Source organism: Microcebus murinus, unplaced genomic scaffold, assembly GCF_040939455.1.
Source record: "Microcebus murinus isolate Inina unplaced genomic scaffold, M.murinus_Inina_mat1.0 scaf045_hap2_Mmur4.0, whole genome shotgun sequence".
Classification (NCBI taxonomy): domain Eukaryota; kingdom Metazoa; phylum Chordata; class Mammalia; order Primates; family Cheirogaleidae; genus Microcebus; species Microcebus murinus.
The window spans coordinates 50,098-120,770 of NW_027438991.1; the positions used below are offsets into that span (position 1 = coordinate 50,098).

Here is a 70,673-nt window from a genome sequence, read left to right on the forward strand (position 1 = left end):
AGAGGGCAACGCACCCGACCTTAACATTGGTGCCCCCACAATATGCTGGAACAACATGAGAGGTAAATGAATAAGAACACGGGGGGGGGGGAGGGGGGCACGGGCAACACATGTCACCTTAACACTTGGACTCCCATCATCTGCTTGAAAAGAGAGAGAAAAGAAAATGCAATAATAGAGATAAGAGACACTTTTTAAAAATAATGAATCCGGCCGGGCGCTGTGGCTCACGCCTGTAATCCTAGCTCTTGGGAGGCCGAGGCGGGCGGATTGCTCAAGGTCAGGAGTTCAAAACCAGCCTGAGCAAGAGCGAGACCCCGTCTCTACTATAAATAGAAAGAAATTAATTGGCCAACTGATATATATATAAAAAATTAGCGGGGCATGGTGGCGCATGCCTGCAGTCCCAGCTACCCGGGAGGCTGAGGCAGAAGGATCACTCGAGCCCAGGAGTTTGAAGTTGCTGTGAGCTAGGCTGACGCCACGGCACTCACTCTAGCCTGGGCAACAAACCGAGACTCTGTCTCAAAAAAAAAAAAAAAAATGAATCCGAAGAGAAAAGTAAAAGGAGGCCTGTGGAGCAGGTCTGGGTGTGACTCCGGATCCCCGAACATCAGGTGCCACCACCAAAGATTCCTACGTGTAGCCCATAGAACCCCAAAAGCAACGGGAGGAGTTCTGGTCACATACTCCCTCAAAATGACATCCTGGCCTTCTTCTGGAACTCCCTCCCCTCTCAGACTCTCAAGGTTTCCTCCAGCGTGTCGGCTCCCACAGAGCAGACCTTTGGTCTGAGACCTGACTGTCCAGAAGCCAGGCATGCTGCCGCGTGGCGGCGGTGTCACGGCTCGGGACAAGAGGAGGCCCCACGGTGCGGGCTGGGGCGCCAGGCACCGCGGCGGGCGCCGAGGGTGGGGGTCCCCCCACCCCGGGCCGCCCCCGCACTCCCAGAAACGCGACAGAACCAGAGGCAAAAAAAAAAAGAAGAAGCCTACGGCACCCGGTATTCCCGGGCGGTCTCCCATCCAAGTTCTAACCAGGCCCGACCCTGCTTAGCTTCCGAGACCAGACGGGATCGGGCGCGTTCGGGGTGGTGTGGCCGTGGACGGCGGAGGGCGCCCCTGCCCCGCTCAAGAAGCCGAGCCTCTCTGCGCTTCCCCGCCGCCTCCTCCCGCCCCAGGCCCCGCGCCGGGTCGGGCCTGTTGAGTTCGCCGGCCGGGTCCCGCGGGCTCCGAGGGACGGGGGTGACAGGCGGGGCGGGCAGGGAGCGGCGGGCCGGGGTTGGGGGCTGTCTCTGTATACACACACACTCACACGCACTCACTCACTCACTCACACTCACACAAGATGCGCCTCCACGGCTGGACCCGCCAAGGTGGAGACCTTCAAGCCCCCCTCCTCTCCTTGCCTGGCCTCCTTCACCTCCCCGCCCCCCACCCCCAGCGCGCCGGGGCCGCTGACTGCGCACGGGCGGGAGGGGCGGGGCGCTCGCCCTTTGACCCCAGCCAGGGGCGGCCCTCCCCCACAACCCCTTTCAGCTGCGCCCCCCACCCTGTGGCCTGGCGGCCGCCTATTCCCCCGGGCCAGGGCTGGGGCACAGCGCACGGGGGAGGGGAGCCAGTGTATGGGGCGTCTCTCTCTCTCGGGATGTGTCCCATGGGTGGGGTGGGGTGGCGTGGTTTGTGGGGCGCTGAAGAAATCAGTCCCCTCCATCTCCTCCCTCTGGAAAACACCCAAGCCCTTGGAGAACTGCCCGCACCTCTACCTACCGTGGGGGCCGGGACCCTCCTCTGTGTCCTCCTGTGGCCCAGTCCAAGGGGCCTGGGCCTGGCCGGGGCTGCATTGGACCCCAACCACCCTGGCGTGTGGACTCGCCAAAAATCGGCGATTAGATATTGGATTCCAGCGTCATTGAGGTCATTTCACTAATGAGTGCACCGCAAAGAGTTTCCTAATCCATCTGTGAGGGTGGCAACCGAAAGAGAATTTTAGAGCTGACAGAATAGGCGAGGAAAGGCATAGGAGATTTCCACACCCAGTAAGGAAGCCTTTCCCGAAGTGGAAGAAAGAAAGGAGCAAACAGAGACACCGGTAGCCCGCCCGGATCAGAGTCTGCCCCTGAGAGAAAGTACCCTGACCAGGTTCACCCGTGGGTGGGTCGCGAGCTAGCGGCATTCAGAAGAGCGAGGCCCGCAGTCTGTGCAGAAGACACCTGCACTCGGGTGTGTGTGGCGGCACAATTCACAAGCAGCTCCAGATGTTAAACCAAGGAGAAGCCAGGGAGTTCCCAACGCCCCAGGTGTCCTCAGCCCACGACTGGCTGCTGTGGGAATGCGAAGCCCGGCTCCTGGTCTCAGAGCGGGGCAACCAGGAGGTGTGATGTCCACCCCGGCGTTCCCAGGAGGATCAGACTGAAGCTGGGACTTGGCCTGAAAGTGTCCCCTCGCATGGCCACCCCCTTCCCCTTCCTGCTCCTCTACTCCTGGTGCCCCTCCATCCAGGGGCCAGACCTTAAAGAGTCACCCGCAAGAGAATCCTGGTCCCAAAGGAGCCTTCTGGGGGACCCCTGCTGAGAGAGGTTGTGGGCCTGGCCCGCTGGGGCTCTGCCCGACCCAGGGCTGAGAGATGCAACCTCCCAGCTCTGGGTCCCTGCAGGAAGTGTTGGCAAGCACAGGGCCAGTCCTCCAAAGGCCCAGGTGCAGGGAGCCCAGCCCAAGCAGCCTGTGGAAGAAGCCACATGCTGTGCCACCCCGGGGAACACGACTGCAGGCCACGGCCCTTCCCACCTCCTCCTCCTCCTCCTCCTCCTCCTCCTCCTCCTCCCACCCCGCCCCCGCCCCCGCCCCCACATGGCACAGGGCCCAGAGACACCTCAGACACTTGCTACCCAAAGTGCAAAGGGCATCAGTTGCTCCTCCAAACCCCCCCCCCAGCCCAGCAGACCGCGTTGTCCAGCCAGCCCCCGGGCCTCCCTGGGGAGCCCAGCACAAAAGTGCAGACACCCACCGGACCCTCAATCTCAGTTTTCGGATGTTTTTGCCACTCTAAGGACCCGCAGGCCAGCTGGGCCTTCTGGCAGGACAGAGAGCCCCGGAATCCGACGTGGAGAGCTGGGTGTACGTCCCCATGAGGAGGCGGTCCCCACCTCCGCGGCTATCCCCTTGCGGGGAGCGGCAGCCGCGGGGCCTCAGAGAAGACACCAGGCTGGGCCCCCACGGCACAGCGGGAGCACGTCCCCCGCAGGCCACTTAGCGACGGCGGCCAGCCGGCGGACGGTTGGGTTGCGCGAGACGCTGCGGCCGCCCTGCTACCGGGTTCCTGGGAGGGCGTCCTGGAACCAGCGTCCACACCAAGCCCTTGGAAGGCCCAGGCGACGGAGGAGCCCCGTCAGGCAGGGGCCGAGGACGGTGACGGCCCGGGCGGGGAGGAGCGTGTCAGGCAGGGGCAGAGGACGGTGACAGGTGACAGGCCGGGCGGGAAGGAGTCAGTCAGGCAGGGGCCGTGGAGGAGACGGGCTGGGTAAGGGTTAGGGTTAGTGTCAGGGCACAAGTCACAATCGCAAAGACCTGGAAGCCACCCGAGTGCCCATCGACCCACGAGTGGGTAAGTAAAATGTGGCCCGTGGACACCACGGAGTGCTATTCGGCTATGAGGAGCAGCGGTGAGGGGGCACCTCTCGTGGTTCTCCTGGCCAGAGCTGGAACCCGTTCCAGTAAGCCAAGTATCCCAAGAATGGACACACGAGCACCACGTGCTCGCGCTCACCAGCAAATGGGTACGAACCGATGGACACCTAAGTGGACACAGAGGAATCACCTTCTTCGGGTGGGTGTCGGGCGGGTGGGGGGAGGGGATGGGCATACACATCCATTAGGAATGGGGTGGGTACGCACCGACTGGGGGATGGGCGCACTTGAAGCTCTGACCCGAGGGGGGAGGCTGGGAGAGGGCAACGCACCCGACCTTAACATTGGTGCCCCCACAATATGCTGGAACAACATGAGAGGTAAATGAATAAGAACACGGGGGGGGGGGAGGGGGGCACGGGCAACACATGTCACCTTAACACTTGGACTCCCATCATCTGCTTGAAAAGAGAGAGAAAAGAAAATGCAATAATAGAGATAAGAGACACTTTTTAAAAATAATGAATCCGGCCGGGCGCTGTGGCTCACGCCTGTAATCCTAGCTCTTGGGAGGCCGAGGCGGGCGGATTGCTCAAGGTCAGGAGTTCAAAACCAGCCTGAGCAAGAGCGAGACCCCGTCTCTACTATAAATAGAAAGAAATTAATTGGCCAACTGATATATATATAAAAAATTAGCGGGGCATGGTGGCGCATGCCTGCAGTCCCAGCTACCCGGGAGGCTGAGGCAGAAGGATCACTCGAGCCCAGGAGTTTGAAGTTGCTGTGAGCTAGGCTGACGCCACGGCACTCACTCTAGCCTGGGCAACAAACCGAGACTCTGTCTCAAAAAAAAAAAAAAAAATGAATCCGAAGAGAAAAGTAAAAGGAGGCCTGTGGAGCAGGTCTGGGTGTGACTCCGGATCCCCGAACATCAGGTGCCACCACCAAAGATTCCTACGTGTAGCCCATAGAACCCCAAAAGCAACGGGAGGAGTTCTGGTCACATACTCCCTCAAAATGACATCCTGGCCTTCTTCTGGAACTCCCTCCCCTCTCAGACTCTCAAGGTTTCCTCCAGCGTGTCGGCTCCCACAGAGCAGACCTTTGGTCTGAGACCTGACTGTCCAGAAGCCAGGCATGCTGCCGCGTGGCGGCGGTGTCACGGCTCGGGACAAGAGGAGGCCCCACGGTGCGGGCTGGGGCGCCAGGCACCGCGGCGGGCGCCGAGGGTGGGGGTCCCCCCCACCCCGGGCCGCCCCCGCACTCCCAGAAACGCGACAGAACCAGAGGCAAAAAAAAAAAGAAGAAGCCTACGGCACCCGGTATTCCCGGGCGGTCTCCCATCCAAGTTCTAACCAGGCCCGAGCCTGCTTAGCTTCCGAGACCAGACGGGATCGGGCGCGTTCGGGGTGGTGTGGCCGTGGACGGCGGAGGGCGCCCCTGCCCCGCTCAAGAAGCCGAGCCTCTCTGCGCTTCCCCGCCGCCTCCTCCCGCCCCAGGCCCCGCGCCGGGTCGGGCCTGTTGAGTTCGCCGGCCGGGTCCCGCGGGCTCCGAGGGACGAAGGTGACAGGCGGGGCGGGCAGGGAGCGGCGGGCCGGGGTTGGGGGCTGTCTCTGTATACACACACACTCACACGCACTCACTCACTCACTCACACTCACACAAGATGCGCCTCCACGGCTGGACCCGCCAAGGTGGAGACCTTCAAGCCCCCCTCCTCTCCTCGCCTGGCCTCCTTCACCTCCCCGCCCCCCACCCCCAGCGCGCCGGGGCCGCTGACTGCGCACGGGCGGGAGGGGCGGGGCGCTCGCCCTTTGACCCCAGCCAGGGGCGGCCCTCCCCCACAACCCCTTTCAGCTGCGCCCCCCACCCTGTGGCCTGGCGGCCGCCTATTCCCCCGGGCCAGGGCTGGGGCACAGCGCACGGGGGAGGGGAGCCAGTGTATGGGGCGTCTCTCTCTCTCGGGATGTGTCCCATGGGTGGGGTGGGGTGGCGTGGTTTGTGGGGCGCTGAAGAAATCAGTCCCCTCCATCTCCTCCCTCTGGAAAACACCCAAGCCCTTGGAGAACTGCCCGCACCTCTACCTACCGTGGGGGCCGGGACCCTCCTCTGTGTCCTCCTGTGGCCCAGTCCAAGGGGCCTGGGCCTGGCCGGGGCTGCATTGGACCCCAACCACCCTGGCGTGTGGACTCGCCAAAAATCGGCGATTAGATATTGGATTCCAGCGTCATTGAGGTCATTTCACTAATGAGTGCACCGCAAAGAGTTTCCTAATCCATCTGTGAGGGTGGCAACCGAAAGAGAATTTTAGAGCTGACAGAATAGGCGAGGAAAGGCATAGGAGATTTCCACACCCAGTAAGGAAGCCTTTCCCGAAGTGGAAGAAAGAAAGGAGCAAACAGAGACACCGGTAGCCCGCCCGGATCAGAGTCTGCCCCTGAGAGAAAGTACCCTGACCAGGTTCACCCGTGGGTGGGTCGCGAGCTAGCGGCATTCAGAAGAGCGAGGCCCGCAGTCTGTGCGGAAGACACCTGCACTCGGGTGTGTGTGGCGGCACAATTCACAAGCAGCTCCAGATGTTAAACCAAGGAGAAGCCAGGGAGTTCCCAACGCCCCAGGTGTCCTCAGCCCACGACTGGCTGCTGTGGGAATGCGAAGCCCGGCTCCTGGTCTCAGAGCGGGGCAACCAGGAGGTGTGATGTCCACCCCGGCGTTCCCAGGAGGATCAGACTGAAGCTGGGACTTGGCCTGAAAGTGTCCCCTCGCATGGCCACCCCCTTCCCCTTCCTGCTCCTCTACTCCTGGTGCCCCTCCATCCAGGGGCCAGACCTTAAAGAGTCACCCGCAAGAGAATCCTGGTCCCAAAGGAGCCTTCTGGGGGACCCCTGCTGAGAGAGGTTGTGGGCCTGGCCCGCTGGGGCTCTGCCCGACCCAGGGCTGAGAGATGCAACCTCCCAGCTCTGGGTCCCTGCAGGAAGTGTTGGCAAGCACAGGGCCAGTCCTCCAAAGGCCCAGGTGCAGGGAGCCCAGGCCAAGCAGCCTGTGGAAGAAGCCACATGCTGTGCCACCCCGGGGAACACGACTGCAGGCCACGGCCCTTCCCACCTCCTCCTCCTCCTCCTCCTCCTCCTCCTCCTCCTCCTCCTCCTCCCACCCCGCCCCCGCCCCCGCCCCCACATGGCACAGGGCCCAGAGACACCTCAGACACTTGCTACCCAAAGTGCAAAGGGCATCAGTTGCTCCTCCAAACCCCCCCCCCAGCCCAGCAGACCGCGTTGTCCAGCCAGCCCCCGGGCCTCCCTGGGGAGCCCAGCACAAAAGTGCAGACACCCACCGGACCCTCAATCTCAGTTTTCGGATGTTTTTGCCACTCTAAGGACCCGCAGGCCAGCTGGGCCTTCTGGCAGGACAGAGAGCCCCGGAATCCGACGTGGAGAGCTGGGTGTACGTCCCCATGAGGAGGCGGTCCCCACCTCCGCGGCTATCCCCTTGCGGGGAGCGGCAGCCGCGGGGCCTCAGAGAAGACACCAGGCTGGGCCCCCACGGCACAGCGGGAGCACGTCCCCCGCAGGCCACTTAGCGATGGCGGCCAGCCGGCGGACGGTTGGGTTGCGCGAGACGCTGCGGCCGCCCTGCTACCGGGTTCCTGGGAGGGCGTCCTGGAACCAGCGTCCACACCAAGCCCTTGGAAGGCCCAGGCGACGGAGGAGCCCCGTCAGGCAGGGGCCGAGGACGGTGACGGCCCGGGCGGGGAGGAGCGTGTCAGGCAGGGGCAGAGGACGGTGACAGGTGACAGGCCGGGCGGGAAGGAGTCAGTCAGGCAGGGGCCGTGGAGGAGACGGGCTGGGTAAGGGTTAGGGTTAGTGTCAGGGCACAAGTCACAATCGCAAAGACCTGGAAGCCACCCGAGTGCCCATCGACCCACGAGTGGGTAAGTAAAATGTGGCCCGTGGACACCACGGAGTGCTATTCGGCTATGAGGAGCAGCGGTGAGGGGGCACCTCTCGTGGTTCTCCTGGCCAGAGCTGGAACCCGTTCCAGTAAGCCAAGTATCCCAAGAATGGACACACGAGCACCACGTGCTCGCGCTCACCAGCAAATGGGTACGAACCGATGGACACCTAAGTGGACACAGAGGAATCACCTTCTTCGGGTGGGTGTCGGGCGGGTGGGGGGAGGGGATGGGCATACACATCCATTAGGAATGGGGTGGGTACGCACCGACTGGGGGATGGGCGCACTTGAAGCTCTGACCCGAGGGGGGAGGCTGGGAGAGGGCAACGCACCCGACCTTAACATTGGTGCCCCCACAATATGCTGGAACAACATGAGAGGTAAATGAATAAGAACACGGGGGGGGAGGGGGGCACGGGCAACACATGTCACCTTAACACTTGGACTCCCATCATCTGCTTGAAAAGAGAGAGAAAAGAAAATGCAATAATAGAGATAAGAGACACTTTTTAAAAATAATGAATCCGGCCGGGCGCTGTGGCTCACGCCTGTAATCCTAGCTCTTGGGAGGCCGAGGCGGGCGGATTGCTCAAGGTCAGGAGTTCAAAACCAGCCTGAGCAAGAGCGAGACCCCGTCTCTACTATAAATAGAAAGAAATTAATTGGCCAACTGATATATATATAAAAAATTAGCGGGGCATGGTGGCGCATGCCTGCAGTCCCAGCTACCCGGGAGGCTGAGGCAGAAGGATCACTCGAGCCCAGGAGTTTGAAGTTGCTGTGAGCTAGGCTGACGCCACGGCACTCACTCTAGCCTGGGCAACAAACCGAGACTCTGTCTCAAAAAAAAAAAAAAAAATGAATCCGAAGAGAAAAGTAAAAGGAGGCCTGTGGAGCAGGTCTGGGTGTGACTCCGGATCCCCGAACATCAGGTGCCACCACCAAAGATTCCTACGTGTAGCCCATAGAACCCCAAAAGCAACGGGAGGAGTTCTGGTCACATACTCCCTCAAAATGACATCCTGGCCTTCTTCTGGAACTCCCTCCCCTCTCAGACTCTCAAGGTTTCCTCCAGCGTGTCGGCTCCCACAGAGCAGACCTTTGGTCTGAGACCTGACTGTCCAGAAGCCAGGCATGCTGCCGCGTGGCGGCGGTGTCACGGCTCGGGACAAGAGGAGGCCCCACGGTGCGGGCTGGGGCGCCAGGCACCGCGGCGGGCGCCGAGGGTGGGGGTCCCCCCCACCCCGGGCCGCCCCCGCACTCCCAGAAACGCGACAGAACCAGAGGCAAAAAAAAAAAGAAGAAGCCTACGGCACCCGGTATTCCCGGGCGGTCTCCCATCCAAGTTCTAACCAGGCCCGACCCTGCTTAGCTTCCGAGACCAGACGGGATCGGGCGCGTTCGGGGTGGTGTGGCCGTGGACGGCGGAGGGCGCCCCTGCCCCGCTCAAGAAGCCGAGCCTCTCCACGCTTCCCCGCCGCCTCCTCCCGCCCCAGGCCCCGCGCCGGGTCGGGCCTGTTGAGTTCGCCGGCCGGGTCCCGCGGGCTCCGAGGGACGGGGGTGACAGGCGGGGCGGGCAGGGAGCGGCGGGCCGGGGTTGGGGGCTGTCTCTGTATACACACACACTCACACTCACACTCACTCACTCACTCACACTCACACTCACACAAGATGCGCCTCCACGGCTGGACCCGCCAAGGTGGAGACCTTCAAGCCCCCCTCCTCTCCTCGCCTGGCCTCCTTCACCTCCCCGCCCCCCACCCCCAGCGCGCCGGGGCCGCTGACTGCGCACGGGCGGGAGGGGCGGGGCGCTCGCCCTTTGACCCCAGCCAGGGGCGGCCCTCCCCCACAACCCCTTTCAGCTGCGCCCCCCACCCTGTGGCCTGGCGGCCGCCTATTCCCCCGGGCCAGGGCTGGGGCACAGCGCACGGGGGAGGGGAGCCAGTGTATGGGGCGTCTCTCTCTCTCGGGATGTGTCCCATGGGTGGGGTGGGGTGGCGTGGTTTGTGGGGCGCTGAAGAAATCAGTCCCCTCCATCTCCTCCCTCTGGAAAACACCCAAGCCCTTGGAGAACTGCCCGCACCTCTACCTACCGTGGGGGCCGGGACCCTCCTCTGTGTCCTCCTGTGGCCCAGTCCAAGGGGCCTGGGCCTGGCCGGGGCTGCATTGGACCCCAACCACCCTGGCGTGTGGACTCGCCAAAAATCGGCGATTAGATATTGGATTCCAGCGTCATTGAGGTCATTTCACTAATGAGTGCACCGCAAAGAGTTTCCTAATCCATCTGTGAGGGTGGCAACCGAAAGAGAATTTTAGAGCTGACAGAATAGGCGAGGAAAGGCATAGGAGATTTCCACACCCAGTAAGGAAGCCTTTCCCGAAGTGGAAGAAAGAAAGGAGCAAACAGAGACACCGGTAGCCCGCCCGGATCAGAGTCTGCCCCTGAGAGAAAGTACCCTGACCAGGTTCACCCGTGGGTGGGTCGCGAGCTAGCGGCATTCAGAAGAGCGAGGCCCGCAGTCTGTGCAGAAGACACCTGCACTCGGGTGTGTGTGGCGGCACAATTCACAAGCAGCTCCAGATGTTAAACCAAGGAGAAGCCAGGGAGTTCCCAACGCCCCAGGTGTCCTCAGCCCACGACTGGCTGCTGTGGGAATGCGAAGCCCGGCTCCTGGTCTCAGAGCGGGGCAACCAGGAGGTGTGATGTCCACCCCGGCGTTCCCAGGAGGATCAGACTGAAGCTGGGACTTGGCCTGAAAGTGTCCCCTCGCATGGCCACCCCCTTCCCCTTCCTGCTCCTCTACTCCTGGTGCCCCTCCATCCAGGGGCCAGACCTTAAAGAGTCACCCGCAAGAGAATCCTGGTCCCAAAGGAGCCTTCTGGGGGACCCCTGCTGAGAGAGGTTGTGGGCCTGGCCCGCTGGGGCTCTGCCCGACCCAGGGCTGAGAGATGCAACCTCCCAGCTCTGGGTCCCTGCAGGAAGTGTTGGCAAGCACAGGGCCAGTCCTCCAAAGGCCCAGGTGCAGGGAGCCCAGGCCAAGCAGCCTGTGGAAGAAGCCACATGCTGTGCCACCCCGGGGAACACGACTGCAGGCCACGGCCCTTCCCACCTCCTCCTCCTCCTCCTCCTCCTCCTCCTCCTCCTCCTCCTCCTCCTCCCACCCCGCCCCCGCCCCCGCCCCCACATGGCACAGGGCCCAGAGACACCTCAGACACTTGCTACCCAAAGTGCAAAGGGCATCAGTTGCTCCTCCAAACCCCCCCCCCCAGCCCAGCAGACCGCGTTGTCCAGCCAGCCCCCGGGCCTCCCTGGGGAGCCCAGCACAAAAGTGCAGACACCCACCGGACCCTCAATCTCAGTTTTCGGATGTTTTTGCCACTCTAAGGACCCGCAGGCCAGCTGGGCCTTCTGGCAGGACAGAGAGCCCCGGAATCCGACGTGGAGAGCTGGGTGTACGTCCCCATGAGGAGGCGGTCCCCACCTCCGCGGCTATCCCCTTGCGGGGAGCGGCAGCCGCGGGGCCTCAGAGAAGACACCAGGCTGGGCCCCCACGGCACAGCGGGAGCACGTCCCCCGCAGGCCACTTAGCGACGGCGGCCAGCCGGCGGACGGTTGGGTTGCGCGAGACGCTGCGGCCGCCCTGCTACCGGGTTCCTGGGAGGGCGTCCTGGAACCAGCGTCCACACCAAGCCCTTGGAAGGCCCAGGCGACGGAGGAGCCCCGTCAGGCAGGGGCCGAGGACGGTGACGGCCCGGGCGGGGAGGAGCGTGTCAGGCAGGGGCAGAGGACGGTGACAGGTGACAGGCCGGGCGGGAAGGAGTCAGTCAGGCAGGGGCCGTGGAGGAGACGGGCTGGGTAAGGGTTAGGGTTAGTGTCAGGGCACAAGTCACAATCGCAAAGACCTGGAAGCCACCCGAGTGCCCATCGACCCACGAGTGGGTAAGTAAAATGTGGCCCGTGGACACCACGGAGTGCTATTCGGCTATGAGGAGCAGCGGTGAGGGGGCACCTCTCGTGGTTCTCCTGGCCAGAGCTGGAACCCGTTCCAGTAAGCCAAGTATCCCAAGAATGGACACACGAGCACCACGTGCTCGCGCTCACCAGCAAATGGGTACGAACCGATGGACACCTAAGTGGACACAGAGGAATCACCTTCTTCGGGTGGGTGTCGGGCGGGTGGGGGGAGGGGATGGGCATACACATCCATTAGGAATGGGGTGGGTACGCACCGACTGGGGGATGGGCGCACTTGAAGCTCTGACCCGAGGGGGGAGGCTGGGAGAGGGCAACGCACCCGACCTTAACATTGGTGCCCCCACAATATGCTGGAACAACATGAGAGGTAAATGAATAAGAACACGGGGGGGGGAGGGGGGCACGGGCAACACATGTCACCTTAACACTTGGACTCCCATCATCTGCTTGAAAAGAGAGAGAAAAGAAAATGCAATAATAGAGATAAGAGACACTTTTTAAAAATAATGAATCCGGCCGGGCGCTGTGGCTCACGCCTGTAATCCTAGCTCTTGGGAGGCCGAGGCGGGCGGATTGCTCAAGGTCAGGAGTTCAAAACCAGCCTGAGCAAGAGCGAGACCCCGTCTCTACTATAAATAGAAAGAAATTAATTGGCCAACTGATATATATATAAAAAATTAGCGGGGCATGGTGGCGCATGCCTGCAGTCCCAGCTACCCGGGAGGCTGAGGCAGAAGGATCACTCGAGCCCAGGAGTTTGAAGTTGCTGTGAGCTAGGCTGACGCCACGGCACTCACTCTAGCCTGGGCAACAAACCGAGACTCTGTCTCAAAAAAAAAAAAAAAAATGAATCCGAAGAGAAAAGTAAAAGGAGGCCTGTGGAGCAGGTCTGGGTGTGACTCCGGATCCCCGAACATCAGGTGCCACCACCAAAGATTCCTACGTGTAGCCCATAGAACCCCAAAAGCAACGGGAGGAGTTCTGGTCACATACTCCCTCAAAATGACATCCTGGCCTTCTTCTGGAACTCCCTCCCCTCTCAGACTCTCAAGGTTTCCTCCAGCGTGTCGGCTCCCACAGAGCAGACCTTTGGTCTGAGACCTGACTGTCCAGAAGCCAGGCATGCTGCCGCGTGGCGGCGGTGTCACGGCTCGGGACAAGAGGAGGCCCCACGGTGCGGGCTGGGGCGCCAGGCACCGCGGCGGGCGCCGAGGGTGGGGGTCCCCCCCACCCCGGGCCGCCCCCGCACTCCCAGAAACGCGACAGAACCAGAGGCAAAAAAAAAAAGAAGAAGCCTACGGCACCCGGTATTCCCGGGCGGTCTCCCATCCAAGTTCTAACCAGGCCCGACCCTGCTTAGCTTCCGAGACCAGACGGGATCGGGCGCGTTCGGGGTGGTGTGGCCGTGGACGGCGGAGGGCGCCCCTGCCCCGCTCAAGAAGCCGAGCCTCTCCGCGCTTCCCCGCCGCCTCCTCCCGCCCCAGGCCCCGCGCCGGGTCGGGCCTGTTGAGTTCGCCGGCCGGGTCCCGCGGGCTCCGAGGGACGGGGGTGACAGGCGGGGCGGGCAGGGAGCGGCGGGCCGGGGTTGGGGGCTGTCTCTGTATACACACACACTCACACTCACACTCACTCACTCACTCACACTCACACTCACACAAGATGCGCCTCCACGGCTGGACCCGCCAAGGTGGAGACCTTCAAGCCCCCCTCCTCTCCTCGCCTGGCCTCCTTCACCTCCCCGCCCCCCACCCCCAGCGCGCCGGGGCCGCTGACTGCGCACGGGCGGGAGGGGCGGGGCGCTCGCCCTTTGACCCCAGCCAGGGGCGGCCCTCCCCCACAACCCCTTTCAGCTGCGCCCCCCCACCCTGTGGCCTGGCGGCCGCCTATTCCCCCGGGCCAGGGCTGGGGCACAGCGCACGGGGGAGGGGAGCCAGTGTATGGGGCGTCTCTCTCTCTCGGGATGTGTCCCATGGGTGGGGTGGGGTGGCGTGGTTTGTGGGGCGCTGAAGAAATCAGTCCCCTCCATCTCCTCCCTCTGGAAAACACCCAAGCCCTTGGAGAACTGCCCGCACCTCTACCTACCGTGGGGGCCGGGACCCTCCTCTGTGTCCTCCTGTGGCCCAGTCCAAGGGGCCTGGGCCTGGCCGGGGCTGCATTGGACCCCAACCACCCTGGCGTGTGGACTCGCCAAAAATCGGCGATTAGATATTGGATTCCAGCGTCATTGAGGTCATTTCACTAATGAGTGCACCGCAAAGAGTTTCCTAATCCATCTGTGAGGGTGGCAACCGAAAGAGAATTTTAGAGCTGACAGAATAGGCGAGGAAAGGCATAGGAGATTTCCACACCCAGTAAGGAAGCCTTTCCCGAAGTGGAAGAAAGAAAGGAGCAAACAGAGACACCGGTAGCCCGCCCGGATCAGAGTCTGCCCCTGAGAGAAAGTACCCTGACCAGGTTCACCCGTGGGTGGGTCGCGAGCTAGCGGCATTCAGAAGAGCGAGGCCCGCAGTCTGTGCGGAAGACACCTGCACTCGGGTGTGTGTGGCGGCACAATTCACAAGCAGCTCCAGATGTTAAACCAAGGAGAAGCCAGGGAGTTCCCAACGCCCCAGGTGTCCTCAGCCCACGACTGGCTGCTGTGGGAATGCGAAGCCCGGCTCCTGGTCTCAGAGCGGGGCAACCAGGAGGTGTGATGTCCACCCCGGCGTTCCCAGGAGGATCAGACTGAAGCTGGGACTTGGCCTGAAAGTGTCCCCTCGCATGGCCACCCCCTTCCCCTTCCTGCTCCTCTACTCCTGGTGCCCCTCCATCCAGGGGCCAGACCTTAAAGAGTCACCCGCAAGAGAATCCTGGTCCCAAAGGAGCCTTCTGGGGGACCCCTGCTGAGAGAGGTTGTGGGCCTGGCCCGCTGGGGCTCTGCCCGACCCAGGGCTGAGAGATGCAACCTCCCAGCTCTGGGTCCCTGCAGGAAGTGTTGGCAAGCACAGGGCCAGTCCTCCAAAGGCCCAGGTGCAGGGAGCCCAGGCCAAGCAGCCTGTGGAAGAAGCCACATGCTGTGCCACCCCGGGGAACACGACTGCAGGCCACGGCCCTTCCCACCTCCTCCTCCTCCTCCTCCTCCTCCTCCTCCTCCTCCTCCTCCTCCCACCCCGCCCCCGCCCCCGCCCCCACATGGCACAGGGCCCAGAGACACCTCAGACACTTGCTACCCAAAGTGCAAAGGGCATCAGTTGCTCCTCCAAACCCCCCCCCCAGCCCAGCAGACCGCGTTGTCCAGCCAGCCCCCGGGCCTCCCTGGGGAGCCCAGCACAAAAGTGCAGACACCCACCGGACCCTCAATCTCAGTTTTCGGATGTTTTTGCCACTCTAAGGACCCGCAGGCCAGCTGGGCCTTCTGGCAGGACAGAGAGCCCCGGAATCCGACGTGGAGAGCTGGGTGTACGTCCCCATGAGGAGGCGGTCCCCACCTCCGCGGCTATCCCCTTGCGGGGAGCGGCAGCCGCGGGGCCTCAGAGAAGACACCAGGCTGGGCCCCCACGGCACAGCGGGAGCACGTCCCCCGCAGGCCACTTAGCGACGGCGGCCAGCCGGCGGACGGTTGGGTTGCGCGAGACGCTGCGGCCGCCCTGCTACCGGGTTCCTGGGAGGGCGTCCTGGAACCAGCGTCCACACCAAGCCCTTGGAAGGCCCAGGCGACGGAGGAGCCCCGTCAGGCAGGGGCCGAGGACGGTGACGGCCCGGGCGGGGAGGAGCGTGTCAGGCAGGGGCAGAGGACGGTGACAGGTGACAGGCCGGGCGGGAAGGAGTCAGTCAGGCAGGGGCCGTGGAGGAGACGGGCTGGGTAAGGGTTAGGGTTAGTGTCAGGGCACAAGTCACAATCGCAAAGACCTGGAAGCCACCCGAGTGCCCATCGACCCACGAGTGGGTAAGTAAAATGTGGCCCGTGGACACCATGGAGTGCTATTCGGCTATGAGGAGCAGCGGTGAGGGGGCACCTCTCGTGGTTCTCCTGGCCAGAGCTGGAACCCGTTCCAGTAAGCCAAGTATCCCAAGAATGGACACACGAGCACCACGTGCTCGCGCTCACCAGCAAATGGGTACGAACCGATGGACACCTAAGTGGACACAGAGGAATCACCTTCTTCGGGTGGGTGTCGGGCGGGTGGGGGGAGGGGATGGGCATACACATCCATTAGGAATGGGGTGGGTACGCACCGACTGGGGGATGGGCGCACTTGAAGCTCTGACCCGAGGGGGGAGGCTGGGAGAGGGCAACGCACCCGACCTTAACATTGGTGCCCCCACAATATGCTGGAACAACATGAGAGGTAAATGAATAAGAACACGGGGGGGGAGGGGGGCACGGGCAACACATGTCACCTTAACACTTGGACTCCCATCATCTGCTTGAAAAGAGAGAGAAAAGAAAATGCAATAATAGAGATAAGAGACACTTTTTAAAAATAATGAATCCGGCCGGGCGCTGTGGCTCACGCCTGTAATCCTAGCTCTTGGGAGGCCGAGGCGGGCGGATTGCTCAAGGTCAGGAGTTCAAAACCAGCCTGAGCAAGAGCGAGACCCCGTCTCTACTATAAATAGAAAGAAATTAATTGGCCAACTGATATATATATAAAAAATTAGCGGGGCATGGTGGCGCATGCCTGCAGTCCCAGCTACCCGGGAGGCTGAGGCAGAAGGATCACTCGAGCCCAGGAGTTTGAAGTTGCTGTGAGCTAGGCTGACGCCACGGCACTCACTCTAGCCTGGGCAACAAACCGAGACTCTGTCTCAAAAAAAAAAAAAAAAATGAATCCGAAGAGAAAAGTAAAAGGAGGCCTGTGGAGCAGGTCTGGGTGTGACTCCGGATCCCCGAACATCAGGTGCCACCACCAAAGATTCCTACGTGTAGCCCATAGAACCCCAAAAGCAACGGGAGGAGTTCTGGTCACATACTCCCTCAAAATGACATCCTGGCCTTCTTCTGGAACTCCCTCCCCTCTCAGACTCTCAAGGTTTCCTCCAGCGTGTCGGCTCCCACAGAGCAGACCTTTGGTCTGAGACCTGACTGTCCAGAAGCCAGGCATGCTGCCGCGTGGCGGCGGTGTCACGGCTCGGGACAAGAGGAGGCCCCACGGTGCGGGCTGGGGCGCCAGGCACCGCGGCGGGCGCCGAGGGTGGGGGTCCCCCCCACCCCGGGCCGCCCCCGCACTCCCAGAAACGCGACAGAACCAGAGGCAAAAAAAAAAAGAAGAAGCCTACGGCACCCGGTATTCCCGGGCGGTCTCCCATCCAAGTTCTAACCAGGCCCGACCCTGCTTAGCTTCCGAGACCAGACGGGATCGGGCGCGTTCGGGGTGGTGTGGCCGTGGACGGCGGAGGGCGCCCCTGCCCCGCTCAAGAAGCCGAGCCTCTCCGCGCTTCCCCGCCGCCTCCTCCCGCCCCAGGCCCCGCGCCGGGTCGGGCCTGTTGAGTTCGCCGGCCGGGTCCCGCGGGCTCCGAGGGACGGGGGTGACAGGCGGGGCGGGCAGGGAGCGGCGGGCCGGGGTTGGGGGCTGTCTCTGTATACACACACACTCACACTCACACTCACTCACTCACTCACACTCACACTCACACAAGATGCGCCTCCACGGCTGGACCCGCCAAGGTGGAGACCTTCAAGCCCCCCTCCTCTCCTCGCCTGGCCTCCTTCACCTCCCCGCCCCCCACCCCCAGCGCGCCGGGGCCGCTGACTGCGCACGGGCGGGAGGGGCGGGGCGCTCGCCCTTTGACCCCAGCCAGGGGCGGCCCTCCCCCACAACCCCTTTCAGCTGCGCCCCCCACCCTGTGGCCTGGCGGCCGCCTATTCCCCCGGGCCAGGGCTGGGGCACAGCGCACGGGGGAGGGGAGCCAGTGTATGGGGCGTCTCTCTCTCTCGGGATGTGTCCCATGGGTGGGGTGGGGTGGCGTGGTTTGTGGGGCGCTGAAGAAATCAGTCCCCTCCATCTCCTCCCTCTGGAAAACACCCAAGCCCTTGGAGAACTGCCCGCACCTCTACCTACCGTGGGGGCCGGGACCCTCCTCTGTGTCCTCCTGTGGCCCAGTCCAAGGGGCCTGGGCCTGGCCGGGGCTGCATTGGACCCCAACCACCCTGGCGTGTGGACTCGCCAAAAATCGGCGATTAGATATTGGATTCCAGCGTCATTGAGGTCATTTCACTAATGAGTGCACCGCAAAGAGTTTCCTAATCCATCTGTGAGGGTGGCAACCGAAAGAGAATTTTAGAGCTGACAGAATAGGCGAGGAAAGGCATAGGAGATTTCCACACCCAGTAAGGAAGCCTTTCCCGAAGTGGAAGAAAGAAAGGAGCAAACAGAGACACCGGTAGCCCGCCCGGATCAGAGTCTGCCCCTGAGAGAAAGTACCCTGACCAGGTTCACCCGTGGGTGGGTCGCGAGCTAGCGGCATTCAGAAGAGCGAGGCCCGCAGTCTGTGCGGAAGACACCTGCACTCGGGTGTGTGTGGCGGCACAATTCACAAGCAGCTCCAGATGTTAAACCAAGGAGAAGCCAGGGAGTTCCCAACGCCCCAGGTGTCCTCAGCCCACGACTGGCTGCTGTGGGAATGCGAAGCCCGGCTCCTGGTCTCAGAGCGGGGCAACCAGGAGGTGTGATGTCCACCCCGGCGTTCCCAGGAGGATCAGACTGAAGCTGGGACTTGGCCTGAAAGTGTCCCCTCGCATGGCCACCCCCTTCCCCTTCCTGCTCCTCTACTCCTGGTGCCCCTCCATCCAGGGGCCAGACCTTAAAGAGTCACCCGCAAGAGAATCCTGGTCCCAAAGGAGCCTTCTGGGGGACCCCTGCTGAGAGAGGTTGTGGGCCTGGCCCGCTGGGGCTCTGCCCGACCCAGGGCTGAGAGATGCAACCTCCCAGCTCTGGGTCCCTGCAGGAAGTGTTGGCAAGCACAGGGCCAGTCCTCCAAAGGCCCAGGTGCAGGGAGCCCAGGCCAAGCAGCCTGTGGAAGAAGCCACATGCTGTGCCACCCCGGGGAACACGACTGCAGGCCACGGCCCTTCCCACCTCCTCCTCCTCCTCCTCCTCCTCCTCCTCCTCCTCCTCCTCCTCCCACCCCGCCCCCGCCCCCGCCCCCACATGGCACAGGGCCCAGAGACACCTCAGACACTTGCTACCCAAAGTGCAAAGGGCATCAGTTGCTCCTCCAAACCCCCCCCCCAGCCCAGCAGACCGCGTTGTCCAGCCAGCCCCCGGGCCTCCCTGGGGAGCCCAGCACAAAAGTGCAGACACCCACCGGACCCTCAATCTCAGTTTTCGGATGTTTTTGCCACTCTAAGGACCCGCAGGCCAGCTGGGCCTTCTGGCAGGACAGAGAGCCCCGGAATCCGACGTGGAGAGCTGGGTGTACGTCCCCATGAGGAGGCGGTCCCCACCTCCGCGGCTATCCCCTTGCGGGGAGCGGCAGCCGCGGGGCCTCAGAGAAGACACCAGGCTGGGCCCCCACGGCACAGCGGGAGCACGTCCCCCGCAGGCCACTTAGCGATGGCGGCCAGCCGGCGGACGGTTGGGTTGCGCGAGACGCTGCGGCCGCCCTGCTACCGGGTTCCTGGGAGGGCGTCCTGGAACCAGCGTCCACACCAAGCCCTTGGAAGGCCCAGGCGACGGAGGAGCCCCGTCAGGCAGGGGCCGAGGACGGTGACGGCCCGGGCGGGGAGGAGCGTGTCAGGCAGGGGCAGAGGACGGTGACAGGTGACAGGCCGGGCGGGAAGGAGTCAGTCAGGCAGGGGCCGTGGAGGAGACGGGCTGGGTAAGGGTTAGGGTTAGTGTCAGGGCACAAGTCACAATCGCAAAGACCTGGAAGCCACCCGAGTGCCCATCGACCCACGAGTGGGTAAGTAAAATGTGGCCCGTGGACACCACGGAGTGCTATTCGGCTATGAGGAGCAGCGGTGAGGGGGCACCTCTCGTGGTTCTCCTGGCCAGAGCTGGAACCCGTTCCAGTAAGCCAAGTATCCCAAGAATGGACACACGAGCACCACGTGCTCGCGCTCACCAGCAAATGGGTACGAACCGATGGACACCTAAGTGGACACAGAGGAATCACCTTCTTCGGGTGGGTGTCGGGCGGGTGGGGGGAGGGGATGGGCATACACATCCATTAGGAATGGGGTGGGTACGCACCGACTGGGGGATGGGCGCACTTGAAGCTCTGACCCGAGGGGGGAGGCTGGGAGAGGGCAACGCACCCGACCTTAACATTGGTGCCCCCACAATATGCTGGAACAACATGAGAGGTAAATGAATAAGAACACGGGGGGGGAGGGGGGCACGGGCAACACATGTCACCTTAACACTTGGACTCCCATCATCTGCTTGAAAAGAGAGAGAAAAGAAAATGCAATAATAGAGATAAGAGACACTTTTTAAAAATAATGAATCCGGCCGGGCGCTGTGGCTCACGCCTGTAATCCTAGCTCTTGGGAGGCCGAGGCGGGCGGATTGCTCAAGGTCAGGAGTTCAAAACCAGCCTGAGCAAGAGCGAGACCCCGTCTCTACTATAAATAGAAAGAAATTAATTGGCCAACTGATATATATATAAAAAATTAGCGGGGCATGGTGGCGCATGCCTGCAGTCCCAGCTACCCGGGAGGCTGAGGCAGAAGGATCACTCGAGCCCAGGAGTTTGAAGTTGCTGTGAGCTAGGCTGACGCCACGGCACTCACTCTAGCCTGGGCAACAAACCGAGACTCTGTCTCAAAAAAAAAAAAAAAAATGAATCCGAAGAGAAAAGTAAAAGGAGGCCTGTGGAGCAGGTCTGGGTGTGACTCCGGATCCCCGAACATCAGGTGCCACCACCAAAGATTCCTACGTGTAGCCCATAGAACCCCAAAAGCAACGGGAGGAGTTCTGGTCACATACTCCCTCAAAATGACATCCTGGCCTTCTTCTGGAACTCCCTCCCCTCTCAGACTCTCAAGGTTTCCTCCAGCGTGTCGGCTCCCACAGAGCAGACCTTTGGTCTGAGACCTGACTGTCCAGAAGCCAGGCATGCTGCCGCGTGGCGGCGGTGTCACGGCTCGGGACAAGAGGAGGCCCCACGGTGCGGGCTGGGGCGCCAGGAACCGCGGCGGGCGCCGAGGGTGGGGGTCCCCCCCACCCCGGGCCGCCCCCGCACTCCCAGAAACGCGACAGAACCAGAGGCAAAAAAAAAAAGAAGAAGCCTACGGCACCCGGTATTCCCGGGCGGTCTCCCATCCAAGTTCTAACCAGGCCCGACCCTGCTTAGCTTCCGAGACCAGACGGGATCGGGCGCGTTCCCGGTGGTGTGGCCGTGGACGGCGTGGCCGTGGACGGCGGAGGGCGCCCCTGCCCCGCTCAAGAAGCCGAGCCTCTCCGCGCTTCCCCGCCGCCTCCTCCCGCCCCAGGCCCCGCGCAGGGTCGGGCCTGTTGAGTTCGCCGGCCGGGTCCCGCGGGCTCCGAGGGACGGGGGTGACAGGCGGGGCGGGCAGGGAGCGGCGGGCCGGGGTTGGGGGCTGTCTCTGTATACACACACACTCACACTCACACTCACTCACTCACTCACACTCACACTCACACAAGATGCGCCTCCACGGCTGGACCCGCCAAGGTGGAGACCTTCAAGCCCCCCTCCTCTCCTTGCCTGGCCTCCTTCACCTCCCCGCCCCCCACCCCCAGCGTGCCGGGGCTGCTGACTGCGCACGGGCGGGAGGGGCGGGCCACTCGCCCTTTGACCCCAGCCAGGGGCGGCCCTCCCCCACAACCCCTTTCAGCTGCGCCCCCCACCCTGTGGCCTGGCGGCCGCCTATTCCCCCGGGCCAGGGCTGGGGCACAGCGCACGGGGGAGGGGAGCCAGTGTATGGGGCGTCTCTCTCTCTCGGGATGTGTCCCATGGGTGGGGTGGGGTGGCGTGGTTTGTGGGGCGCTGAAGAAATCAGTCCCCTCCATCTCCTCCCTCTGGAAAACACCCAAGCCCTTGGAGAACTGCCCGCACCTCTACCTACCGTGGGGGCCGGGACCCTCCTCTGTGTCCTCCTGTGGCCCAGTCCAAGGGGCCTGGGCCTGGCCGGGGCTGCATTGGACCCCAACCACCCTGGCGTGTGGACTCGCCAAAAATCGGCGATTAGATATTGGATTCCAGCGTCATTGAGGTCATTTCACTAATGAGTGCACCGCAAAGAGTTTCCTAATCCATCTGTGAGGGTGGCAACCGAAAGAGAATTTTAGAGCTGACAGAATAGGCGAGGAAAGGCATAGGAGATTTCCACACCCAGTAAGGAAGCCTTTCCCGAAGTGGAAGAAAGAAAGGAGCAAACAGAGACACCGGTAGCCCGCCCGGATCAGAGTCTGCCCCTGAGAGAAAGTACCCTGACCAGGTTCACCCGTGGGTGGGTCGCGAGCTAGCGGCATTCAGAAGAGCGAGGCCCGCAGTCTGTGCGGAAGACACCTGCACTCGGGTGTGTGTGGCGGCACAATTCACAAGCAGCTCCAGATGTTAAACCAAGGAGAAGCCAGGGAGTTCCCAACGCCCCAGGTGTCCTCAGCCCACGACTGGCTGCTGTGGGAATGCGAAGCCCGGCTCCTGGTCTCAGAGCGGGGCAACCAGGAGGTGTGATGTCCACCCCGGCGTTCCCAGGAGGATCAGACTGAAGCTGGGACTTGGCCTGAAAGTGTCCCCTCGCATGGCCACCCCCTTCCCCTTCCTGCTCCTCTACTCCTGGTGCCCCTCCATCCAGGGGCCAGACCTTAAAGAGTCACCCGCAAGAGAATCCTGGTCCCAAAGGAGCCTTCTGGGGGACCCCTGCTGAGAGAGGTTGTGGGCCTGGCCCGCTGGGGCTCTGCCCGACCCAGGGCTGAGAGATGCAACCTCCCAGCTCTGGGTCCCTGCAGGAAGTGTTGGCAAGCACAGGGCCAGTCCTCCAAAGGCCCAGGTGCAGGGAGCCCAGCCCAAGCAGCCTGTGGAAGAAGCCACATGCTGTGCCACCCCGGGGAACACGACTGCAGGCCACGGCCCTTCCCACCTCCTCCTCCTCCTCCTCCTCCTCCTCCTCCTCCTCCTCCTCCTCCTCCTCCTCCTCCCACCCCGCCCCCGCCCCCGCCCCCACATGGCACAGGGCCCAGAGACACCTCAGACACTTGCTACCCAAAGTGCAAAGGGCATCAGTTGCTCCTCCAAACCCCCCCCCCCCAGCCCAGCAGACCGCGTTGTCCAGCCAGCCCCCGGGCCTCCCTGGGGAGCCCAGCACAAAAGTGCAGACACCCACCGGACCCTCAATCTCAGTTTTCGGATGTTTTTGCCACTCTAAGGACCCGCAGGCCAGCTGGGCCTTCTGGCAGGACAGAGAGCCCCGGAATCCGACGTGGAGAGCTGGGTGTACGTCCCCATGAGGAGGCGGTCCCCACCTCCGCGGCTATCCCCTTGCGGGGAGCGGCAGCCGCGGGGCCTCAGAGAAGACACCAGGCTGGGCCCCCACGGCACAGCGGGAGCACGTCCCCCGCAGGCCACTTAGCGACGGCGGCCAGCCGGCGGACGGTTGGGTTGCGCGAGACGCTGCGGCCGCCCTGCTACCGGGTTCCTGGGAGGGCGTCCTGGAACCAGCGTCCACACCAAGCCCTTGGAAGGCCCAGGCGACGGAGGAGCCCCGTCAGGCAGGGGCCGAGGACGGTGACGGCCCGGGCGGGGAGGAGCGTGTCAGGCAGGGGCAGAGGACGGTGACAGGTGACAGGCCGGGCGGGAAGGAGTCAGTCAGGCAGGGGCCGTGGAGGAGACGGGCTGGGTAAGGGTTAGGGTTAGTGTCAGGGCACAAGTCACAATCGCAAAGACCTGGAAGCCACCCGAGTGCCCATCGACCCACGAGTGGGTAAGTAAAATGTGGCCCGTGGACACCACGGAGTGCTATTCGGCTATGAGGAGCAGCGGTGAGGGGGCACCTCTCGTGGTTCTCCTGGCCAGAGCTGGAACCCGTTCCAGTAAGCCAAGTATCCCAAGAATGGACACACGAGCACCACGTGCTCGCGCTCACCAGCAAATGGGTACGAACCGATGGACACCTAAGTGGACACAGAGGAATCACCTTCTTCGGGTGGGTGTCGGGCGGGTGGGGGGAGGGGATGGGCATACACATCCATTAGGAATGGGGTGGGTACGCACCGACTGGGGGATGGGCGCACTTGAAGCTCTGACCCGAGGGGGGAGGCTGGGAGAGGGCAACGCACCCGACCTTAACATTGGTGCCCCCACAATATGCTGGAACAACATGAGAGGTAAATGAATAAGAACACGGGGGGGGGAGGGGGGCACGGGCAACACATGTCACCTTAACACTTGGACTCCCATCATCTGCTTGAAAAGAGAGAGAAAAGAAAATGCAATAATAGAGATAAGAGACACTTTTTAAAAATAATGAATCCGGCCGGGCGCTGTGGCTCACGCCTGTAATCCTAGCTCTTGGGAGGCCGAGGCGGGCGGATTGCTCAAGGTCAGGAGTTCAAAACCAGCCTGAGCAAGAGCGAGACCCCGTCTCTACTATAAATAGAAAGAAATTAATTGGCCAACTGATATATATATAAAAAATTAGCGGGGCATGGTGGCGCATGCCTGCAGTCCCAGCTACCCGGGAGGCTGAGGCAGAAGGATCACTCGAGCCCAGGAGTTTGAAGTTGCTGTGAGCTAGGCTGACGCCACGGCACTCACTCTAGCCTGGGCAACAAACCGAGACTCTGTCTCAAAAAAAAAAAAAAAAATGAATCCGAAGAGAAAAGTAAAAGGAGGCCTGTGGAGCAGGTCTGGGTGTGACTCCGGATCCCCGAACATCAGGTGCCACCACCAAAGATTCCTACGTGTAGCCCATAGAACCCCAAAAGCAACGGGAGGAGTTCTGGTCACATACTCCCTCAAAATGACATCCTGGCCTTCTTCTGGAACTCCCTCCCCTCTCAGACTCTCAAGGTTTCCTCCAGCGTGTCGGCTCCCACAGAGCAGACCTTTGGTCTGAGACCTGACTGTCCAGAAGCCAGGCATGCTGCCGCGTGGCGGCGGTGTCACGGCTCGGGACAAGAGGAGGCCCCACGGTGCGGGCTGGGGCGCCAGGCACCGCGGCGGGCGCCGAGGGTGGGGGTCCCCCCCACCCCGGGCCGCCCCCGCACTCCCAGAAACGCGACAGAACCAGAGGCAAAAAAAAAAAGAAGAAGCCTACGGCACCCGGTATTCCCGGGCGGTCTCCCATCCAAGTTCTAACCAGGCCCGACCCTGCTTAGCTTCCGAGACCAGACGGGATCGGGCGCGTTCGGGGTGGTGTGGCCGTGGACGGCGTGGCCGTGGACGGCGGAGGGCGCCCCTGCCCCGCTCAAGAAGCCGAGCCTCTCCGCGCTTCCCCGCCGCCTCCTCCCGCCCCAGGCCCCGCGCCGGGTCGGGCCTGTTGAGTTCGCCGGCCGGGTCCCGCGGGCTCCGAGGGACGGGGGTGACAGGCGGGGCGGGCAGGGAGCGGCGGGCCGGGGTTGGGGGCTGTCTCTGTATACACACACACTCACACTCACACTCACTCACTCACTCACACTCACACTCACACAAGATGCGCCTCCACGGCTGGACCCGCCAAGGTGGAGACCTTCAAGCCCCCCTCCTCTCCTTGCCTGGCCTCCTTCACCTCCCCGCCCCCCACCCCCAGCGTGCCGGGGCTGCTGACTGCGCACGGGCGGGAGGGGCGGGCCACTCGCCCTTTGACCCCAGCCAGGGGCGGCCCTCCCCCACAACCCCTTTCAGCTGCGCCCCCCACCCTGTGGCCTGGCGGCCGCCTATTCCCCCGGGCCAGGGCTGGGGCACAGCGCACGGGGGAGGGGAGCCAGTGTATGGGGCGTCTCTCTCTCTCGGGATGTGTCCCATGGGTGGGGTGGGGTGGCGTGGTTTGTGGGGCGCTGAAGAAATCAGTCCCCTCCATCTCCTCCCTCTGGAAAACACCCAAGCCCTTGGAGAACTGCCCGCACCTCTACCTACCGTGGGGGCCGGGACCCTCCTCTGTGTCCTCCTGTGGCCCAGTCCAAGGGGCCTGGGCCTGGCCGGGGCTGCATTGGACCCCAACCACCCTGGCGTGTGGACTCGCCAAAAATCGGCGATTAGATATTGGATTCCAGCGTCATTGAGGTCATTTCACTAATGAGTGCACCGCAAAGAGTTTCCTAATCCATCTGTGAGGGTGGCAACTGAAAGAGAATTTTAGAGCTGACAGAATAGGCGAGGAAAGGCATAGGAGATTTCCACACCCAGTAAGGAAGCCTTTCCCGAAGTGGAAGAAAGAAAGGAGCAAACAGAGACACCGGTAGCCCGCCCGGATCAGAGTCTGCCCCTGAGAGAAAGTACCCTGACCAGGTTCACCCGTGGGTGGGTCGCGAGCTAGCGGCATTCAGAAGAGCGAGGCCCGCAGTCTGTGCAGAAGACACCTGCACTCGGGTGTGTGTGGCGGCACAATTCACAAGCAGCTCCAGATGTTAAACCAAGGAGAAGCCAGGGAGTTCCCAACGCCCCAGGTGTCCTCAGCCCACGACTGGCTGCTGTGGGAATGCGAAGCCCGGCTCCTGGTCTCAGAGCGGGGCAACCAGGAGGTGTGATGTCCACCCCGGCGTTCCCAGGAGGATCAGACTGAAGCTGGGACTTGGCCTGAAAGTGTCCCCTCGCATGGCCACCCCCTTCCCCTTCCTGCTCCTCTACTCCTGGTGCCCCTCCATCCAGGGGCCAGACCTTAAAGAGTCACCCGCAAGAGAATCCTGGTCCCAAAGGAGCCTTCTGGGGGACCCCTGCTGAGAGAGGTTGTGGGCCTGGCCCGCTGGGGCTCTGCCCGACCCAGGGCTGAGAGATGCAACCTCCCAGCTCTGGGTCCCTGCAGGAAGTGTTGGCAAGCACAGGGCCAGTCCTCCAAAGGCCCAGGTGCAGGGAGCCCAGCCCAAGCAGCCTGTGGAAGAAGCCACATGCTGTGCCACCCCGGGGAACACGACTGCAGGCCACGGCCCTTCCCACCTCCTCCTCCTCCTCCTCCTCCTCCTCCTCCTCCTCCTCCTCCTCCTCCCACCCCGCCCCCGCCCCCGCCCCCACATGGCACAGGGCCCAGAGACACCTCAGACACTTGCTACCCAAAGTGCAAAGGGCATCAGTTGCTCCTCCAAACCCCCCCCCCCAGCCCAGCAGACCGCGTTGTCCAGCCAGCCCCCGGGCCTCCCTGGGGAGCCCAGCACAAAAGTGCAGACACCCACCGGACCCTCAATCTCAGTTTTCGGATGTTTTTGCCACTCTAAGGACCCGCAGGCCAGCTGGGCCTTCTGGCAGGACAGAGAGCCCCGGAATCCGACGTGGAGAGCTGGGTGTACGTCCCCATGAGGAGGCGGTCCCCACCTCCGCGGCTATCCCCTTGCGGGGAGCGGCAGCCGCGGGGCCTCAGAGAAGACACCAGGCTGGGCCCCCACGGCACAGCGGGAGCACGTCCCCCGCAGGCCACTTAGCGACGGCGGCCAGCCGGCGGACGGTTGGGTTGCGCGAGACGCTGCGGCCGCCCTGCTACCGGGTTCCTGGGAGGGCGTCCTGGAACCAGCGTCCACACCAAGCCCTTGGAAGGCCCAGGCGACGGAGGAGCCCCGTCAGGCAGGGGCCGAGGACGGTGACGGCCCGGGCGGGGAGGAGCGTGTCAGGCAGGGGCAGAGGACGGTGACAGGTGACAGGCCGGGCGGGAAGGAGTCAGTCAGGCAGGGGCCGTGGAGGAGACGGGCTGGGTAAGGGTTAGGGTTAGTGTCAGGGCACAAGTCACAATCGCAAAGACCTGGAAGCCACCCGAGTGCCCATCGACCCACGAGTGGGTAAGTAAAATGTGGCCCGTGGACACCACGGAGTGCTATTCGGCTATGAGGAGCAGCGGTGAGGGGGCACCTCTCGTGGTTCTCCTGGCCAGAGCTGGAACCCGTTCCAGTAAGCCAAGTATCCCAAGAATGGACACACGAGCACCACGTGCTCGCGCTCACCAGCAAATGGGTACGAACCGATGGACACCTAAGTGGACACAGAGGAATCACCTTCTTCGGGTGGGTGTCGGGCGGGTGGGGGGAGGGGATGGGCATACACATCCATTAGGAATGGGGTGGGTACGCACCGACTGGGGGATGGGCGCACTTGAAGCTCTGACCCGAGGGGGGAGGCTGGGAGAGGGCAACGCACCCGACCTTAACATTGGTGCCCCCACAATATGCTGGAACAACATGAGAGGTAAATGAATAAGAACACGGGGGGGGGAGGGGGGCACGGGCAACACATGTCACCTTAACACTTGGACTCCCATCATCTGCTTGAAAAGAGAGAGAAAAGAAAATGCAATAATAGAGATAAGAGACACTTTTTAAAAATAATGAATCCGGCCGGGCGCTGTGGCTCACGCCTGTAATCCTAGCTCTTGGGAGGCCGAGGCGGGCGGATTGCTCAAGGTCAGGAGTTCAAAACCAGCCTGAGCAAGAGCGAGACCCCGTCTCTACTATAAATAGAAAGAAATTAATTGGCCAACTGATATATATATAAAAAATTAGCGGGGCATGGTGGCGCATGCCTGCAGTCCCAGCTACCCGGGAGGCTGAGGCAGAAGGATCACTCGAGCCCAGGAGTTTGAAGTTGCTGTGAGCTAGGCTGACGCCACGGCACTCACTCTAGCCTGGGCAACAAACCGAGACTCTGTCTCAAAAAAAAAAAAAAAATGAATCCGAAGAGAAAAGTAAAAGGAGGCCTGTGGAGCAGGTCTGGGTGTGACTCCGGATCCCCGAACATCAGGTGCCACCACCAAAGATTCCTACGTGTAGCCCATAGAACCCCAAAAGCAACGGGAGGAGTTCTGGTCACATACTCCCTCAAAATGACATCCTGGCCTTCTTCTGGAACTCCCTCCCCTCTCAGACTCTCAAGGTTTCCTCCAGCGTGTCGGCTCCCACAGAGCAGACCTTTGGTCTGAGACCTGACTGTCCAGAAGCCAGGCATGCTGCCGCGTGGCGGCGGTGTCACGGCTCGGGACAAGAGGAGGCCCCACGGTGCGGGCTGGGGCGCCAGGCACCGCGGCGGGCGCCGAGGGTGGGGGTCCCCCCCACCCCGGGCCGCCCCCGCACTCCCAGAAACGCGACAGAACCAGAGGCAAAAAAAAAAAGAAGAAGCCTACGGCACCCGGTATTCCCGGGCGGTCTCCCATCCAAGTTCTAACCAGGCCCGACCCTGCTTAGCTTCCGAGACCAGACGAGATCGGGCGCGTTCGGGGTGGTGTGGCCGTGGACGGCGGAGGGCGCCCCTGCCCCGCTCAAGAAGCCGAGCCTCTCTGCGCTTCCCCGCCGCCTCCTCCCGCCCCAGGCCCCGCGCCGGGTCGGGCCTGTTGAGTTCGCCGGCCAGGTCCCGCGGGCTCCGAGGGACGGGGGTGACAGGCGGGGCGGGCAGGGAGCGGCGGGCCGGGGTTGGGGGCTGTCTCTCTATACACACACACTCACACTCACACGCACTCACTCACTCACACTCACACTCACACAAGATGCGCCTCCACGGCTGGACCCGCCAAGGTGGAGACCTTCAAGCCCCCCTCCTCTCCTTGCCTGGCCTCCTTCACCTCCCCGCCCCCCACCCCCAGCGCGCCGGGGCCGCTGACTGCGCACGGGCGGGAGGGGCGGGGCGCTCGCCCTTTGACCCCAGCCAGGGGCGGCCCTCCCCCACAACCCCTTTCAGCTGCGCCCCCCACCCTGTGGCCTGGCGGCCGCCTATTCCCCCGGGCCAGGGCTGGGGCACAGCGCATGGGGGAGGGGAGCCAGTGTATGGGGCGTCTCTCTCTCTCGGGATGTGTCCCATGGGTGGGGTGGGGTGGCGTGGTTTGTGGGGCGCTGAAGAAATCAGTCCCCTCCATCTCCTCCCTCTGGAAAACACCCAAGCCCTTGGAGAACTGCCCGCACCGCTACCGTGGGGGCCGGGACCCTCCTCTGTGTCCTCCTGTGGCCCAGTCCAAGGGGCCTGGGCCTGGCCGGGGCTGCATTGGACCCCAACCACCCTGGCGTGTGGACTCGCCAAAAATCGGCGATTAGATATTGGATTCCAGCGTCATTGAGGTCATTTCACTAATGAGTGCACCGCAAAGAGTTTCCTAATCCATCTGTGAGGGTGGCAACTGAAAGAGAATTTTAGAGCTGACAGAATAGGCGAGGAAAGGCATAGGAGATTTCCACACCCAGTAAGGAAGCCTTTCCCGAAGTGGAAGAAAGAAAGGAGCAAACAGAGACACCGGTAGCCCGCCCGGATCAGAGTCTGCCCCTGAGAGAAAGTACCCTGACCAGGTTCACCCGTGGGTGGGTCGCGAGCTAGCGGCATTCAGAAGAGCGAGGCCCGCAGTCTGTGCAGAAGACACCTGCACTCGGGTGTGTGTGGCGGCACAATTCACAAGCAGCTCCAGATGTTAAACCAAGGAGAAGCCAGGGAGTTCCCAACGCCCCAGGTGTCCTCAGCCCACGACTGGCTGCTGTGGGAATGCGAAGCCCGGCTCCTTGTCTCAGAGCGGGGCAACCAGGAGGTGTGATGTCCACCCCGGCGTTCCCAGGAGGATCAGACTGAAGCTGGGACTTGGCCTGAAAGTGTCCCCTCGCATGGCCACCCCCTTCCCCTTCCTGCTCCTCTACTCCTGGTGCCCCTCCATCCAGGGGCCAGACCTTAAAGAGTCACCCGCAAGAGAATCCTGGTCCCAAAGGAGCCTTCTGGGGGACCCCTGCTGAGAGAGGTTGTGGGCATGGCCCGCTGGGGCTCTGCCCGACCCAGGGCTGAGAGATGCAACCTCCCAGCTCTGGGTCCCTGCAGGAAGTGTTGGCAAGCACAGGGCCAGTCCTCCAAAGGCCCAGGTGCAGGGAGCCCAGGCCAAGCAGCCTGTGGAAGAAGCCACATGCTGTGCCACCCCGGGGAACACGACTGCAGGCCACGGCCCTTCCCACCTCCTCCTCCTCCTCCTCCTCCTCCTCCTCCTCCTCCTCCTCCCACCCCGCCCCCGCCCCCGCCCCCACATGGCACAGGGCCCAGAGACACCTCAGACACTTGCTACCCAAAGTGCAAAGGGCATCAGTTGCTCCTCCAAACCCCCCCCCAGCCCAGCAGACCGCGTTGTCCAGCCAGCCCCCGGGCCTCCCTGGGGTGCCCAGCACAAAAGTGCAGACACCCACCCACCGGACCCTCAATCTCAGTTTTCGGATGTTTTTGCCACTCTAAGGACCCGCAGGCCAGCTGGGCCTTCTGGCAGGACAGAGAGCCCCGGAATCCGACGTGGAGAGCTGGGTGTACGTCCCCATGAGGAGGCGGTCCCCACCTCCGCGGCTATCCCCTTGCGGGGAGCGGCAGCCGCGGGGCCTCAGAGAAGACACCAGGCTGGGCCCCCACGGCACAGCGGGAGCACGTCCCCCGCAGGCCACTTAGCGACGGCGGCCAGCCGGCGGACGGTTGGGTTGCGCGAGACGCTGCGGCCGCCCTGCTACCGGGTTCCTGGGAGGGCGTCCTGGAACCAGCGTCCACACCAAGCCCTTGGAAGGCCCAGGCGACGGAGGAGCCCCGTCAGGCAGGGGCCGAGGACGGTGACGGCCCGGGCGGGGAGGAGCGTGTCAGGCAGGGGCAGAGGACGGTGACAGGTGACAGGCCGGGCGGGAAGGAGTCAGTCAGGCAGGGGCCGTGGAGGAGACGGGCTGGGTAAGGGTTAGGGTTAGTGTCAGGGCACAAGTCACAATCGCAAAGACCTGGAAGCCACCCGAGTGCCCATCGACCCACGAGTGGGTAAGTAAAATGTGGCCCGTGGACACCACGGAGTGCTATTCGGCTATGAGGAGCAGCGGTGAGGGGGCACCTCTCGTGGTTCTCCTGGCCAGAGCTGGAACCCGTTCCAGTAAGCCAAGTATCCCAAGAATGGACACACGAGCACCACGTGCTCGCGCTCACCAGCAAATGGGTACGAACCGATGGACACCTAAGTGGACACAGAGGAATCACCTTCTTCGGGTGGGTGTCGGGCGGGTGGGGGGAGGGGATGGGCATACACATCTGTTAGGAATGTGGTGTGTGCGCACTGGCTGGAGGATGGGCGCACTTTAAGCTGTGACCCAAGAGGGGAGGCTGGGAGAGGGCAAAGTACCCGACCTTAACATTGGTGCCCCCACAATAGGCTGGAACAACATGAGAGGTAAATGAATACCTACCAGTCTATCGTGGCTGAGTAGACACAGCCAGATCCCCAAAGCGCCCTACCTGCCTATCTCCTTAAGGTGAGTGGCCACAGCCAGTTTCACACAGCGCCCTACCTGCCTGTCTCCGTTGTTTGAGTGGAGACAGCCAGTTCCACACAGCTCCCTGCCTGCCCATCTCCCGTGGTTGTGTGGACACAGCCAGTTCCACACCGCGCCTGGGCTGCCCTTCTCTCGTTTGTGAGTGGACACAGCCATTTCCACACAGCGCCCTGCCTGCCACGCTCCCTTGAGTGTGTGGACACAGCCAGTCAACACCCCGACCTACCGGCCCATCTCCCATGGGTGAGTGGACACAGCCAGATCCACACAGCGCCTGGCCTGCCCGGATTCCGTGCCTGAGTGGACACAGCCAGTTCCACACAGCGCCCTGTCTGCCTGTCTCCCGTGTGTGTGTGGACACAGCCAGATTCAACAGTACCCTGCCTGCCTGTCTCCCGTGGGTGAGTGGACACAGCCAGATCCACACAACACCCTGTTTGTGCATTTCCCGTGAGGGAGTGGACAGAGCCAGTTCCACACAGCGCCCTTCTTGCCCGTCTCCCTTGGGTGAGTGGACACAGCCAGTGCCACACAGCACCCTGCCTGCCCGCCATTCCTGGTTTCGAGGTCACACCCAGTTTAACACGGCGCCCTACCTGCCCGTCTCCCCTGGGTGAGTAGACACAGCCAGTTCCACACAGCACCCTACCTGCCCATCCCCCATGGGTGAGTGCACACAGCAAATCCACACAGCGCCCTGCCTGCCCATCTCCCATAGGTGTGTGGACACAGCCAGTTCCAGAGAGCGCCCTGCCTGCCCGTCTCCCGTGGGTGAGTGGACACAGCCAGTTCCACACAGCACCCTGCCTGCCTGTCTCCCGTGGGTGAGTGGACACAGCCAGTTCTACACAGCGCTCAGCCTGCCCGTCTCCCATGGGAGAGTGGACACAGGCATTTCCATACAGCGCCCTGCCTGCCCGTCTCCCGTTTGTGTGTGGATACAGCCAGTTCCACACCGCACATTGCCTCGCCTTCCTCCGTGGGTGAGTGTACACAGCCAGTTCCACACAGCACCCGACCTGCCCGTCTCCCATGGGTGAGTGGACACAGCCAGTTGCACACAACGCCCTGCCTGCCGTCTGCCGTGGGTGTGTGGACACAGCCAGTTCCACTCAGTGCCCTGGCTGCCCGTCTCCCATGGGTGAGTGGACATAGCGAGTTCCACACTGCGCCCTGCATGCCCGTGTCCCCTGGGTGAGTGGACACAGCCAGATCTACACAGCGCCCTGTCTGCCACTCTCCTGTGAGTGTGTGGACACAGCGAGTTCCATAGCCTTCCCTACCTGCCCTTCTCCCGTGGGTGACTGGACACAGCCAGATCCACACTGCTACTGGCCTGCTCTTCTCCCGTTACTGACTGCACACAGCCAGTTCCACAAGCGCTCTGCCTGCCCATCTCCCGTGGGTTAGAGGACACAGCCAGATCCACACAGCGCCCTGCCTGCCCATCTCCCGTGGGTTAGAGGACACAGCCAGATCCAAACAGCGCCCTACATGCCCGTCTCCCATGGGTGAGTGGACACAGCCAGTTCTACACAGCGCCCTGCCTGCCTGTCTCCCGTGGGTGTGTGGACACAGCCAGATCCACACAGCGCCTTACATGCCTGTCTCCGGTGGGTGACTGGACACAGCCAGTTCCACACTGTGCCCTGCCTGACCGTCTCCTGTAGGTGAGTGGACACAGCCAGTTCCTCAGAGCGCCCTGCCTGCCACTCTCCTGTTAGTGTGTTGACACAGCCAGTTCCACACCCCGCCCTACCTGCCCGCCTCCGGTGGGTGTGTGGACACAGCCAGTTCCACACAGCACCCTGCCTGCCCGTCTCCCATGGGTGTGTGGACACAGCCAGATCCACACAGCGCCTTTCCTGCCCGTCTCCCATGGGAGTGTGGACACAGCCAGATCCACAGTGTCTTGTATGCCCATCTCCCGTGGGTGTGTGAACACAGCCAGATCCACACAGCGCCCTACATGCCCGTCTCCCGTGGGTGAGTGGATACACCCTGTTCCACACAGCGCCCTGCCTGCCCATCTCCTGTGGGTGTGTGGACACAGCCAGGTCCACACAGCGCCCTGCCTGCCTGTCTCCTGTGGTTCAGTGGACACAGCCAGCTCCACACAGCACCCTAATTGGCCGTCTCTTGTGGGTGAGTGGACACAGCCAGTTCCACACAGCACCCTACCTGCCCGTCTACGGCGGGTCAGTGGACACACCCAGTTCCACACAGCACCCTAACTGCCCATTACCGTGGGTGAGTGGACACAGCTAGATCCACATATCGCTCTGCCTACCAGTCTCCCGTGCCTGTGTGGACAAAGCCAGATTCACACAGCACCCTGCCTGCCCGTCTCCTGTGGTTGTGTGGACACAGCCAGATCCATACAGTGCCCTACCTGCCCGTCTCCCGTGTGTGAGTGGACACAGCCAGTTTCACACAGCGCCCTGCCTACCCATCTCCGGTGGGTGAGTGGACACTGCCAGATCCACACAGTGCCCTGCCTCACAGTCTCCCATGAGAGTGTGGACACTGCCAGTTCCACACCCCGCCCTGCCTGCCCATTTCCCATGGCTCAGTGGACACAGCCAGTTCCACACAGCACTCTGCCGTCTCATCTCCCGTGGGTGTGTGGACACAGCCAGATCCACACAGCGCCCTGCCTGCCCGTCTCCCGTGGTTGAGTGGACATAGAAAGTTCCACACAGCGCTCTGCATGCCACTCTCCCGTGAGTGTGTGGACACAGCCAATCTACACAGCGCCTTGCCTGTCCATACTCCGTGGGTGAGAGGACACAGGCTGATCCACACAGCTGCCTGCCTGCCCATCTCCCGTGGGTGAGTGGACACAGCCAGATCCACACAGCGACCTGCTTGCCCATTACCGTGGGTGTGTGGACACAGCCAGATCCAAACAGCGTTCTGCCTGCCCGTCTACCGTGGGTGAGTGGACACAGCCAGTTCCACACCGCTCCCTGCCAGTCCGTCTCCCATGAGAGAGTGGAAACAGCCAGTTCAACACAGCGCCCTGCCTGCCCGTCTACCGTGGGTCAGTGGCCACTTCTAGTTCAACAAAGTGCCCTGCCTGCCCATCTCCCATGGGTGTGAGGACACACCTGGTTCAACACAAGGCGTGCCTGCCCATCTCCGGTGGGTGTGTGGTCACAGCCACTTCCACACAGTGCTCTGTCTGCCCGTCTCCCATTGGTGTGTGGACACAGCCAGTTCCACTCAGCGCCCTGCCTGCCCGTTTCCCGTGGGTGAGTGGACACGGCCAGTTCCACACAGAACCCTGCCTGCCACTATCCCGTGTGTGTGTGGACACAACCAGATACACATAGCGCCCTACCTGCCGGTCTCCCATGGGTGTGAGGACACAGCCAGATCCACACAGTGCCCTACCTGCCCATCCCGCGTGGGTGAGTGCACCCAGCCAGATCCACACAGCGCCCTGCTTGTCCGTCTCCCATGGGTATGTGGACACAGCCAGATCCACACAGCGCCATGCCTGCCCATCTCCCATGGGTGAGTGGACACAACCAGTTCTACACAGCGCCCTGCCTGCCCGTCTCTCGTGGGTGAGTGGACACAGCCACTTCCACACAGCACCCTGCCTGCCCATCCCCCGTGCATTAGTGGACACAGCCAGTTCCACACAGCGCACTGCATGCCCGTCTCCCGTGGGTGATTCGCACAGCCAGTTTCACACAGCGCCCTGCCTGCCTGACTCCCGTGGGAGAGTGGAAACAGCCAGTTCCACACAGCACCCTGCCTGCCCGTCTCCCGTGGATGAGTGGACACAGCCAGTTCCACACAGAGCCCTGCCTGTCCATCTCCCATTGGTGTGTGGATACAGCCAGTTCCACACAGCGCCCTGCTTGCCCGTCTCCCGTGGGTGAGTGGACACGGCCAGTTCCACACAGCACCCTGCCTGCCACTATCCCGTGTGTGTGTGGACACAGCCAGATCCACATAGCGCCCTACCTACCCGTCTCCCGTGGGTAAGTGGACACAGCCATTTCCACACAGCACCCTGCCTGCCACGCTCCCGTAAGTGTGTGGACACAGCCAGTTCAACACCCCGACCTACCTGCCCATCTCCCGTGGGTGAGTGGACACAGCCAGATCCACACAGCGCCTGGCCTACCCGTCTCCCGTGGGTGTGTGGACACAACGAGATCCACACAGCGCCCTGCCTGCCCGTCTCCCGTGGGTGTGTGGACACAGCGAGATCCACACAGTGCCCTGCCTGCCCGTCTCGCGTGGGTGAGTGCACACAGCCAGTTCCACACAGCGTCCAGCCTGCCTGTCTCCCGTGGGTGTGTGGACACAGCCAGATCCACACAGCGCCCTGCTTTCCCATTACCATGGGTGAGTGGACACAGCCAGATCCAAAGAGCGCCCTACCTGCCTGTCTCCCGTGGCTGAGTGGACACAGCCATTTCCACGCTGCGCCCTACCTGCCTGTCTCCCATGGGTGGGTGGACACAGCCAGTTCAAAACTGCACCCTGCCTGCCCGTCTCCCGTAGGTGTGTGGACACAGCCAGATCCACACAGTGCCCTGCCTGCCCATCTCCCGTGGCTGAATGGACACAGCCAGCTCCACACAGCACCTTAACTGACCATCTCCCATGGGTGTGTGGACACAGACAGATCCACACAGCGCCCTACCTGCCCGTCTCCCGTGGGTGAGTGGACACTGCCAGTTCCACACAGCGCACTACCTGAACGTCTCCCGTGAGTGTGTGGACACTGCCAGATCCACACAGCGCCCTGACTGCCTATCTCTCGTGGGTGAGTGGACACAGCCGGTATCACACAGTGCCCTGCCAGCCCATCTCCTCTGTGTGTGTGGACACAGGCATTTCCACACAGCGCCCTGCCTGCTCATCTACCGTGGGTGTGTGGACACAGCCAGATCCACACAGCGCCCTACATACACGTCTCCCATGGGTGTGTGGACACAGCCAGATCCACACATTGCCCTGCCTGCCTGTCTCCCGTGGCTCAGCGTACACAGCCAGTTCCACATAGCCCCCTACATGCGCGTCTCCCGTGGGTGAGTAGACACAGCCAGTTCCACACAGCGCCCTACCTGCCTGTCTCCGGTGGTTGAGTGGACACAGCCAGATCCACACAGCGCCCTACCTGCCCATCTCTCGTGGGTGAGTTGACACAGCCATATCCAAAATGCGCCCTGCCTGCCCGTCTCCCATGACTCAGTGGACACAGCCAGTTCCACACAGCGCTCTGCCTGCCCATCTCCCACGGTTTTGTGGACACAGCTAGATCCACACAGCGCACTGTCTGCCCATCTACCGTGGGTGTGTGGACACAGCCAGATTGACACAGCGCACTGCCTGCCTGTCTCCCATGGGTGAGTGGACTCAGCAAGTTCAACACAGCACCCTGCTTGCCACTCTCCCATGAGTGTGTGGACACAGCCAGTTCTAAAACCCCACCTACCTGCCCATCTCCCATGGGAGAGTGGACACAGCCAGATCCAAACAGCGCCCTGCCTGCCCGTCTCCCGTGGCTGAGTGGACAGAGCCAGATCCACATAGCACCCTGCCTGCCCATCTCTCGTGGTGTGTGGACACAACCAGTTCCACACAGCGCCCTGCCTGCCCATCTCCCTTGGGTGAGTGGACACAGCCAGTTCCAAAAAGCGCCCTGCCTTCCTGGCTCCCATGGGTGTGTGCTCTCAGCCAGTTCCACACAGCACCCTGCCTGCTTGTCTCCCGTGGGTGTTTGGACGCAGCCAGATCCACACAGTGCCCTGCCTGCCCATCTCCCGTGGGTGTGTGGACACAGCCAGTTCAACACAGTGCCGTGACTACCCATCTCCAGTGGGTGAGGGGACACAGCCAGTTGCACACAGCACCCTGCCTGCCCATCTCCCATGGGTGAGTGGACACAGCCTGATCCACATAGCCCCCAGCCTGCCCGTCTCCCATGGCTGAGTGGACATAGCCAGTTCCACACACCACCCTGCTTGCCCATCTCTCGTGGTGTGTGGACTCAACCAGTTCCACACAGCGCTCTGCCTGCCCATCTCCCTTGGGTGAGTGGACACAGCCAGTTCCACACAGTGCCCTGCCTGCCTGTATCCCGTGGCAGAGTGGACACAGCCAGTTCCACAATGCGCCCTACCTGCCTGTCGCCTGTTGGTGAGTGGACACAACCAGTTCCACAAAACGCCCTTCCTGCCCATCTCCCGTGGGTGAGTGGACACAGCAAGATCCAAACAGCGCCATACCTGCCCGTCTCCTGTGGGTGAGTGGACACAGCCAGTTCTACATAGCGCCCTGCCTGCCCGTCTCCCATGGGTGTTTTGACACAGCCAGATCCACACAGCGCCCTGCCTGCCCATCTCCCGTGGGTGAGTGGACACAGCCAGTTCCTCAGAATGCCCTTCTTGCCCGTTTCCCGTGGGTGAGTGCACACAACCAGTTCCACACAGCGCCCTGCTTGTCTGATTCCCGTGGTTGAGTGGACACAGCCCGTCAACACCGCGCCCTGCATGCTACTCTCCCGTGAGTGTGTGGACACAACAAGAACTACACAGCGCCCTGCTTGCCGGTCTCCCCTGGGTCAGAGGACACAGCCAGTTCTACACAGCGCCCTACCTGCCCCTCTCCCGAGGGTGTGTGGACACAGCCAGATCCACCCAGCGCCCTGCCTGCCCGTCTCCCATGGGTGAGTGGACACTGGCAGTTCCACACAGCGCCCTGCCTGCATGTCTCCCATGGGTGTGAGGACACAGGCAGTTCCACACAGTGCCCTGCCTGCATGTCTCCCATGGGTGTGTGGACACTCCCAGATCCACACAGCGCCCTGCCTGCCCGTGTCCCGGGGGTCAGTGGACACAGCAATTTCCACAAAGCGCCCTGCCTGCCCATCTCCTGTGGGTGTGTGGACACAGCCAGATACACACAGCACCCAACATGCACGTCCCCCATGGGTGTGTGGACACAACCAGAACCACAAGGCGCCCTACCTGGCCATCTCCCGTGGTGAGTGGACACAGCCAGTTCCACACAGCACCCTGCCTGCCCAGCTCTCGTGGGTGAGAGGACACAATCAGTTCCATACAGCGCCCTGCCTGCCTGTCTCCCGTGGGTGAGTGGACACAGTCAGTTCCACACAGCGCCCTGCCTGCCCGTTTCCCGTGGGAGAGTGGACACTGCCACTTCCACACAACGCCCTGCCTGCCACTACCCATGAGTGTGTGGACACAGCCAGATCCCCACATTGCCGTGCCTGCCTGTCTCCCGTGAGTGAGTGGACACAGCGAGTTCCACACAGCACCCTGCCTGCCCATCTCCTGTGGGTGAGTGGACACAGCCAGTTCCACACAACGCCCTGCCTGCCCGTCTCCCCTGGTTGTGTGCACACAGCCAGTTCCACACAGCGCCCTGCCTGCCCATCTCCCGTGGGTGAGTGGACACAGCCAGTTCCACACAGCGCCCTGCCGGCCCGTCTCCCCTGGTTGTGTGCACACAGCCACATCCACACAGCGCCCTAACTGCCCATATCCCGTGGTGAGTGGACACAGCCAGTTCAACACAGACCCTGACTGCCTATCTCCAGTGGGTGAGTGGACACAACCACTTCCACACAGCGCCTTCCCTGTCAATCTCCCGTAGGTGAGTGGACACAGCCAGTTCCACACAGCGCCCTGCCTGCCCGTCTCCCATGGGTGTGTGGACACAACCAGTTCCACACAGTGCCCTGCCTCCCCATCTCCCGTGGGTGAGTGGACACTGCCAGTTCCACACAGTGCCCTGCCTCCCTGTTTCCCATGGGTGTGTGGACACAGCCAGTTCCACACAGCGCCCTGCCTGCCCGTCTACGATGAGTGTGTGGACACACCTAGATATACACAGCCCCCTGCCTGCCTGTGTCTCGTGGGTCAGTGGACACAGCCATTTCCACACAGCGCCTTGCTTGCCCATCTCCCTTGGGTGTGAGCACATAGCCAGATCCACACAGCGCCCTACATGCACGTCTCTCATGGGTGTGTGGACACAACCAGAACCACAAGGCGCCCTGCCTGCCCGTCTCCCGTGGGTGTGTGGACACGGCCAGATCCACAAAGCGTCTGCCTGCCTGTCTCTTGTGGGTGAGTGGAAACAGCCTAATCCACACAGCGCCCTGCTTGCCCATCTCCCATGTGTGGACACAACCAGATCCACAACCGCCCTACATGCCGGACTCTGTGGTGAGTGGACACAGGCAGTTCCACATAGAGCCCTCCATGCCCATCTCCCCTGGGTGAGTGGACACAGCCAGTTCCACACAACGCCCTACCTGCCCGTCTCCCGTGGGTGTGTGGACACAGCCAGTTCCACACAGTGCCCTACCTGCCCATATCCCGTGTGTGTGGGGACACAGCCAGATCCACACAGCGTCCTAACTGCCCAGCTCCCGTGGTTAGTGGACACAGCCAGATCAACACAGCGCCCTGCCTGCCTGTCTCCCGTAGGTGTGTGGACACAGCCAGTTCCACCCAGCGCCTTCACTGCCCATCTCCCGTGGGTAGTGGACACAATCATTTCCACACAGTGCCCTGCCGGCCCATCTCCCTTGGGTCAGTGGTCACAGCCAGTTCCACACAGCGCACTACCTACCCGTCTCCCGTGGGTGTGTGGACATAGCCAGATCTGTACAGCGCCCTCCCTGCCCATCTCCCGTGGGTGAGCGGACACATCCAGTTCCACCCAGCGCCTTCCCTGCCCATCTCGCGTGGGTGAGTGGACACAGCCAGTTCCACACAGCGCCCTGCCTGCCCGTCTCAAGTGGGTGTGGGTATACAGCCAGATCCACACAGTGCCCTGCCTGCCCAACTCCCGTGGGTCAGTGGTCACAGCCAGTTCCACACAGCGCCCTACCTACCCGTCTCTCGTGGGTGTGTGGACACAGCCAGATCCACACAGCGCCCTGACTGCCCATCTCCCATGGGAGAGTGGACAGAGCCAGTTCTACACAGCACCCTGCCTGCTACTCTCCCTTGAGTGTGTGGACACAGCCAGATCCACACAGTGCCCTACATGCCCCTCTTCGGTGGGCGTGTAGACACAGCCAGATCCACACAGCGCCCTACCTGCCTATCTACGGTGGGTGAATGGATATAGCCAGTTCCACAAAGCATCCTGCCAGCTCGTCCCCCGAGGGTGAGTAGACACAGCCAGTTCCACACAGCGCCCTGCCTGCTCGTCTCCCATGGGTGTGTATACACAGCCAGATCCACACAGCACCCTGCCTGCCTGTCTCCCATGGGTGTGTGGACACAGGCAGTTCCACACAGTGCCCTACCTGCCCGTCAACCATGGGTGTGTGGACACACCCAGATCCACACAGCCCCCTGGCTGTCTGTGTCCCGGGTGTCAGTGGACACAGCAATTTCCACACAGCGTCCTGCCTGCCCATCTCCCGTGGGTGTGTGGACACAGCCAGATCCACACAGCGCCCTACATGCACGTCCCCCATGGGTGTGTGGACACAACCAGAACCACAAGGCGCCCTACCTGGCCGTCTCCCATGGTGAGTGGACACAGCCAGTTCCACACAGCACCCTGGCTGCCCATCTCCCGTGGGTGAGTGGACACAGTCAGTTCCACACAGCGCCCTGCCTGCCTGTCTCCCGTGGGTGAGTGGACACAGTTAGTTCCACACAGCGCCCTGCCTGCCCATTTCCCGTGGGAGAGTGGACACTGCCACTTCTACACAGCGCCCTGCCTGCCACTACCCATGAGTGTGTGGACACAGCCAGATCCCCACAGTGCCCAGCCTGCCCATCTCCCATGGGTGAGTGGACACAGCCAGTTCCACACCGAGCCGTGCCTGCCTGTCTCCCGTGGGTGAGTGGACACAGCGAGTTCCACACAGCACCCTTCCGGCCCGTCTCCTCTGGTGGTGTGCACATAGCCACATCCACACAGCGCCCTAACTGCCCGTCTCCCGTGGTGAGTGGACACAGCCAGTTCAACACATGGCCCTGACTGCCCATGTCCCGTGGGTGAGTGGACACAACCAGTTCCACACAGCGCCTTCCCTGTCAATCTCCTGTGGGTGAGTGGACAGAGCCAGTTCCACACAGCGCCCTGCCTGCCCGTCTCCCATGGGTGTGTGGACACAACCAGTTCCACACAGCACACTGCCTCCCCATCTCCCGTGGGTGAGTGGACACAGCCAGTTCCACACAGCGACCTGCCTGCCCATCTCCCCTGGTTGTGTGCACACAGCCAGTTTCACACAGCGCCCTGCCTGCCCATCTCCCGTGGGTGAGTGGACACAGCCAGTTCCACACAGCACCCTGCCTGCCCATCTCCCCTGGTTGTGTGCACACAGCCAGATTCACACAGTGCCCTAACTGCCCGTCTCCCGTGGTGAGTGGACACAGCCAGTTCAACATAGCGCCCTGCCTGCCTGTCTCTGGTAGGTGAGTGGACACAGCCACTTCCACACAGCACCTTCCCTGCCCATCTTCCGTGGGTGAGTGGACAGAGCCAGTTCCACACAGGGCCCTGCCTACCCGTCTCCCATGGGTGTGTGGCCACAACCAGTTCCACACAGCGCCCTGCCTGCACATCTCCCGTGGGTGGAGGGCACAGCCAGATCCACACAGCGCCTTGCCTGCCCATCTCCCTTGGGTCAGTGGTCACGTCCAGTTTCACACAGTGCCCTGCCTTCCCATCACCCTTGGGTGTGTGGACACAGCCAGATCCACGCAGCGCCCTACATGCCCGTCTCCCGTGAGTGGACACAGCGAGTTCCACACAGCGCCCTGCCTGCCCATCAGCAGTTCAACACCACACCTTGCCTGCCCGTCTCCCGTGGTTGAGTGGACACAGCCAGTTCCACAGAGCGCCTTGGTTGCCTGTCTCCCGTGGGTGTGTGGACACAGCCATTTCAACACAGCACACAGCCTTCCCGTATCCCTTGGGTGTGTGGACACAGCCAGTTCCACACAGCGCCCTGCCTGTCCATCTCCCGTGGGTGAGTGGACACAGCCAGTTCTACACAGCTCCCTGCCTGCCCATCTCCCGTGGGTGTGAGGACACAGCGAGTTCCACACAGCGCCCTGTTTGCCCGTCTTCCTTGGGTGAGTGGAAACCTGTTCCGCACAGCACCCAGCCTGCCCGTCCCATGGGTGAGTGGACACAGTCAGATCCACACAGCGCCCTGCCTGCCAGTCTTTCGTGGGTGAGTGGACACACCCATATCCTCACAGCACCCTACCTGACCGTCTCCCGTCGGTGAGTGGACACAGCCAGTTCAACACCACACCCTGCCTGCCAGTGTCCAGTGGGTGTGTGGACACAGCTAGTTACACAGCGCCCTGCCTGCCCGTCTCCCGTGGGTGTGTGGACATAGCCAGTTCCACACAGCGCCGTGACTGTCCATATGCCCTGGATGTGTGGACACAGCCAGTTTCACACAGCACCGTCCATGCCCTTCTCCCGTGGGTGAGTGGAAACAGCCAGTTCCACACAGCGCCCTGCCTGCCGGTCTCCCATGGGTGAGTGGACACAGCCACTTCCACACAGCGCCGTGCCTGTCCATCTCTGGTGGGTGAGTGGATACAGCCAGTTCCACACGGCGACTGCCTGCCCATCTCCCGTGGGTGTGTGGACACAGCCAGTTCCACACAGCGCCCTGCCTACCCGTCCTTCATGGTTTCATGGTCACAGCCAGTTCATACGGCGCCCTACTTGCCCGTCTCCCGTGGCTGAGTGGACACAGCCAGTTCAACACAGGGCCCAGCCTGCTGCTCTCCCATGGGTGTGTGGAGACAGCCGGATATACACAGCACGCTGCCTGCCAGTCTTTCATTGGTGAGTGGACACCGCCAGTTCCACATAGCGCCCTGTTTGCCCATCTCCCTTGGGTGAGTGGACACACCAGTTCTGCATAGCGCCCTGCCTGCCCGTCTCCCGTGGGTGAGTGTACACAGCCAGATACACAGGCGCCTTGCCTGCCCGCGTCCCGTGAGAGTCAGGACACAGCCAGGTCCACACAGTGCCCTGCCTGCCTGTCTCAAATGGGTGAGGGCAGACAGCCAGTTCCACACAGCGCCCTGCCTATCCGTCTCCCGTGGGTGAGTGGACACAGCCAGTTCCACACACCGCCCTACTTGCCTGTCTCCCGTGGGTGAGTGGATACAGCCAGTTCCACACCGCACCCTGCCTGCCCGTCTCACGTGGGTGAGTGGACAGAGCCAGTTCCACACCCCGCCCAACATGCACATCTCTCGTGGCTGAGTGGACACAGCCAATTCTACACTGTGCCCTGTCTGCCAGTCTCCCGTGGGTGTGTGGACACAGGCTGTTCCACACAGCGCGCTGTCTGCCTGTCCCCCGTTGGTGAGTGGACACAGCCAGATCCACACAGCAACTTGCCTGCCCATATCCCATGGGTAAGTGGACACAGCCAGTTCTACACAGCACCCTGCCTGTCCGTCTCCCGTGGGTGAGCGGACACAGCCAGTTCCACACAGCACCGTGCCTGTCCGTCTCCTATGGGTGGGTGGATACAGCCAGTTCCACACAGCACCCTGCCTGCCCGTCTCCCGCGGGTGAGTGGACACAGCCACTTCAACATAGCGCCCTGCCTGCCCGTCTCCAGTGGGTACGTGGACACAGCCAGTTCCACACATGGTCCTCCCTGCCTGTCTACCATGAGAGGACACAGCCAGTTCAAGACAGCACCCTGCCTGCCTGTCTCCCGTGGGAGTTTGGACACAGCCAATTCCACACTGCTCCCTGCCTGCCCGTCTCCCGTGGGTGAGTGGACACAGTCAGTTCAGCAAAGCGCCTACCTGCCTGTTTCCCGTGCACAAGTGGACACAGCCAGTTCAACACAGTGCCCTGCCTGCCCATCTCCCGTGGGTGAGTGGACACAGCCTGTTCCACACTGCGCCCTGCCTGCCCGTCTCCCATGGGTGTGTGGACACAGCCAGTTCCACACAGCGCCGTGACTGTCCAAATCCCCTGGATGTGTGGACACAGCCAGTTTCACACAGCAACGTGCATGCCCTTCTCCCGTGGGTGAGTGGACACAGCCAGTTCCACACAGCGCCCTGCCTACCCGTCCTTCATGGTTTCATGGTCACAGCCAGTTCATACGGCGCCCTACTTGCCCGTCTCCCGTGGCTGAGTGGACACAGCCAGTTCAACACAGGGCCCAGCCTGCTGCTCTCCCATGGGTGTGTGGAGACAGCCGGATATACACAGCACGCTGCCTGCCAGTCTTTCATTGGTGAGTGGACACCGCCAGTTCCACATAGCGCCCTGTTTGCCCATCTCCCTTGGGTGAGTGGACAAGGCAGTTCCACACAGCGCCCTGCCTGACCGTCTCAAATAGGTGAGGGCAGACAGCCAGTTTCACACAGCGCCCTGCCTGCCCGTCTCCCGTGGGTGAGTGGACACAGCCAGTTCCACACACCGCCCTACTTGCCTGTCTCCCGTGGGTGAGTGGATACAGCCAGTTCCACACCGCACCCTGCCTGCCCGTCTCACGTGGGTGAGTGGAAACAGCCAGATCCACACAGGGCCGTGCCTGCTCGGCTCCCGTTGGTGAGTGGACACAGCCAGATCAACACAGCGGCCTGCCTGCCCGTCTCCCGTGGCTGAGTGGAAACAGCCAGTTCAACACAGTGCCAAGCCTACCGGTTTCCATGGGTGTGTGGACACAGCCCGATCCACACAGCTCCCTCCTGCCCGTCTCCCGTGGGTGAGTGGACACAGCCAGTTCCACACAGCACCCTGACTGCCTGTCTCCCATGGGTGAGTGGACACAGCCATTTCCACACAGCGCCTTGCCTGCCCGTCTCCCGACAGTGAGTGGACACATTCAGTTCCACACAGCGCGTTACTTGCCCGTCTCCCCTGGGTGAGTGAACACAGCCAGATCCACACAGGGCCCTTCCTGCCCATCTTCCATGGATGAGTGGACATAGCCAGTTCCACACAGCGCCATAACTGCCCGTCTCCCGTGGGTGAGTGGACACAGCCAGTTCCACACAGCGCCCTGCCTGCCCGTCTAGCATGGGTGTGTGGACACAGCGAGATCCACACAAGTCTCTGCCTTCCCGTCTCCCGTGGGTGAGTGGACACAGCCAGTTCCACACAGCGCCCTGCCTGCCCGTCTAGCATGGGTGTGTGGACACAGCGAGATCCACACAAGTCTCTGCCTTCCCGTCTCCCGTGGGTGAGTGGACACAGCCAGTTCCACACCGCACCCTGCCTGCCCGTCTCCCGTGGGTATGTGGACACAGCCAGATCCACACAGGGCCCTGCCTGCCTGTCTCCCGTGGGTGAGTGGACACAGCCAGTTCCACACAGCGCCTTGCCTGCCAGTCTCCCGTGGGTGTGTGGACACAGCCATTTCAACACAGCACCCATCCTGCTCGTATCCCTTGGGTGTGTTGACACAGCAAGTTCCACACAGCACCCTGCCTGTCCGTCTCCCGTGGGTGAGTGGACACAGCCTGTTCCCCACTGTGTTCTGCCTGCAAGTGTCCCGTGGGTGTGTGGACACAGCCAGTTAAACACCGCACCCTGCCTGCCCGTCTCCCGTGGTTGTGTGGCACAGCCTGTTCCACAGAGTGCCATGCCCGCCCGTCTGACATGGTGTGTATACACAGCCAGTTACACACAGCGCCCTGCCTGCCTGTCTCCCATGGGTGTGTGGACACAGCCAGTTCCACACCACACCCTGTATGCCCCTCGCCCGTGCGTGAGTGGACACAGTCAGTTCCACACAGTGCCCTGCCTGCCCATCTCCCGTGAGAGGACACAGCCAGTTCAACACAGCACCCAGCCTGCTAGTCTCCCGTGGGTGTGTGGACACAGCCAATTCAACACAGTACCCTGTCTGCCTGTCTCTCGTGGGTGAGTGGACACAGCCAGTTCCACACAGCGCCCTACCTCTCCGTCCCCAAGGGTGAGTGGACAAAGCCAGTTCAACACAGCACCCGGCCTGCCCTTCCCCCTTGGGTGAGTGGACACAGCCTGTTCCACACCAGGCCCTGCCTGAGCGTCTCCCGTGGGTGGGTGGACACAGGCAGATCCATACAGCGCACTCTCTGCCCATCTTCCATGGGTGTGTGGACACAGCCAGTTCAACACAGCGCCGTGACTGTCCAAATCCCCTGGATGTGTGGACACAGCCAGTTTCACACAGCAACGTGCATGCCCTTCTCCCGTGGGTGAGTGGACACAGCCAGTTCCACACAGCGCCCTGCCTACCCGTCCTTCATGGTTTCATGGTCACAGCCAGTTCATACGGCGCCCTACTTGCCCGTCTCCCGTGGCTGAGTGGACACAGCCAGTTCAACACAGGGCCCAGCCTGCTGCTCTCCCATGGGTGTGTGGAGACAGCCGGATATACACAGCACGCTGCCTGCCAGTCTTTCATTGGTGAGTGGACACCGCCAGTTCCACATAGCGCCCTGTTTGCCCATCTCCCTTGGGTGAGTGGACAAGGCAGTTCCACACAGCGCCCTGCCTGACCGTCTCAAATAGGTGAGGGCAGACAGCCAGTTTCACACAGCGCCCTGCCTGCCCGTCTCCCGTGGGTGAGTGGACACAGCCAGTTCCACACACCGCCCTACTTGCCTGTCTCCCGTGGGTGAGTGGATACAGCCAGTTCCACACCGCACCCTGCCTGCCCGTCTCACGTGGGTGAGTGGAAACAGCCAGATCCACACAGGGCCGTGCCTGCTCGGCTCCCGTTGGTGAGTGGACACAGCCAGATCAACACAGCGGCCTGCCTGCCCGTCTCCCGTGGCTGAGTGGAAACAGCCAGTTCAACACAGTGCCAAGCCTACCGGTTTCCATGGGTGTGTGGACACAGCCCGATCCACACAGCTCCCTCCTGCCCGTCTCCCGTGGGTGAGTGGACACAGCCAGTTCCACACAGCACCCTGACTGCCTGTCTCCCATGGGTGAGTGGACACAGCCATTTCCACACAGCGCCTTGCCTGCCCGTCTCCCGACAGTGAGTGGACACATTCAGTTCCACACAGCGCGTTACTTGCCCGTCTCCCCTGGGTGAGTGAACACAGCCAGATCCACACAGGGCCCTTCCTGCCCATCTTCCATGGATGAGTGGACATAGCCAGTTCCACACAGCGCCATAACTGCCCGTCTCCCGTGGGTGAGTGGACACAGCCAGTTCCACACAGCGCCCTGCCTGCCCGTCTAGCATGGGTGTGTGGACACAGCGAGATCCACACAAGTCTCTGCCTTCCCGTCTCCCGTGGGTGAGTGGACACAGCCAGTTCCACACAGCGCCCTGCCTGCCCGTCTAGCATGGGTGTGTGGACACAGCGAGATCCACACAAGTCTCTGCCTTCCCGTCTCCCGTGGGTGAGTGGACACAGCCAGTTCCACACCGCACCCTGCCTGCCCGTCTCCCGTGGGTATGTGGACACAGCCAGATCCACACAGGGCCCTGCCTGCCTGTCTCCCGTGGGTGAGTGGACACAGCCAGTTCCACACAGCGCCTTGCCTGCCAGTCTCCCGTGGGTGTGTGGACACAGCCATTTCAACACAGCACCCATCCTGCTCGTATCCCTTGGGTGTGTTGACACAGCAAGTTCCACACAGCACCCTGCCTGTCCGTCTCCCGTGGGTGAGTGGACACAGCCTGTTCCCCACTGTGTTCTGCCTGCAAGTGTCCCGTGGGTGTGTGGACACAGCCAGTTAAACACCGCACCCTGCCTGCCCGTCTCCCGTGGTTGTGTGGCACAGCCTGTTCCACAGAGTGCCATGCCCGCCCGTCTGACATGGTGTGTATACACAGCCAGTTACACACAGCGCCCTGCCTGCCTGTCTCCCATGGGTGTGTGGACACAGCCAGTTCCACACCACACCCTGTATGCCCCTCGCCCGTGCGTGAGTGGACACAGTCAGTTCCACACAGTGCCCTGCCTGCCCATCTCCCGTGAGAGGACACAGCCAGTTCAACACAGCACCCAGCCTGCTAGTCTCCCGTGGGTGTGTGGACACAGCCAATTCAACACAGTACCCTGTCTGCCTGTCTCTCGTGGGTGAGTGGACACAGCCAGTTCCACACAGCGCCCTACCTCTCCGTCCCCAAGGGTGAGTGGACAAAGCCAGTTCAACACAGCACCCGGCCTGCCCTTCCCCCTTGGGTGAGTGGACACAGCCTGTTCCACACCAGGCCCTGCCTGAGCGTCTCCCGTGGGTGGGTGGACACAGGCAGATCCATACAGCGCACTCTCTGCCCATCTTCCATGGGTGTGTGGACACAGCCAGTTCAACACAGCACCCACCCTGCCTGTCTCCCATGGGTGTGTGGACATAGTCAGATCCACAAAGCATCCTACCTGCCCGTCTCCCGTGGGTGTGTGGAAACCGCCAGTTCAACACAGTGTCCTGCCTGCCCGTCTCCCATGGGTGTGTGGACACAGCCTGTTCCACACAGCGGCCTGCCTGACCGTCCCCCGTGGGTGTTTGGACACAGCCAGTTCAACACAGCGCCCTGCCTGACCGTCCCCCGTGGGTGAGTGGACACAGCCAGTTCCACACAGCGCCCTGCCTGCCCGTGTCCTCTCAGTGAGTGGACACAGCCAGTTCCACACAGCGCCCTGCCTGCCCGTCTCCCGTGGGTGAGTGGGCACAGAGAGATCAACACAGCCCCCTTTCGGCCCGTCTCCCATGGGTGAGTAGACATAGCCAGTTACACTCACCGCCCTGCCTGCCCGGCTCCCGTGGGTGTGTTGACACAGCCAGTTAATCACAGTGCCGTGCCTGCCCGTCTCCCATGGGTGAGTGGATACAGCCAGTTCCACACCACGCCATGCTTGCCCGTTTCCCATAGGTGTGTTGACACAGCCAGATCAACACAGTGCCCTGCCGGCCCGTATCCCGTAGGTGTGTGGATACAGCCAGTTCCACACAGCGCCTTGCCTACCCATCTCCCGTGGGTGTGTGGACACAGAGAGTTCAACACAGCACCCTGCCTACCCATCTCCCGTGGGTGAGTGGACACAGCCTGTTCCACACCGCGCCCTGCCTGCCCGTCTCACATGGGTGAGTGGAAACAGACAGATCCACACAGGGCCGTGCCTGCTCGGCTCCTGTTGGTGAGTGGAGACAGCCAGATCAACACAGCGCCCTGCCAGCCCGTCTCCCGTGGCTGAGTGGACACGGCCAGTTTAACACAGTGCCAAGCCTACCGGTTTCCATGGGTGTGTGGTCACAGCCAGATCCACACAGCCCCCTACCTGCCCGTATCCCGTGGGTGTGTGGACACAGCCAGTTCCACACAGCGCCCTGCCTGCCCGTCCTTCATGGTTATGTGGTCACAGCCAGTTCATACGGTGCCCTACCTGCCCGTCTCCCGTGGCTGAGTGGACACAGCCAGTTCAACACAGGGCCCAGCCTGCTGCTCTCCCATGGGTGTGTGGAGACAGCCAGATATACACAGCACGCTGCCTGCCAGTCTTTCGTTGGTGAGTGGACACCGCCAGTTCCACATAGCGCCCTGCCTGCCCGTCTCCCGTGGGTCAGTGGACGCAGCCAGATACACAAAGCGCCTGCCTGTCTCCCGTGAGAGTCTGGACACAGCCAGGTCCACACAGTGCCTCGCCTGCCCGTCTCAAATAGGTGAGGGCAGGCAGCCAGTTCCACACAGCACCCTGCCTGCCCGTCTCACGTGGGTGAGTGGAAACAGCCAGATCCACACAGGGCCATGCCTGCTCGGCTCCCGTTGGTGAGTGGACACAGCCAGATCAACACAGCGCCCTGCCTGCCCATCTCCCATGGCTGAGTGGACACAGCCAATTCAACACAGTGCCAAGCCTACCAGTTTCCATGGGTGTGTGGACACAGCCCGATCCACACAGCCCCCTACCTGCCCGTATCCCGTGGGTGAGTGGACACAGCCAGTTCCACACAGCGCCCTGCCTGCCTGAGTCGCGTGGGTGTGTGGACACTGCCATTTCCACACAGCGCCCTGCATACCCGTCTCCCATGGGTGAGTGGACACAGCCAGTTCCACACAGCGCCCTGCCTGCCTGTCTCCCATGGGTGAGTGGACACAGCCATTTCCACACAGCGGCTTGCCTGCCTGTCTTCTGAGGGTGAGTGGACACAGCCAGTTCCACACAGCGCCCAGCCTGCCCGTCTAGCGTGGGTGAGTGGACACATTCAGTTCCACACAGCGCGTTACTTGCCCGTCTCCCCTGGGTGAGTGAACACAGCCAGATCCACACAGGGCCCTTCCTGCCCGTCTTCCATGGATGAGTGGACATAGCCAGTTCCACACAGTGCCCTGACTGCCTGACTCCCATGAGTGTCTGGACACAGCCAATTCCACACAGTGCCCTGCCTGCCAATATCCCGTGAGTGTGTGGACACAGCCAGTTCCACACCCCGCCCAACATGCACATCTCCCGTGGCTGAGTGAACACAGCCAGTACTACACAGCGTCCTGTCTGCCCGTCTCGCGTCAGTGTGTGGACAAAGCCATTTCCACACAGCGCCCTGCCTGCCCGACTAGCGTTGGTGTGTGGACACAGCCAGTTCCACACATCGTGCTGCCTGCCCATCCACAGTGGATGAGTGGACACAGGCAGTTCCACACAGCACCCTGCCTGCCCGTCTCCCAAGGGTGAGGAACACTGCCAGTTCCACACAGCGCACAGCCTGCCCGTCTCCCGTGGGTGAGTGGACACAGCCAGATCCACACAGCGCCCTGCCTGCCCGTCTCCCATGGGTGAGTGGACACAGCCAGTTCCACAGAGCGCGCTGTCTGCCTGTCTCCTGTGGTTGAGTTGACACAGCCAGATCCACACAGCGCCCTGGCGGCCCGTCTTCCATGGGTGAGTGGACACAGCCAGTTCAACACGGCGCCCTACTTGCCCGACTCCCGTGGGTGAAGTGGACACAGCCAGTTCCACACAGTGCCATACCTGCCCGTCTCCCATGGGTGAGTGGACCCAGCCAGTTCCACACAGTGCCCTGCCTGTCCGTCTATAGTGGATGAGTGGACACAGCCATATCCACACAGGGCCCTGCCTGCCTGTCTTCTGAGGGTGAATGGACACAGCCAGTTCCACACAGCACGCTGCCTGCCCATCTCCCGTGGGTGAGTGGACACAGCCAGTTCCACACATCGCGCTGCCTGCCCGTCTCCTGTGGTTGAGTTGACACAGCCAGAACCACACAGCGCCCTGCCTGCCCATCTCCCATGGGTGAGTGGACACAGCCAGTTCCACACAGCACCCTGCCTGCCCGTCTCCCAAGGGTGAGGAACACTGCCAGTTCCACACAGCGCGCAGCCTGCCCGTCTCCCGTGGGTGAGTGGACAGAGCCAGATCCACACAGCACCCAGCATGCCCGTCTCCAGTGGGTTGTGGAAACAGCGAGTTCAACACAGCGCCCTGTCTACCCGTCTCCCTTGGGTGTGTGGGCATAGACATTTCAACACAGCGCCCTACATGCCCGTCTTCCGTGGGTGAATGGACACAGCCAGTGCCACACAGCCCCGTGCCTGCCTGACTCCTGTGGGTGAGTGGACACAGCCAGTTCCAAACAGCACCCTACCTGCCCGTCTCCCATGGGTGATTGGACACAGCCATTTCTACACAGCACCCAGCATGCCAGTATTCCATGGGTGTGTGGACACATCCACTTCAACACAGCGCCCTGCTTGGCCGTCTCCCGTGGATGAGTGGACACAGCCAGTTCCACACCACGCCCTGCCTTCCCGTCTCCCGTGGATGAGTGGACACAGCCAGTTCCACACCGCGCCCTGCCTTCCCGTCTCCCACGCGTATGTGGACACAGCCAGATCCACACAGGGCCCTGCCTGCCTGTCTCCCGTGGGTGAGTGGACACAGCCAGTTCCACACAGCGCCCTGCCTGCCTGACTCCTGTGGGTGAGTGGACACAGCCAGTTCCACACACTGCCCTACTTGCCCGTCTCCCGTGGGTGAGTGGATACAGCCAGTTCCACCCGCACCCTGCCTGCCCGTCTCATGTGGGTGAGTGGAAACAGCCAGATCCACAAAACCCATGCCTGCTCAGCTCCCGTGGGTGAGTGGACACAGCCAGATCAACACAGCGCCCTGCTTGCCCGTCTCCCGTGGCTGAGTGGACACAGCCAGTTCAACACAGTGCCAAGCCTGCTGGTTTCCATGGGTGTGTGGACACAGCTAGATCCACACAGCCACCTACCTGCACGTATCCCGTGGGTGAGTGGACACAGCCAGTTCCACACAGCCCCCTGCCTGCCTGAGTCACGTGGGTGTGTGGACACTGCCATTTCCACACAGCACCCTGCATACCCGTCTCCCGTGGGTGAGTGGACAGAGCCAGTTCTACACTGCACCCTGCCTGCCAGTCTCCCATGGGTGTGTGGACACAACCTGTTCCACACAGTGCGCTGTCTGCCAGTCTCCCGTTGGTGAGTGGACACAGCCGGTTCCACACAGCGCCCTGCCTGCCCGTCCTCAATGGGTGAGGGGACACAGCCAGTTCAACACAGCCACTAGCCTGCTGGTCTCCCATGGGGGTGGGCACACAACCAGATCCACACAGCGCCCTAACTGCCCGTCTCCCGTGGGTGAGTGGACACAGCCATTACCACACAGCACCCTGCCTGCCCGTCTTGCATCTGTGTGTGGACACAGCCAGTTCCACACATCGTGCTGCCTGCCCGTCCCCAGTGGGTGAGTGGACACAGGCAGTTCCACACAGCGCTCTGCCTGCCCGTCTCCCGTGGTTGAGTTGACACAGCCAGATCCACAGCCCCCTGCCTGCCCATCTCAAATGGGTGCGGGGAGACAGCCAGATCCACACAGTGCCCTGCTGCTCATCTCCCGAAGGTGAGTGGACATTCCCAGTTCAACACAGTGCCCAGCCTGCCGGTCTCCCATGGGGGTTGGACACAGCCAGATCTACATAGCGCCCTACCTGCCTGTCTCCCATGGGTGAGTGGACACAGCCAGTTCCACACAGCGCCCTTCCTGCCCGTCTCCCATGAGAGTCTGGACACAGCCAGGTCCACACAGCGCCCTGCCTACCCGTCTCCCGTTTCTTAGTCGACACAGCCAGATCCACACAGGGCCGTGTCTGCCAGTCTCCCGTGGGTGAGTGGAAACAGCCAGTTCCACAGAGCCCCTGCCTGCCCGTCTCCCGTGGGTGTTGGGCACATCCAGATCCACACAGTGCCCTGCCTACCCATCTCCCGTGGGTGAGTGGACACTGCCAGTTCCACACAGCGTGCTTCTTGTCCGTCTCCCATGGGTGAGTGGACACAGCCAGTTCCACACGGCCCCCTGCCTGCCCGTCCTTCATGGTTTCGTGGTAACAGCCAGTTCATACGGTGCCCTACCTGCCCGTCTCCCATGGCTGAGTGGACACAGCCAGTTCAACACAGGGCCCAGGCTGCTGGTCTCTCATGGATGTGTGGAGACAGCCAGATATACACAGCACGCTGCCTGCCTGTCTTTCGTTGGTGAGTGGACACCGCCAGTTCCACACAGCACCCTGTTTGCCCGTGAGAGTCTGGATACAGCCAGGTCCACAAAGCGCCCTGCCTGCCCATCTCCCGTGGGTGAGTGGACACAGCCAGTTCCACACACCGCCCTACTTGCCCGTCTCCCGTGGGTGAGTGGAAACAGCCAGATCCACACAGCGCCCTGCCTGCTCATCTCCCGAAGGTGAGTGGACATTCCCAGTTCAACACAGCTCCCTGCCTGCCCGTCTCCCGTGGGTGGGTGGACACAGACAGATCCACCCAGCGCCCTATCTGCCGATCTCCCGTGGGTGTGTGGACAAAGCTGTTCCACAAATCGCCGTGCCTGCCCGTCTCATGTGGTGTGTAGACACAGCCAGTTCCACACAGTGCCCTGCCTGCCCGTCTTCCGTGGGTGTGTGGACACAGCCAGTTCCACACCACACCCTGTTTGCCCCTCGCCCGTGGGTGAGTGGACACAGCCAGTTCCACACAGTGCCCTGCCTGCCCGTCTCCCGTAGGTGTGTGGACACAGACAGTTCAACACAGCACCGTGCCTGCCCGTTTCCCATGGGTGTGTGGAAACATCCAGGTCCACACAGTGCCCTGCCTGCCTGACTCCCATGGGTGTGTGGAAACATCCAGGTCCACACAGTGCCCTGCCTGCCCGACTCCCGTGGGTGTGTGGACACAGCCAGTTCCACATATCTCGCTGTCTGCCCGTCTCCCGTGGGTGAGTCGACAGAGCCAGATCCACACAGCGCCCTGCCTGCCCGTATCCCATGGGTGAGTGGACACAGCCAGTTCCACACAGTGCGCTGCCTGCCCGTCTCCTGTGGTTGAGTTGACACAGCCAGAACCACACAGCGCCCTGCCTGCCCATCTCCCATGGGTGAGTGGACACAGCCAGTTCCACACAGCACGCAGCCTGCCCATCTCCCGTGGGTGAGTGGACAGAGCCAGATCCACACAGCACCCAGCATGCCCGTCTCCAGTGGGTTGTGGAAACAGCGAGTTCAACACAGCGCCCTGTCTACCCGTCTCCCTTGGGTGTGTGGGCACAGACATTTCAACACAGCGCCCTACATGCCCGTCTTCCGTGGGTGAATGGACACAGCCAGTGCAACACAGCCCTGTGCCTGCCTGACTCCTGTGGGTGAGTGGACACAGCCAGTTCCAAATAGCGTCCTACCTGCCCATCTCCCATGGGTGATTGGACACAGCCATTTCTACACAGCACCCAACATGCCAGTATTCCATGGGTGTGTGGACACATCCACTTCAACACAGCACCCTGCTTGGCCGTCTCCCATGGATGAGTGGACACAGCCAGTTCCACACCACGCCCTGCCTTCCCGTCTCCCATGCGTATGTGGACACAGCCAGATCCACACAGGGCCCTGCCTGCCTGTCTCCCGTGGGTGAGTGGACACAGCCAGTTCCACACAGCGCCCTGCCTGCCCATCTCACGTGGGTGAGTGGAAACAGCCAGATCCACAAAACCCGTGCCTGCTCGGCTCCCGTGGGTGAGTGGACACAGCCAGATCAGCACAGCGCCCTGCCTGCCTGTCTCCCGTAGCTGAGTGGACACAGCCAGTTCAACACAGTGCCAAGCATGCTGGTTTCCATGGGTGTGTGGACACAGCTAGATCCACACAGCCACCTACCTGCACGTATCCCGTGGGTGAGTGGACACAGCCAGTTCCACACAGCCCCCTGCCTGCCTGAGTCACGTGGGTGTGTGGACACTGCCATTTCCACACAGCACCCTGCATACCCGTCTCCCGTGGGTGAGTGGACACAGCCAGTTCTACACTGCGCCCTGCCTGCCAGTCTCCCGTGGGTGTGTGGACACAACCTGTTCTACACAGTGCGCTGTCTGCCAGTCTCCCGTTGGTGAGTGGACACAGCCAGTTCCACACAGCGCCCTGCCTGCCCGTCCTCAATGGGTGAGGGGACACAGCCAGTTCCACACATTGTGCTGCCTGCCCGTCCCCAGTGGGTGAGTGGACACAGGCAGTTCCACACAGCGCTCTGCCTGCCCGTCTCCCAAGGGTGAGTGGACACAGCCAGTTCCACACAGCGCGCTGCCTGCCCGTCTCCCGTGGTTGAGTTGACACAGCCAGATCCACAGCGCCTTGCCTGCCCATCTTCTGTGAGAGTCTGGACACAGCCATGTCCACACAGCGCCCTGCCTGCCCATCTCAAATGGGTGCGGGGAGACAGCCAGATCCACACAGCGCCCTGCCTGCCCATCTCCCAAGGGTCAGGAACACTGCCAGTTCCACACAGCGTGCAGCCTGCCCGTCTCCATTGGGTGAGTGGACACAGACAGTTCCACACAGCGCGCCTGTCCGTTTCTCGTGGGTGAGTGGAAACAGACAGATCCACACATTGCCGTGCCTGCCCATGTCTCGTGGGTGAGTGGACACAGCCAGATCCACACAGCGCCCTGCCTGCCACTATCCCGTGAGTGTTAGGACATGGCCAGTTCCACACAGAACCCTGCCTGCCCGTCCTTCATGGTTTCGTGGTCACAGCCAGTTCAACACGGCACCCTACTTGCCCGTCTCCCGTGGGTTAGTGGACACAATCAATTCCACACGGCGACTGGCCTGCCGTTCTCCCATGGGTGATGGGACACAGCCAGTCTACACAGCGCCCTGCCTGCCTGTCTCCCCTGGGTGTGTGGAAACAGCCAGATCCACACAGCTTCCTACCTGCCCATCTCACGTGGGTGAGTGGACACAGTCAGTTACACACAGCACCCTGCTTGCCCGTCTCCCGTGTGTGAGTGGACACAGCGAGATCCACACAGGGCCATGCCTGCCCGTCTCCCGTGGCTGAGTGGACACAGATAGTTCCACACAGCATGCTGCCTGTCCGTTTCCCGTGGGTGAGTTGAAACAGACAGATCCACACATTGCTGTGCCTGCCCGTGTCCCGTGGGTGGGTGGACACAGCCAGATCCACACAGCGCCCTGCCTGCCACTATCCCGTGAGTGTTAGGACATGGCCAGTTCCACACAGAACCCTGCCTGCCCGTCCTTCGTGGTTTCGTGGTCACAGCCAGTTCAACACGGCACCCTACCTCCCCGTCTCCCGTGGGATAGTGGACACAGCCATTTCCACACAGCGACTTGCCTGCCGTTCTCCCATGGTTAAGGGGACACAGCCAGTTCCACACAGCGCCCTGCCTGCCTCTGTCCAGTGGGTGAGTGGACACACCCACTTCCACACAGAGCCCTACCTGCCTGTCTCCCGTTGGTGAGTGGACACAGCCAGTTCCACACAGCGCTGTGTCTGCCAGTCTCCCGTGGGTGTGATGACACAGCCAAATCCACACAAGGCCCTACCGGACCGTCTCGCGTGGGTGAGAGGACACAGCCAGTCAACAAAGTGCCCAGCCTGCCGCTCTCCAATGGGTGTGTGGACACAGCCAGATCAACACAGCGCCCTACCTGCCCATCACCCGTGGGTGAGTGGACACAGCTAGCTCCACACAGCGCACTGCCTGCCCGTCCGGCGTGTGTATGTGGACACAGGCAGTTCCACACGGTGCCCTGCCTAGCCGTGTCCAATGGGTGAGTGGACATAGCCAGTTCCACACAGTGTGCTGCCTGCCCGTCTCCCGTGGGTGTGTGGACACAGCCAGTTCCACACAGCGCCCTGCCTGCCCATCTCCCGTGTGAGTGGAATAAGCCAGATCCACACAGCACCTTGCCTGCCATTCTCAAATGGGTGAGGTGACACAGCCAGTTCCACACAGCGCCTAGCCTGCCCGTATCCCTTGGGTGACTGGAAACAGCCAGTTCCACACAGTGCCCTGTCTGCCCGTCTCCCGTGGCTGAGTGGACACAGCCAGTTTTACACAGGCCTAGCCTGCTGGTCTCCCATGGGTGTGTGGAGACAGCCAGATATACACAGCACGCTGCCTGCCCGTCTTACGTGGGTGAGTGGACACCGCGAGTTCTAACAATGCCCTGTCTGCCCGTCTCCCTTGGGTGAGTGGACACAGCCAGTTCTACACCGCGCCCAGCCTGCCCGTCCCCCGTGGATGTGTGGACACAGCCAGATCCACACAGCACCCTACCTTCCCATCTCCCGTGGGTGTGTGGACACAGCCAGTTCCACACAACGCCCAGCGTTCCCGTCTCCCAAGGGTGTGTGGACACGGCCAGATCCACACAGAGCCCTACCTGCCCTTCTCCCGTGAGTGAGTGCACACAGGAAGTTCCACACAGCGCAGTGCCAGTCTGTCTCCCGTGGGTGAGTGGACACAGTCAGTTCCAACAGTGCCCTGTCTTCCCGTCTCCCATGAGTATGTGGACACGGCCAGTTCAACATAGTGCCCTGTCTGCCCGTCTCACTTGTGTGTGTGGACACAGCTTTATCCACACAGCGCCAGCCTGCCGGTCTCCCTTGGGTGTGTGGACATGCCAGTTCAACACAGCGTCCTGCCTGCTATCTCCAGTGGTTGAGTGGACACAGCCAGTTACACACAGCACTGTGCCTACCCATCTCCCGGGGGTGACTGGACACAACTAGTTCACACAGCACCCTGCCTACCCATCTCCAGAGAGTGAGTGGACACAACCAGTTCCACACAGCACCCTGCCTGACGGTCTCCCATGGGTGAATGGAAACAACCAGTTCCACACAGCACCCAGCCTGCCCATCTCCCATGGGTGAGTGGACACAGCCAGTTAAACACAGTACCGTGCCTGCCCGTCTCCTCTGGGGGAGCGCACACAGCCAGTTCCATACAGCGCCCTGCCTGCCCCTCTCCCGTGGGTGAGTGGACACAGCCAGTTCCAAACAGCACCCTGCCTGCCCGTCCCCCGTGTGTGTGGACACAGACAGTTCCACACAGCGCCCTGTCTGCCCGTCTCACATCAGTGTGTGGACATGGCCAGTTCAACACAGTGCTCTGCCGGCCCGTCTCCCATGGGTGTGTGGACACACCAGTTCAACACAGCGCCCTGCCTGTCATCTCCAGTGGCTGAGTGGACAAAGCCAGTTTCACACAGCACCCTGCCTGCCCGTCTCCATTGGGTGAGTGGACACAGCCAGTTACACACAGCACTGTGCCTGCCCATCTCCCTTGGGTGAGTGGACACAACTAGTTAAACACAGCGCCCTGCCTGGCCGTCTCCAGTGAGTGAGTGGACATAGCCAGTTCCACACAGCGCCCTGCCTGCCCGTCTCCGGTGGGTGTTTGGACATAGCCAATTCCACACACCACTTAGCATGCCCGTCTCCCATGGGTTAGTGGACATAGCCAGTTCAACACAGCGCCCTGCCTGCCAATCTCCTGTGGGTGAGTGGACACAGACAGTTCCACACAGCGCCGTTCCTGCCCATCTCCTGTGGGTGTGTGGATACAGTCAGTTCAACACAGCACCCTCCCTGCCTGTCCCCCTTGGGTGTGTGGACACAGCCAGTTCCACACATCGCTCAGCCTGCCCGTCTCCCTTGGGTGTGTGGACACGCCAGTTCATCACAGCGCCGTGCCTGCCATCTCCATTGGGTGAGTGGACACAGCCAGTTACACACAGCACTTTGCCTGCCCGTCTCCTGTGTGTGAGTGGACACAGCTAGTTCCAAAGAGCGCCCTGCCTACCTGTCTCCAGAGAGTGAGTGGACACAGCCAGTTCCACACAGCGCCCTTCCTGCCCATTTCCCGTGGGTGAGTGGACACAGCAGGTTCAACACAGCACCTTCCCTGCCAGTCTCCCGTGGGTGAGTGGACACAGAGAGTTCCAAACAGCACCCTGCCTGCCCGTCTCCAGTTGGTCAGTGAACACAGCAAGTTCAACACAGCGCCCTGCCAGCCCGTCTCCCGTGGGTGAGTGGACACAGCCAGTTCCAGATATCGCCATGCCTGCCCGTCTACCCTGTGGGAGTGGACACAGCCAGTTCCACACAGCGCCCAGCATGCCGGTCTCTCGAGAGTGAGTGGAGAGTGCCAGAACCACATAGCGCCATGATTGCCCGAGTCCAATGGGTGAGTGCACATACCCAGTTACACAAAGCACTGTACCTGCCTGTCTCCCGAGGGTTAGTGGATACAGCTAATTCCACACAGCACCCGGTCTATCCGTCTCCGGAGAGTGAGTGGACACAGGCTTAACCCTAACTCTAACCTTAACATTAACCCTAACCCTAACCCTAACCCTAAAACTAACCCTAACCCTAACACAACCCTAACCCTAATCCTAAGCCCAATCCTAACCCCAACCCCAAACCTAAACTCAACTCCAACCCTAACCCTAACCCGAACCCTAAACCCAACCCTAACCCCGACCCAAAACCTAACCCTAACCCTAACCCTAACCTTAACACTAACCCTAACCCCAACCCAACCCTAACCCTACTCCCAAGCCTAACCCTAACCCCAACTGTAAGGCTAACCCTAACCCCAAACCTATTCCTAACCCCAAACCTAACCCTAACCGGAAAACTAAACCCCTCCCTAAACCAAACCCTAACCCTAACCCTAATTCTAATTCTAACACTAACCCTTAACCCTAACCCTAATCTTTTTTTTTTTTTTTTTTTTTTTTTTTTTTTTTTTTTGAGACAGAGTCTCACTTTGTTGCCTAGGCTAGAGTGAGTGCCGTGGCGTCAGCCTAGCTCACAGCAACCTCAGACTCCTGGGCTCAAGCGATCCTTCTGTCTCAGCCTCCCAAGTAGCTGGGACTACAGGCATGCGCCACCATGCCCGGCTAATTTTTTCAATATATATTAGTTGGCCAATTAGTTTCTTTCTATTTATAGTAGAGACGGGGTCTCGCTCTTGCTCAGGCTGGTTTTGAACTCCCGACCTCGAGCAATCCGCCCGCCTCGGACTCCCAGAGAGCTAGGATTACAGGCGTGAGCCACCGCACCCGGCCCCTAACCCTAATCTAAACCCGAACCTAACCCTAACCAAAACCCCAACCCTAACCCTAACCCCAACTCCAACACTAAGCTTAACCCCAACTCTAACCCTAATCCTAAACCTGACCCAACCCTAACTCTAACCCTAACCCTAACCCTTTCCCTAACCCCAACACTTACCCTAACCCAAACCCCAACGCTAACCCTAACCCCAACCCAAACCCTAACCCCAAATCCAACCCTAACCTTGACCCTAACCCTAATCCCAAAGCTAACCCTAAACCCGACTCTAACCCTAAACCTGAGCCTGAGCCTGACCCTGACCCTGACCCTAACCCCAACACTAACCCTAACCCTAACCACAAGGGTAAACCTAACCCTAACCCCAACCCTTACCCTAAATCTAACTCCAATGCTAACCCTAAACCGAAACATAACCCTAACCCTAAACCTAAACCCCACACTAACTCCACCCAAACCCTAACCCTAATTCTAAGCCTAACCCCAACACTAACCCTAAACCTAACCCCAATCATAAACCTAACCCTAACCCCAACCCCAAACCTAACCCCGACCCCAACCCTAACCCTGACCCTAACCCCAACCATAACCCTAACCTCGACGCTAAACCTCACCCTAACACTGACCCTAATCCTGCCCTAACCCAGACAATGACCTTTACCCTAACCCTAACCCTAACCCAACCCTAACAATAAAGCTAATCCTAACACTAACCCTAACCTCAACCGTAACGCTAACCACAACCCCAACCCTAACACCAACCCAAACCCTAACCCTCACTCTAACACCAACCCTAACCCTAAACCCAACCCTAATCCTAACCCCGACACTAACCCTCAAGCTAACACTGACCCTGACCCTGACCCTGACCATGACCCTAACCCTAACCCTAACCCTAACTCCAACCCTAACCCTAACGCCAACGCTAACCCGAACCCTAACCATAACCCTAACCCTAACACTGAGCTTAACCCTAACCCTAACAGTACACTAACACCTAACCCTGACCCTAAACCTAACCCCTAACTCTAACCATGACCCTAACCCTGACCCTAACCATGACCCTTACACTAACCCTGACCCTAACCCTAACAATAACACTGACCCTAAAGCTAACCCTAACCCTGACACTGACCCTGACCCTGACCAAACCCTAACACTGACCCTAACTCTGACTCTGACCCTGATCGAGACCCTAAATGATGACCCTAACCCTAACCCTGACCCTGATCGAGACCCTAACCCTGACCCTAACACTAACCCTGACCCTGACCCAGACCCTAACCTGACCCCGACACTAACCCTGACCCTGACACTAACCCTGACCCTGACGCTAACACTAACCGTGACCCTGACCCTCACTCTAACCCTCAACCTCACACTAACCCTAACCCTCAACCTCACCCTAACAGTAACCCTAAACCTAACCCTAACCCTTAAACCTAACCCTAACCTTAACCCTAACCTTCACCCTCACCCTGACCCTAACCCTAACCCTCTCCCTAACCCTAACCCGAACCCTAAAGCTAACCCTAATCCCAAACCTAAACCTAACCCCAACCCCAACCCTAAAACCAACTCCAAACCTAACCCTGACCCTAAGCCCAACCCTAACCCTAACGCCAACCCTAACCTTAACCCCACCCTAACCCTAACCCTGACCCTGACCCTGACCCTAAACCTGACCGTGACGCTAACCCTAAACGTGACCCTGACCCTCACCCTAACCCTCACCTTCACACTAAGCCTAACTCTCACCCTCACCATAACCTAACCCTAAACCTAACCCTAATCCATAACCCTAACCCTAAGCCTAACCCTAATCCTAACCTAACCCCTAAACCTGACCCTAACCCTAACCCTAACTCTAACCCTCACCATCACCCTAACCCTAACCCTCTCCCTAACCCCAACCCTAACTCTAACCCTAACCTCAAACCTAACCCTAACCCCAACCACAACCCTAACCCCAACTCCAAACTTAACCCTGACCCTAAGCCCAACCCTAACCCTAACCCCAACCCTAACCTTAACCCCAACCCTAACCCTAACCCTGACCCTGACCCTGACCCTGACCCTAACACTAACCCTCACTGTAACACTAACCCTAACCCTGCACATCTACCATGAGTGTGTGGACACAGCCAGTTCCACACAGTGCCCTGCATGTCTGTCTCCCATGGGAATGTGAACACAGCGAGTTCCACCCAGCGTCCTGCCAGCCCGTCTCCTGTGTGTGAGTGGACACAACCAGTTACACACTGTACCCGTCATGCCCGTCTCCGTGGGTGTGTGGAATCTGCCAGTTCCGCACAACGCCCTGCCTGCCCATCTCCTGTGGGTGTGTGGACACAACCATTTCCACAACATGCCCTGCGCGCCCGTCTCCTGTGGGTGCGTGGACACAGCCAGTTCCAAACAACCCCCTGCCTGCCCGTGTCCCGTGGGTGTGGGGACACTGCCAGTTCCACATCACGTCCTGCTCGCCCATCTCCCGTGGGTGCGTGGACACAGCCAGATCCACACAGAGCACTGCGAACCCATCTCATGTGGGTGTGTGGACACAGTCATATCCACACAGCACCCTGTCTTCCCATCTCCCGTGGCTGCGTGGACACAGCCATCTCCACACAGCACCCTGCCTGCTTGTCTCCCGTGGGTGTGTGGACACAGTATTTCCACACAGAGTCATGGTTTCCCATCTCCTTAGGTGTGTGGACACAGCCCATTCCACACAGCGCCCTGCCTGCCCATCTCCCATGGGCGTGTGGACACAGCCAGTTCAAAGTAGCACCCTGCCCGTCTCCCGTGGGTGTGTGGACACAGCCAGTTCCCCACTGCGTACCACCTGCCCATCTCCCTTGGGTGTGTGTACATAGCCAGTTCCACACAGCGCTCTGCCTGCCCATCTCGCGTGGGTGTGTGGACAAAGCCTGTTCCACACAGCATCCAGCTTGCCCAAACCACTGGGTGTGTGGACACAACCCATTCCACACTGCGCCCTGCCTGCCCGTGTCCCGTGGATGTGTGGACACAGCCATTTCCAAAAAGCGTCCTGCGTGCCCATTTGCCTAGGGTGTGTGGAAACAGCCAGTTCCACTCAGCGCCCTGCCTCCAAGTCTCCCGTGGGTGTGTGGACACAGCAATTTCCACACCGCGCAATTCCAGCCCATCTCCTGTAGGTGTCTGGACACAGCCAGTTCCACACAGCGTCCAGCCTGCCCGTCTCCCTTGGGTGAGTGGACACAGCCAATTAAACACAGCGCCCTGCCTGCCATCTCCATTGGGTTTTTGGACACAGCCAGTTTCACACAGCGCCCTCTCTGCCCGTCTCTCATCGGTGCGTGGACACGGCCAGTTCAACACAGCGCCCTGCCTGCCCGTCTGCCGTGAGTGAGTGGACACAGCCAGTTCCACAGAGCGCCCTGCCTGCCCATCTCCCATGGGTGTGTGGACACAGCCAGTTCCACACAGCGCCCTGCCTGCCTGTCTCCCGTGGTTTAGTGGACACAGCCAGTTCCACACAGCGCCCTGCCTGCCCGTCTCCCGTGGGTGTGTTCAACACAGCCAGTTCCACACAGCGCACTGTCTGTCCGTCTTCCATCGGTGTGTGGACATGGCCAGTTCAACACAGCACCCTGCCTGCCCGTCTGCCGTGGGTGAGTGGACACAGTCAGTTCCACACAGCCAGGTCCACACAGCGCCGTGCCTGCCCGTCTCCCTTGGGTAAGTGGCCACAGCCAATATCACACAGCGCCCTGCCTGTCCGTCTCCTGAAGGTGAGTGGACACAGCCAGTCCACACAGCACCCTACCTGCCCATCTCCCGTGGGTGTGTGGACACAGCCAGTTCCACACAGCGCCCAGCATTCCTGTCTCCCAAGGGTGTGTGGACACGGCCATTTCCACACAGAACCCTACCTGCCCTTCCCCCGTGGGTGAGTGGACACAGCCAGTTCCACACAGTGCATTGCCAGTCCGTCTTCCGTGGGTGAGTGGACAAGCCAGTTCCAAACAGTGCCCTGCCTGCCTATCTACCGTGGGTGAGTGGACACAGCCAGTACCGTGCTTGCCCGTCTCCTCTGGGGGGGTGCACACAGCCAGTTCCACACAGCGCCCTGCCTGCCCGTCTCCCATGGGTGAGTGGACACAGCCAGTTCCAAACAGCGCCCTGCCTGCCCGTCCCCCGTGTGTGTAGACACAGCCAGTTCCACACAGCGCCCTGTCTGCCCGTCTCACATCGGTGTGTGGACACGGCCAATTCAACACAGTGCTCTGCCTGCCCATCTCCCGTGGCTGTGTGGACACAGCCAGGTCCACACAGCGCCCTGTCTTTCCGTCTCCCATTAGTGTGTGGACACGGCCAGTGCCGTGCCTGCCCGTCTCCCATGGGTGAGTGGACACAGTCAGTTCAACACAGCGCCCTGCCTTCCCGCCTCCAGTGGCAGATTGTACACAGCCAGTTCCACACAGCGCCCTGCCTGCACTTCTCCCGTGGGTGAGTGGACACAGCCAGTTCCACACAGCGCCCTGTCTGCTCTTCTCCCGTGGATGTAGGGACATGGCCAGTTCAACACTGCACCGTGCCTCTCCGTCTCCCGTGGGTGAGTGGAAACAGCCAAGACAACAGCGCACTACCTGTCCGTCTCCTGTGTGAGTGAGGACACAGCCAGTTCCACACAGGGCCCTGCCTGCCCGTCTCCCGTTGGTTAGTGGACACAGCCAGTTCCACTCAGTGCCGTTTCTGCTCGTCTCCCGTGGGTGTGTAGAAACAGCCAATACCACACAGCGCCCTGACTGCCCGTCTCCCATGGGTTAGTCGACACAGCCAATTCCACACAGCGCAGTGCCTGCCCGTCTCCCGTGGGTGAGTGCACACAGCCAGTTCCACACAGCGCCCTACTTGCCCGTCACCCGTGTGTTTGTGGATACAGCCAGTTCCACACAGTTCGCTGCCTGCCTGTCTCCCATGGGTGTGTGGACACAGCCAGTTCCACACCATGCCCAGCCCGGTCATCTTCAATGGGTGAGTGGACACAGCCAGTTCCACACCGTGCCCTGACTGCCCGTATCCAGTGGGTGAGTGGACACGAGTAGTTACATAGAACGCTGTGCCTGCCCGTCTCCCATGGGAAATTGGACACAGCTAGTTCCACACAGTGCCCTGCCTGCCCGTCTCCAGTGAGTGAGTGGACACAGCCAGATCCACACAGTGCCCTGCCTGCCCGTCTCCCTTGGGTGTGTGGACACAGCCAGTTCCACACCATGCCCTGCCTGCCTGTCTCGCGTGGGTGAGTTGACACAGCCAGTTCCAAACCTCGCCCTGCCTGCCCGTTTCCCCTGGGTGAGTGGACACAGGCAGTTCCACACAGCGCCCTGGCTGGCAGTCTCCAGTGGATGTGTTGACACAGCCAGTTCAACAAAGCACCCTACCTCCCTGTCTCTCTTGTGTGAGTGGACACAGCTAGTTCAACACAGCACCCTACCTTTCCGTCTCACGTAGGTGAGTGGAAACAGCCAGATCCACAAAGCACCCAGCCTGCCCTCATCCCGAGAGTGCGTGGACACAGCCAGTTTTACACAGGCCTCTGCCTGTCCATCTCCTGTGGGTCAGTGGACACAGCCAATTTCACAAAGCGCCTTACCTGCCCGTCTCCTATGGGTGAGTGGACACAGCCAGTTCCACACAGCCAGTTCCACACAGTGCCCTGCCAGCCCATCTCCTGTGGCTGATAGGACACAGCCAGTTCCACACAGTGCCATGCCTGCCCGTATCCCATGTGTGTGTGGACACAGCCAGCTCCACATAGCCAGTTCCACACAGTGCCCTGCCAGCCCATCTCCTGTGGCTGATAGGACACAGCCAGTTCCACACAGTGCCATGCCTGCCCGTCTCCCATGGGTGTGTGGACACGGCCAGTTCAACACAGCGCCCTGCCTGTCCGTCTGTCGTGGGTGAGTGGAAACAGCCAGTTCCACACAGCCAGTTCCACACAGCGCTCTGCCTGCCCGTCTCCCTGGGGTAAGTGGCCAAAGCCAGTACCACACAGCGCCCTGCCTGTCCATCTCCCGAAGGTGAGTGGACACTTCCAGTCCACACAGCACCCAGCATGCCCATCTCCCGTGGGTGTTTTGACACAGCCAGTCCAACACCTCACCCTGCCTGCCTGTATCATGTGAGTGTGTGGACACAGCCAGATCCACACAGCACCCTACCTGCCCATCTTCCGTGGGTGTGTGGACACAGCCAATTCCACACAACGCCCAGCGTTCCCGACTTCCAAGGGTGTGTGGACACAGCCAGATCCACACAGAACCCTACCTGCCCTTCTCCTGTGGGTGAGTGCACACAGGAAGTTCCACACAGCGCCGTGCCAGTCCATCTCCCGTGGGTGAGTGGACACAGTCAGTTTCAACAGCGCCCTGTCTTCCTGTCTCCCATGAGTATGTGGACACGGCCAGTTCAACATAGCATCCTGTCTGCCCTCTCCCTTGTGTGTGTGAACAGCTTTTTCGACACAGCGCCCAGCCTGCCGGTCTCCCTTGGGTGTGTGGACATGCCAGTTAAACACAGCGTCCTGTCTGCTATCTCCAGTGGTTGAGTGGACACAGCCAGTTACACACAGCACTGTGCCTACCCATCTCCTGGGGGTGAGTGGACACAACTAGTTCACACAGCACCCTGCCTGCCCGTTTCCAGAGAGTGAGTGGACACAGCCAGTTCCACACAGCACCCTGCCTGACGGTCTCCCGTGGTTGAATGGAAACAACCAGTTCCACACAGCACCCTACCTGCCCATCTCCCGTGGGTGAGTGGACACAGCCAGTTAAACACAGTACCGTGCTTGCCCGTCTCCTCTGGGGGAATGCACACAGCCAGTTCCACACAGCGCCCTGCCTGCCCGTCCCCCGTGTGTGTAGACACAGCCAGTTCCACACAGCGCCCTGTCTGCCCGTCTCACATCGGTGTGTGGACACGGCCAATTCAACACAGTGCTCTGCCTGCCCGTCTCCCGTGGCTGTGTGGACACAGCCAGGTCCACACAGCGCCCTGTCTTTCCGTCTCCCATTAGTGTGTGGACACGGCCAGTTCAACACAGGGCCCTGACTACCTGTCTCCCATGGGTGTGTGGACACAGCCAGTTCCACACAGCACCCAGCCTGCCCGACTCCCTTGGGTGTGTGGACATGCCAGTTCAACACAGCGCCCTGCCTGTCATCTCCAGTGGCTGAGTGGACACAGCCAGTTTCACACAGCACTGTGCCTGCCCATTTCCCTTGGGTGAGTGGACACAACTAGTTAAACACAGTGCCCTGCCTGGCCGTCTCCAGTGAGTGAGTGGACATAGCCAGTTCCACATAGCGCCCTGCCTGCCCGTCTCCGGTGGGTGTGTGGACATAGCCAATTCCACACAGCACCTAGCATGCCCGTCTCCCGTGGGTTAGTGGACATAGCCAGTTCAACACAGCGCCCTGCCTGCACGTCTCCTGTGGGTGAGAAGACACAACAGTTCCACACAGCGCGTTGCCTGCCCGTCTTCCGTGGCTGTGAGGCTGTGAGGACACAGCCAGTTGAACACAGCGCCGTTCCTGCCCATCTCCTGTGGGTGTGTGGATACAGTCAATTCAACACAGCACCCTCCCTGCCTGTCCCCCTTGGGTGTGTGGACACAGCCAGTTCCACACATCGCTCAGCCTGCCCGTCTCCCTTGGGTGTGTGGACACGCCAGTTCATCACAGCGCCGTGCCTGCCATCTCCATCTGGTGAGTAAACACAGCCAGTTACACACAGCACTGTGCCTGCCCGTCTCCAGAGAGTGAGTGGACACAGCCAGTTCCACACAGCGCCCTTCCTGCCCGTCTCCCGTGGGTGTGTGGACACTGCCAGTTCAACACAGCACCTTGCCTGCCGGTCTCCCGTGGGTGAGTGGACACAGACAGTACCACACAGCGCCCAACCTGCCCGTCACCCTGGGTGAGTAGACACAGCCTGTTCCACACAGTGCCCTGCCTGCCCATATCCCGTGTGTATGTAGACACAGCCAGTTAAACACAGCACCGTACCTGCCCGTCTCCCGTGGGTGAGTGGACACAGCCAGTTTCACACTGCACCCTGCTTGCCCGTTTCCCCTGGGTGTGTGGACACAGCCAGATCCACACAGCACCCTCCCTTCCCGTCTGCCATGGGTGAGTGGACAAAGCCAGTTCCACACAGCCAGTTCCACACAGCGCCCTGCCTGCCCATCTTCCGTGGGTGAGTGGACACAGCCATTTCAACACAGCGCCCTGCCTGCCCGTCTCCCGTGGGTGAGTGGAAGCAACCAGTTCCACACAGCACCGTGCCTGCCCCTCTCTCGTGGGTGAATGGAAACAACCAGTTCCACACAGCATCCTGCCTGCCCATCTCCCGTGGGTGAGTGGACCCAGCCAGTCCCACACAGTGCTGTGCCTGCCCGTCTCCCGTGGGGGAGTGCACACAGTCAGTTCCACACATCCCCTGCCTGCCCATCTCCCATGGGTGAGTGGACACAGCCAGATCCACACAGGGCCCTGCCTGCCCGGCTCCCGTGGGTGAGTGGACACAGCCAGTTCAACACAGCGCCCAGCCTGCCGGTCTCCCATGGGTGTGTGGACACAGCCAGATTCACACAGCGGACTACCTGCCCGTCTCCCGTGGGTGAGTGGACACAGCCAGTTCCACACAGTGCCCTGCTGCCCGTCTACCGTGGGTGAGTGGACACAGCTAGATCCACACAGGGCCCTGCCTGCTCATCTCCCGTGTGTGTCTAGACACAGCCAATTCCACACAGCGCCCTGCCTGCCTGTCTCCCATGGGTGAGTGGACACAGCCAGTTCCACACAGCGCCCAGCCTTCCCGTCTCCCTTGTGTGTGTGGACATGCCAGTTCAATACAGCGCCCTACCTGCCATCTCCAGTGGGTGTGAAGACATAGCCAGTTCCACACAGCGCCCTGACTGCCCGTCTCCATTGGGTGAGTGGACACAGCCAGTTACACACAGCACTGTGCCTGCCCGTTTCCCGTGGGTGTGTGGACACAGCTAGTTCCACACTGCGCCTTGTCTGCCCGTCTCTCATCGGTGTGTGGACACGGCCAGTACAACACAGCGTCGTGCCTGCCCGTCTGCCATGGGTGAGTGGACACAGCCAGTTCCACACAGCGCCCTGCCTGCCCGTCTCCCATGGGTTTATGGACACAGCCAGTTCCACACAGTGCCCTGTCTTCCTGTATTCCATGGGGAAGTGGACACAGCCAGTTCCACACAGCGTCCTACCTGCCCGTCTCCCGAAGGTGAGTGGGCACAGCCAATCCACACAGCACCCAGCATGCCCGTCTCCCGTGGGTGTGATAACACGGCCAATTCAACACAGCACCGTGCATGACTTTCTCCC

General features: G+C 61.3%; 8 pseudogenes; all 8 read right to left on the reverse strand.

The window, feature by feature from the left end:
* Positions 1-988: 988 nt before the first annotated feature.
* Positions 989-1,107, reverse strand: LOC142868852 (uncharacterized; annotated as a pseudogene).
* A 3,826-nt stretch (positions 1,108-4,933) lies between these two features.
* On the reverse strand, positions 4,934-5,052 carry LOC142868867 (uncharacterized; annotated as a pseudogene).
* Positions 5,053-8,884: 3,832 nt separating this feature from the next.
* LOC142868863 (uncharacterized) lies at positions 8,885-9,003 on the reverse strand (annotated as a pseudogene).
* Positions 9,004-12,848: 3,845 nt separating this feature from the next.
* LOC142868869 (uncharacterized) lies at positions 12,849-12,967 on the reverse strand (annotated as a pseudogene).
* A 3,841-nt stretch (positions 12,968-16,808) lies between these two features.
* Positions 16,809-16,927, reverse strand: LOC142868870 (uncharacterized; annotated as a pseudogene).
* Positions 16,928-20,767: 3,840 nt separating this feature from the next.
* LOC142868868 (uncharacterized) lies at positions 20,768-20,886 on the reverse strand (annotated as a pseudogene).
* A 3,870-nt stretch (positions 20,887-24,756) lies between these two features.
* Positions 24,757-24,875, reverse strand: LOC142868871 (uncharacterized; annotated as a pseudogene).
* A 3,859-nt stretch (positions 24,876-28,734) lies between these two features.
* LOC142868853 (uncharacterized) lies at positions 28,735-28,853 on the reverse strand (annotated as a pseudogene).
* Positions 28,854-70,673: the final 41,820 nt, after the last annotated feature.